This window comes from Notothenia rossii, assembly GCF_949606895.1.
Source record: "Notothenia rossii genome assembly, chromosome: 8".
NCBI lineage: Eukaryota > Metazoa > Chordata > Actinopteri > Perciformes > Nototheniidae > Notothenia > Notothenia rossii.
The window spans coordinates 31,272,039-31,343,195 of NC_136906.1; the positions used below are offsets into that span (position 1 = coordinate 31,272,039).

Consider the following 71,157-nt stretch of genomic DNA (forward strand, 5'->3'; position numbering starts at 1 on the left):
AAAATTAACCGACAACAACAATTTAACATAAATAAAACAAGGATTAAAACAAGGATAAGTTTGACTCAATGTTGTGTAAAGTACCCGTTATGGTTAAAAAACACATTTTTTTTATTTTTTTTATTTTTTAAATAATACAGCTTCCAGCTTCCCGAGACACGAAGAGGAGACACAAACAATTCTTCCACTTGAAATGCGTTTAAACTGTGTCAGAGAGATGTTTAATTGGTTCATTTTAATTGGGGATTATGGGTAGTGTAGTGTCTTCGGCCATCCTAAACTCGATGATGCTCGAAATGTCCCTTATAGGCCTACGTCTGTTTCCGGTTATTTTCATTTTGAAATTCAGTTCCTGAAGGACGGCAAAAAAGCCAGAGATTATAGAATTAAACAAATAAATAAAAACAAGGATAATTGTGTGTTATTGTTGACTAAATAACAGTGTGTTATTTTGAAAAGAATAACAAATTAGAAGGAAAAATGAGCCCCATTTATTTTCTTCACAGACAGCAACAAAAGTCCGAAATGGTACGATTTTAAATAAAAGCAATAATCGTGGCTTGATATTGAGTAAGAACATGTTTTTATGAACCACACAGCTTCCAGTCTTCCTATAACACGTAATGCCGTGAGACTACCAACAGAAATACATTGCTTTTAAAATCGTGCTGTGCAACACGAACAAAAAGGGGAACGACTACCAATAGAAATACATTGCTTTTAAAATTGTGCTGTGCAACACGAAAAAAAGGGGAAAATCGTGTTGGTGAACACGAATCAATAGATTAAAAATCGTGTTGGTGAACACGAAATGCCGTGAGACTGGGTTGACTAAAGGGTAGCTTGTGGATTTACTCCAGGTGGAACTAAAGTCTGATTTAACACTTGATTATATTTCACATCATTCATCCACATCTGTAAAGTAACTAAAGGTATTAAATACATGTAGGGGAGTAGAAGTACACTATGTACCTCTGAACTGTAGTGGAGTAGAAGAACAAAGTAGCAAAACATTGAAATACTTAGTATCTCAAAATTGTGCCCAAGTATAGTACTTGTTGAGTTTATGAACTTAGTTACTTTACACCATGTGGCTATAAAGATAAAAAGACTTAAGCCTTGCACAGAGGCATGAAAATACATTTACATACATACATCAAAATGCTCAACAGTGCTGCCAAAATTATAAACTGACTGCTACACAATTTAAAATAAATGCTTTTATATATTTCTATTAGATGTGACTCTTTGGCTATTCTGTTATTATTAACACTGCTGCTTTAGTTGTTCTGACTGCTAAAATCCTCTGTTATTCCGTGGGGTGGGGGAGCCGGGGGCTCGGATCCTTGTCACCTTTTTCATACCTGATGAGTTTGCGTCCCTGTATGTTAAAAAGCCTCAGTCACCTTAATTCATGTAATAAAAACATCTCAGGTCAGTAACACTCAAAGCTAAATGTGCAATACCATGTTCAGCTATGTTACTATTTATAATGTTATTGTTGTTACATCCGAAGATGTACACATTGGAATGATTTCTTAACTTACAGTAGGCCATTTTTTACAATGTGTGTTGGAAGGATTTATTAAATTACTATGAATATTGTCATTGTTGAAGGCTTTTAGAGAAGGGTGAACTATAAGCCTGAATTACATAACATTTTATACCTAAAAACATAAAAGCCACAATAAATAAATCACAATTATTCTAGTTATTTTTACCTCCCGTATTGCTTTCAACCCACCAGCATTTATGGTGTTGTTACGTCACTAACTGTAAGCTTGTCACATACAGTCTATGGTCACTCAGAGTAACCTACAGTTAATTTTACTGCTGGAGAAGAAAGATCAGGGGGGGAGGGGGGGAGAGAGCTGTGGTTGATGGGCCATTAGTTGTTTAAATACACAGCTGAGAGCTGCCGTTTCATTCAGACTGTTTAAAAAACGGTAACAACGGACTATTTTTCTTAGCGGATGCATGTCAATTTAAATCAATACAACTATTTTTTAAATCAATAAAAACATTTTCTAAATCCATAAAAGCATTTCAATTAATATTGGGAGTCATGTCGTTACTTTGTTGAGAATGTGGCCATGTAATAAGCGGGATAATTTGCAGCGACTTGTTCCTTATGGGGAAAATAACACCCTTCATCCAGATGAGGATCCCTCCGCTACACTTTGGGATCCTGATCGACCGATGAAGCTCCATTAAAATATACATATATTTTGGTGAATTACTGAGTTTAGGCACTTTAATAACGTTTTAATGAAGTTGAATACAGTATATTTATATGTGTCAGTGATTTCATGTCATTTCGGCGAACATAAACATAAATGATCGTGGTGAAGATGATGATTAAATTAGGATTAAAAATCGAGAGCCGGGCTGCATTTCCTCCCGTTGTCACGGTTTGTGAAACAAGCCGGACCCAAATGCAGATATAAACTGAACTTCCTTTATTTCAAGGCTATGAGATATATGTACAATGACAAAAACAGAACACTCACCGCAGAACTAGTCAGGGAACAAGACGAACCGACCAAGACACAGACAGACAACCCAGAACTTAAATACACACCAGACTCAATCACACAACAAGACACAGGTGAGGAGGGAGGAGAAAACACAGGGGCCCAGGTGAACATAATCAGACCATTAGACACACCAGGGAAACTAATGACAAGAGGAAAAACACAGGGGAAAGGACCAGACAATAACCCAAAGGAAAACATGACATGGAAAACAGCAAAAACACCCAAACCTACAAAACTATAAACGTGACATAACATGAGAATCGTGACATAACCCCCCCCTCAAGGGACGGATTCCAGACGTCCCAAAAAAACAAAAATCCAACGGCACAGGACATGGGGTTGGCAGGACCCTCGGCAGAAGAGCAATCTGCGGGACCTCCAACGGCTCAGGACATGGGGTTGGCAGGACCCCCGTAAGAAGAGTAGTCTGCGGGACCTCCAACGGGACAAGACATGGAGTTGGCAGGACCCCCGGCAGAAAGGCAGTCTGCGGGACCTCCAACGACACTTGAGTGGGTTGGTTCGCCAACAGAACCCGGGGAGCTGGCGTCGGACGGACAGCCAACAGGAGATCAGGTGCTTGAGTCGGCCGGTATGCCGACAAGACACGGGGAGCTGGCGTCGGACGGACAGCCATCAGGACACGGGGAGCTGGCGTCGGACGGACAGCCAACCGGAGACGAGGTGCTGGAGTCGGCCGGTATGCTGACAGGACATGGGGAGCTGGCGTCGGACGGACAGCCAACAGGAGACGAGGTGCTGGAGTTGGCCGGTACGCCGACAGGACTCGAGGAGCTGGCGTCGGCCGATGAGTCAGCAGGTGACGAGGGGCCGGAGTCGGGACCATGGTTACTGGAGCCGGCACTGAAGCCGGGACCATGGCTGTAAGGTCCGGTTCTGGGGCCGGAAACATGGCTGTAAGGTCCGGTTCTGGAGCCGGAAACATGGCTGTAAGGTCCGGTTCTGGAGCCGGAAACATGGCTGTAAGGTCCGGTTTTGGAGCCGGAACCATGGCTCTTGGGGCTTGAGCTGCTAGCTTGGCCTTGCGACTCCTCCTCTTAGCAGCCGCCTGAATACTCCGTGGACCTCCATAAGCCAGACGAGTTCCAGAATATGACTCCTGGACAGGAGCAGGAACTGGGCCAGAAGCACAGGTTGACTTCAGCCGGAACCCACCAAGGCGTATGGTGCCAGGTTGGGAATTGGGAGAGATGGAGCTAGCATGCCTGCGGCTAGCAGGCCGGGAATGACACACTGAGAGGAAGTCCAAAATCCAGCCAGGTAAGAATTTAACTAAACCTGGTTTCTCCATTGCCCTCTGGTGTGCCTCAGCCCGAACAGCCTCTCGCTGCTGACCCCTGGACGCTCCCAACCATCGACTAGAGCAGACAGCCAAAGCAACGGTTAACTCCAATATCCCTTGCTCGAAAGGATCTGCTGGGCCCATATTTCGGCTCGGTTCGTACTGTCACGGTTTGTGAAACAAGCAGGACCCAAATGCAGATATAAACTGAACTTCCTTTATTTCAAGGCTATGAGATATATGTACAATGACAAAAATAGAACACTCACCGCAGAACTAGTCAGGGAACAAGACGAACCGACCAAGACAGACAGACAACCCAGAACTTAAATACACAGCAGACTCAATCACACAACAAGACACAGGTGAGGAGGGAGGAGAAAACACAGGGGCCCAGGTGAACATAATCAGACCATTAGACACATCAGGGAAACTAATGACAAGAGGAAAAACACAGGGGAAAGGACCAGACAATAACCCAAAGGAAAACATGACATGGAAAACATCAGAAACACCCAAACCTACAAAACTATAAACGTGACATAACATGAGAATCGTGACACCCGTTCGTTTTTTTCGAATAACAAAATTATTTTTTGTTAAATAACAACATGGTGATGTTTTGTAAATGATTACATGTCTCTTAATTAGCACAGTAGTATGATATCCGTGACATATGGATCTTAACAAAGTTCCGCTGTACATCCAGCGTACTGTATCTCACTTTATTTCACATGAGCTCCAGTGTGGAACCCCACTGCACCCCCTGGTGGATTAATGATCCATTGCAGCTGGCTTCATTATAATTACATTTATCTATCACGGGGGCGGTCTCAAGTCAAGCTGGAGGTTTTCCCTTGAGCGAGGGCAGATCATGTACCAATCACGGCCCTCGCGTTTCAAAATGTCTGAAATGAATCGCTACATCTTTCCATGTTTTGCTTAGATTGAATAATTGGGGCTTTTTTTTAAGCCTTTACTCGCATGGTTCATCATACATACTGAATTGTTCTAAGTCTGAGAAATGCTTTCGCCATAATCAGCAAAGCAACATTAATGTGAAATTATTCTTGTGGGCGGCTAGCTAGCCAGCTCACGTTCAACATAAGCTTAAACTAGTTTAGCTACATTTATATCAGCTCATAAGTGGTGTGTGAAAAATATTTGTCTTAATTACGGCTACATACGTTGGTGTTAAAGTGTGAGTTATACGTTATCTTAATCGCTTTTGTTTTACACATGACAGTACTAACGCTGGCCGACATTTTAATATATGTTTGGGGGGGAGGGGCATAGTCCACGTCCATGTGCTTGTTATGCGTATGAAACAGGAAACACGTAAATGAACTCAGTCTGTCTAAAGTAGTTAAACCGTCACAATGTGCATTTAAAAAAGCTAGTTTCACTACATAATTCACTTTTTCTGTTCTCCCCTGCAGCTCCTGTACCCACACCACAAACCCATACACTGATCTACACCATCATAAAACGAACAGCACTTTTAAGAGCCAAACTCAACCTATCTCCCTATCTAGCTCTCTTATATCTATCATCTATTTCTTTATTCACCCTTCTATCTATGCTGTGTACTTCTCTACTTTACTGTATTTGTCAGTCTGTCTGTCTTTCTGTTTGTTTGTAATCCCGTGTTAATCATGCCAGGTGGGTCTACAAAAAAGACATGTCCCTTCTGTCAGAACATTTTATTTTGTGCACAGAAGATGTGTGGACATTGCCTTAAGGAGCTGCAGTAGTAAGATTCATCCCGCTTTCGTCTCATTAGTATGCATAAAAAAGTGACAGCTCACACCTCCCCCCATTATGCAAATAAGCTAAGTCCCGCCTCCCCTTTGATCGAGGTGTGAGATCTCAAGTAGGTGTGATATCCCAAGTAGGTGTGAGATCCGTCGATAGGAGGGGGTTGATGTGTATTCACAGGTGTGAAAAGCCCCCACTGTTGCGCCTTATGGTGTATCATAAAAAATGTTTCAATCACATTAGTATGCATAAAAAGTGACAGGTGGGCCCGCCCCCAAGTCTATTAAAACAAAATGCCGCTTCCATCACATTAGTATGCATAAAAGTGACAGAAGGGCCCTCCCCAATTATGTGATGTCAGAAGACCGAGGGGGTGGAGTGAGATAAAAAAAAGAAGAACCCCGTGCAGATAAAAAGCCAGTCATTTCCAATCATCAAGTCATCTTTCCAAAAAGAAAAAATGGCCAAGAGACGCCTCGATATGGGTTTAATCAGCGAGACGCCTGTGACAACTTACCGCCATCCGTCCGGAGCGCCAATCAAGAAACGGATGCAGTATCTGTGCCAGGTTCAAACACCTCCGGTCGAAGATCTTGAAGAGAAATGGCTTCTGGAAAATGAACATGTTTGGGGATACGTATTCAACTATATGGTGAATGAACTGCATTTCTACAATCTGAAGAATGGAGAAACGTATGGACCCCACAGTGTTAAAGCAACGTTGACCTCAACAGATTGGGCTGTGTTAACTCTGGTGTCTTCCAGAGATCTCCACGCAACCATTGTATCGGAAGAAGTAGTGCATCAAGAAAATACTGTGAAACCATCGGTGTACAAGATATTTGCAACAAAAAGCAAAGAAACGCAAACAAAAAGCGAGATCAGAGAAGAGTTTTCACCGTTACCCCCCAATGTGGAGGAAGAAGAAGGAAATATCCCCCCGCCGCCAGAAGTGAAAAGAGTCCTGACAAGCACCGTCTGGGAAACTAAAAGCGGACCATCTGGGCGATGGTATTACCGCGCAAGCCGTTTGCTGACGCAGGGGGGAGGGGTTCTCTCTAAAACACAGTGTCCTGCCATCTCTCTCTGTTTCTGCTGATGTGTAAAATATACAAAATAACGTTTTATATACTTACTCTCTTTTTAAAAGGTGATGAAGTTTGTAGCGTAAGCCAGCCATCAGTGTTCTAGTTTTAAGGATCGAAGGATCCAATGTATTTTTAAATGGAGCAGAAATAGAACTAGTCTCCCAGTGCAAGTATCTTGAACAGAGAGTGTCATATTGGACTCGCACTTGACTTTTTAAGAAACATATCCAGAAAGTATCCAATACCATTAAATTCAACTTGCAACATTTTAAACAAATTAGACCTTTTTCTTAACTGTCAATGCTGCAAAGTCATACCTCCACTGTATGATTCTATCCCACATTGAATACTGTTTTACAAACTGGTCGTTTGCTTGTGCCACACACCTGAAACCCATAGAACAGCTGTTCAAGAGAGCTATCCAGGTGTTTGACAGAAAGCCACAGTCATACCACCACTGTACCATCCTTGAATATGCTGCTCATGCTCTTTCTGCATATCGTGTATTTATTTTTGCTGTATGTATATATATAAATGTCATGTTCTTATATGCTGTATGTGACGGGACTATAGATGGAAATTAGCTCAGAGCTAAAATCCGGCTCATTTACACTTGTAAGCATTATATTTGTTTTAAAGTGTTCATCAAAGTGCACTACGGTAGCCCTGAAGAAAATTAAACATTAAAATATGTTATCGATGTCCCCATTCCCAGTTTGTTTTGGGAATAATTGCGATGTTTACTATGTTTTTGGTAGCTCTTAACAAAACAGAATTTTTGTAAAAGACTGCGACTCTAAAAGGCAAGTTTGTGATTTTAACACTGTTTCGATGAAACAATACATTATACAATATTACGACTTTTTGCCATATTTTTAACACAATCTTTTTTTTTTGGTTGTAGGAATTCAAGATATTTTGCATGTCATGCATAAACACGGTGTCATCTTTTCCTTGAAACTGACGTACTGCCCGTTTTACAAAACAAGTTATTTTTCTGCTTCTTCATCCTCTGAATTTTCCTCCCCGTCCCTCTTCCTTCAGCCAGCACAACAAGAATCAAGGTGGATCTGTGAAATGAAACACCTCTTCCCAAAGCGTGACTTCCCTATTGAGAGCATGCGTCTAGGGCAGTAGGGTCTAAACCAAATGGCCAGATATACTAACATGCAGAACGTGTGGTATGTTTGAAGACTAACCATTTATCCAGTTCAAACTGTCTTTAAGATGTGACATTGCGCTCTGACTATCCCCCGTAAAATCGTGACAAACTATTACTTATTCTTAAATTCGACCTCTTGCTGCTTGGTTGAAAATGAAAGATGAAAAAATAACTTTAAAAAAAAAGACTCAAACAGCGAGGGACATTATACTGGTGAAAAAACTCTCAACGACGATGTTCAGTAAACGATCAATCAAAATCGAAGGATCCAATGTATTTTTAAATGGAGCAGAAATAGAACTAGTCTCCCAGTGCAAGTATCTTGAACAGGGAGTGTCATATTGGAACTCGCACTTGACTTTTTAAGAAACATATCTAGAAAGTATCCAATACCATTCAATTCAACTTGCAACATTTTAAACAAATTAGACCTTTTTCTTAACTGTCAATGCTGCAAAGTCATACCTCCACTGTATGATTCTATCCCACATTGAATACTGTTTTACAAACTGGTCGTTTGCTTGTGCCACACACCTGAAACCCATAGAACAGCTGTTCAAGAGAGCTATCCAGGTGTTTGACAGAAAGCCACAGTCATACCACCACTGTACCATCCTTGAAAATCCCAATTTCTTGAGTTTTTGACATTTTTATGTCTTTTAAAAGTATGTGTTTTTAAAAAAATAATATTTACATGGGCTGGCCCCCCTCCCCTTTGGGGAATTCATCCACAGAAAACACACTGGACGCAGCACTAGGTCAGAAACCAGAGGAGACTGTGAGGTCCACCACAGACGGATCACCTTTGGACAAAATGTCCTCTCCATTAAAGGCAGCTCATTGTGGAATAGCCCCCCAACTGAGATACGGGATTGTCCCACTCTCAATAGTTTTAAAGGTCAACTTAACGAATGGTTGAGCAACAAACAGACGCGTAATCACTGTTAAATAATGCACTTTAACACAGGGGTATCTCCTCTTGCACTTTATGTAGCGCTTTTATCTTATCTTGCACTTTATATATCATAGCTGCTACATTGTACTGCCATGTGGTAAATGCTTGTATGCTGCTCATGCTCTTTCTGCATATCATGTATTTTATTTTTGCTGTATATATATATATATATATATATATATAAATGTCATGTTCTTATATGCTGTATGTGACGGGACTATAGATGGAAATGAGCTCAAAGCTAAAATCCGGCTCATTTACACTTGTAAGCATTATTTCTGTTTTAAAGTGTTCATCAATGTGCACTACGGTAGCCCTGAAGAAAATTAAACATTAAAATATGTTATCGATGTCCCCATTCCCAGTTTGTTTTGGGAATAATTGCGATGTTTACTATGTTTTGGTAGCTCTTAACAAAACAGAATTTTTGTAAAAGACTGCGACTCTAAAAGGCAAGTTTGTGATTTTAACACTGTTTCGATGAAACAATACATTATACAATATTACGACTTTTTGCCATATTTTTAACACAATATACTTGTACCTTTTTTTTTTGTGGTTGTAGGGCTTCTAGATATTTAGCATGTCATGCATAAACACGGTGTCATCTCTTCCTTGAAACTGACGTGCTGTCCGTTTTACAAAACAAGTTATTTTTCTGATTCTTCATCCTCTGAATTTTCCTCCCCCGTCCCTCTTCCTTCAGCCAGCACAACAAGAATCAAGGTGGATCTGTGAAATGAAACACCTCTTCCCAAAGCGTGACTTCCCTATGGAGAGCATGCGTCTAGGGCAGTAGGGTCTAAACCAATTGGCCAGATATACTAACATGCAGAACGTACGGTATGTTTGAAGACTAACCATTTATCCAGTTCAAGCTGTCTTTAAGATGTGACATTGCGCTCTGACTATTTCTCGTAAAATGGTGACAAACTATTACTTATTCTTAAATTTGACCTCTTGCTGCCTGGTTGAAATTGATAGATGAAAAATAACTTTAATAAAAAAAAGACTCAAACAGTGAGGGACATTATACTGGTGAAAAAACTCTCAATTCTACAGATGACTCCCCCAATTCAACGCAATAAGTCCCTCCCTCCACGCAGCAAAGCATCTAAAACTAAGGACCCCACAAAGACGACCGTTGAAAACTAGCTATGGATCTGAGAAAAACCAAGTCTGATGTAGCCTACCCTTATTATCACCAGGATAACGTATATGGGCTTAATGAATGGATGTTACAAAGTAGGGGAGAGGATGTTCCCGAAGAAGAGCTCTCCTCTATATCATATCCATTTAAGGTCTTTAGGACAAAAGAGGACTATGATAATATGACATATGAAGAATATCTTTCTTTAAAAGATGGTATTATAGATAACCTCTATAGAAACAATATATCTCATACCACTCACCAAGATCGCAAATGACATTTAGCAGATAAGAAAAGCAAAAGTAAAGAAAACCGAAGAAAAAGAAAAAGAAAAATGAAAAGGAGAAGAAAAATGAAAAGCAAACGCAGAATGCGAATGAAAAGAAAAGGGACCATAGGATGGAAAACGAAAAAGACAAAAAGAAGGAAGGTGAAAAGAAAAAGGAACAAAGTGCAGAAATGTCAACTAACTATAGAGGATGGTGTTGTAGACCCATTACCGAATCATAATAATCTTATAGATCAGCTACCGCTAACCGACTGTTGCGAATGTGTTGAACAGATACCAAAAGCAATGGCAGAGCTTTGCTTCAATATAATGAGAGAAAAAGCACGATACTACGGAATTGCCCAAATTGGAGACAGTGCCAGAGCATGTATTAAAAGACTGTTGGAGGATCTCCATTCTAGTGTTGGTTGCCATTACATCGAAGGATATGCCAAAACGTGTGACGACATAGACAAAGCTTTTGAAAACAATTATATGGTACCTGTCCTTACAGCTAAACAAATCCTATGCCAGGTATTCAACAGACCACAAGAAGCACAAGAAGCCCCAGAAAGGATTACATTCAGAGCTGATAATGGTGAAACCGAAGAAGAAGCAAAGCAGATTATAATCGTTGCGGGCGAAAGGATAGAGAATTTGCAAGTGATGTTAATGCATTTATCTGATATAAAAAATGCATTCGTTTACTTCCAAGAGACCCCTAAACATCTACTTGGGCAATGTGAATCGAACGATAAACCGATCACTGTAAATGAAAGGCGGAGAGAAACAGCAGTGCAAATTGTTAAGTCTATTACCTTGTATGCACTACGACATTAACTTGGTAAAATGTAATATGTTTTTCTGAAAATGAGGTGAATGTTGTGTTTTCAATTAAACAACCAAAACAAATGAAAATGTGTTTTATTTTTGCTTTCATGTATAGTAATAGTATTGTAAACGAAACATTTAAAGTGGTCCTGGAATCTTCATTTTCCGAAACATTCTGTAACATTACCGAAGAAATGAAACAAACATCAAAAGTGTACCATGTGCTCTCATTGTATGCTCTGTTTGTAGATGTAATGCATATTTGTGTCAAAAACAGCATACACATGAATATTTTGACTGAAGTGAAAAAACTCCATCATGATATTTCCAGTAATCTGGAGAATTCAAGCTGGAGACGGTCCTGGGGATGTTATAATCAGTATAACTATTGAATTTGTGTGTGAAAAAATAAAAATGTAAATAGAAGATACAAAAAAAAAAAGTTTTTACATTTTAAAAACTGTTGTCTTCATTATAGCAAGGGGAGCGTGTCTGATACATGTGTATTACAGTCCTTCACATGCACTGTTGTCTTCATTATAACAAGGGGAGGGTAACAGGGAAGATGTATGATACAAGTGTATTGAAACGTGTGTATTATACCCCCACAGAAACACAGAAACACAGAAACGCGGAAGCACAGAAACACAAAAACACAGAAAAAACACTGAAACACTGAAACAACACAGAAACACTGAAAAAACAGAAACACCGAGACACAGAACCACAGAGACACCGAGACACAGAACCACAGAGACACAGAGACACAGAAGGCTTATTCTTATATATATATATATATATGTATATATATATACACATTGAAAATATGTACATGCACATTACAAACATGTAGATAGTAGACAAAACTAAAAAAGAATTTCCCAGCCTTTCTGTATTCTGATCAGCTCTGAATCAGCATATTTTGGTCTGGATATATTGACACCCCCGAGTCTCCTCTCAAAAAACCCCTCCTACCTGCTTTTTCTAAACTTTTACAGCCTCGGCCGACTGCAGGACCGTGGGTGTTAAGAGACAGGAGTCTTCATCTCCATGTGAAGACATCCGTGACTGCTTCACACACGCACCTAGGAAGGCAAAAGGTGCTTTCTTTGTTCTGATCAGCCCCAATCTGCATACCCTGTCTGAATACATTGAGAGTTACTTTTGACTCTAACAGTGTTCCACTGGAGTCATAGCTTTCTGAACTTATTTCTTAACAGCAATTCGGTTTCTTCTAAATGGCCTAGGCGAATTTTGGCTTTTTTTTTTTTTTTTCTCTTGCCAAGATACTTTTAGACACACTTTGAGGTATGCAAAGCCTTAAAACTAGAACACTGATGGCTGGCATACGCTGCAAAATTCATCGCCTTTTAACAAGAGAGTAAGTATATAAAACGTTATTTTGTATATTTTACACATCAGCAGAAACAGAGAGAGAGAGAGATGGAAGGAAGGGGTGAGGAAGTCTCCCCCAACTCTACAGACACAGGCCATAGAAAAGAGGAAAGTGTGACATTAGGAAGGCAAAAGGTGTTTTCTTTGTTCTGATCAGACCGAATCCGCATACTCTGTCTGAAATACCTGGAGAGTTACTTTTGTTAGAGCTTTCAGAGCTTTCTGAACTTATTTCTTAGCAGCACTGGGCATTTTTGTGTTGTAGTATACAGTTGAAAAGTGCACAGATAAACAGTCAAGCATGGGCGGTAAAAATGTGTCTCCTCAGGCTCTCTAATACACACACAGTCATCTCTCAAACGAGGTGCCTGCCTGCTTTCCAGGACTTTTTACAGCCTCTGGCCGACTGCAGGGCCATGGGGTGTTAAGACAGGCACCGATAGCTGGAGTGAAGGTCTCCCCACACACACACACACACACACACACACACACACACACACACACACACACACACACACACACACACACACACACACACACACACACACACACACACACACACACACACACACGCACACACACACACACACACACACCTCCTTGGGAGGACATCAGTGAAGGTCCCCACACCCACACCCACACAAACACACACACACACACACTTGGGGGGCGGGCCCACCTGTCACTTTTTATGCATACTAATGTGATTGAAACATTTTTTATGATACACCATGAGGCGCAACAGTGGGGGCTTTTCTACGGTGGCCCTGAGAGGCCAGGGTGCTGCAAATAAAAGAACGCTGCAAATAAAAAAACCGCTGCAAATAAAAAAACGCTGCAAATAAAAAACGCCGCGATGCAAATAAAAAAGCCACAACGGAAGTGAATTACCGGGGACTATTATTGCTGATGCACATACGACGGAAGTTAATTACCGGGGACTATTATTGCTGATGCACATGCGTTTTTTTTATGCGAGAGAAGAAGAAGGCTGGGGGATCTCCGGGAAACATCTCATGGGTAAGTTTATAATGTTAAAGTTACACAGGATGTAGACAATATCTGTCGCTGCCGTATTTATGACTTTAAATGACGTTATTTTGTGTGTGGGAGCAGATTATGTGTGTAGTGTATAATGTTAGTAGAACATAGCTTTGATCAAAACTGCAGAAAGCTATTTTCAAGTTGTTTGCTTGTCTGTAAAAACTGTTTGATTCTGCTCGATTTATCCGTGCAGCTTGAACCGTTTTAAATCTAGACCACACACACACACACACACACACACACACACACACACACTCACAGACTCACAGTATTCTTGCGTGTTTAACTGCCTGAAACTTGTCTTGCCCTTGTCAGTGGGGAATGTCGTGATTAAGACACACTTGCAATCCATTTTGGGAGATTCCTTGTATTAAGCCAGCGTTGAAAGTAGTACTGATTAGTCTTTCCAAATGTGTTAGTGTTATTTAAAAACTAGTGCAGTGCCCGTTCGGGGCATGGCCGTTCAAAGCTTGTGCCTGTACTAAGCGGACCGATTGTTTGGCTCCCATAATTGCTGCTTGCAATGTTGTCCGGGGGGCGTACCGGAGCGCGTAGATTCGTCAAAAATAAAGGTTTAGAAAAATGAATCCCAAAAAATTCTAAATGAAGGATGCAAATCATCATGCAATCCGCAAGCCATATCCGAAAGCTTAGGTCGATCTGACAAACAGTCAGAGAGATATGCGAGCCACAGACACACACACAGACACACACACACGGACATTTCTTGCTTTATATATAGATAGATAGATAGATAGATAGATAGAAAGATGTTCATGCAATTGAAGCGCAAAGCAACCTAATGATACTTTATTTGTTTTCTTGCAGGTCATAATGTATTGTCCTTTTTGTGGACAGCAGCAGGACTCTAAATCAGCCTTTTGCTGTTCATGTGGCAAGGACCTCAAATTCCTGTGTGATGTTGATAAAACAGGCACAAGTGGAGGTAATTTTTATTTTTTTATTTTTTGAATTAGGCTTAGGCAATGTACACTCTATATCTTATGAGTATGGGTGAGAACACTCTATGTCTCTCTGTTCTTTGTCATTGACGATTGATTGGACTCTTATTTCAAGCAGAGGCTACAGGAAAAAGCACACTGGAGTTATTCCGGACTTTCCGGAGTGTAAAAGAGAAGGAGAGACGAGCAGGTTTTAAGAAAAAAAAAACACCATCAAAAGACAACCTGAAGGTTGTGAAGGTACATTTTTTTGCTGAGATAGACTAATAATTTGCCGACAGTCCATTCTGTCATGTATTTATAGTGTCACTGAACTAGTTAACAGTCGCCTATTTCGTTGTTTCTCTGTAGATTTCAGTAGGCCTTATGAGGCTGAAAGATGGTGTACTGAAGACTGTAAGAGGAACAGTACTTCCCCTTTTGATGCGACCAGAGTCGGATGCGGACGAATTGCAGAGAGCTGCTGAGCAAAAAATGAAGACCTTCGACAGAAATTTACATGGTGGTCCCTACGTACTGCTCTACCCTGACGGTACAAAGATAACTAATATACCAGGAACAGAAGTACCCTTCACTCTAAACGAGTACAAAGAGGTAGTGGGGAAGGCCTACCAACGTATCACACTGTACATTTGTACAGCTGAAGATTTCTTTACATCTTGTAAGTAATTGTGAAATTAATTACCAACCAAGAAGAGCTTTTTAAATTGATTTGTTTGTCAAGGAAAGCACTCTGTTGTTCTGAGTAGTCTAAAATCCTCTTATACCTGTTCTTGTATTTCACAGCTCAGGAAACCAGCTCTGAATCCAACTCATCGGATTCAGAGGTGATCATCATGAGTCCAACTTCTGCAGAATTCAATGCAGCTGATACATTAGTGAGTACTACATTTGTTGTATCTTAGATCGCTTATATTGTAAATTCTATCTGGAAGTGAAAATGTTTCTAGATTTCACATAGACGGCATATTTTTACGATGAAACATGTCCCAAAATAGCATTTTAAATTGCGGTAAATGTTGCAGCGTCCTGGCTTACACATATTATACAAACTTAAGAAAACAACTTTATTTAGTGCAGATCCCTGCAAAATCACACCATAATAATGTGTATGTTTTTCACTGAAAGTAATAATGTAAGAAGGATCATTCCCCCTGGCGCAAATCACATACACTTTCTGTTAGAATAATAGAATTCAATATTTATGTTCAAATGTGTTAAGCTCTAGTTCTGTCAAATTTGAAGTGTCACACTGATATATTGTTTTTTACTTCCAGGTATGGGAACCTGCAGAGTCAGGCAGTGATTCAGCAGCTCCGGTAATTGTGGCTCCAAAACATTGTCTTTTGTTCACATTTAGCCTTGTCTGGAAATATTGTCACACAATTAATGTCTTAAACTACATGAAATAACGTGTCACACTGACCCAGAGATCCACGTTTGTGTACATTAGAATAGTCTTTTCTTTCTAAATCAGCCTTCAGATAGCCATGATTTAAAATACTTCAACTTACCTGTCCTATCCCTGTTATGGTTTGTGATTCAGGTCTTATTTTCTGACTCACAAGAGGGCCCAGGAACATCAGGAGGTGTGCTGGAAACTGCGTGCTATAGGTATTATACTTTCCTTTCTACAATTCAAGTATGTTTTATATGAAAACATCAACAATGTAAACTTGTGTATGTCAATTTCTCAGCAAATATACTCAGCTGTATGCGCCCATTGTAATAGAGGATAAGGATGACTCAGACAGTGTTGAGTGCAGTCATGACATTCCAGAGGATACAAAGTAAGAGAAAAGTTACCCTTACTTCAACTGTGGTTGTTATTTTTCCTGATCAAAAATGTGTGCTATGGTGTACCATTTAACATGGTCATAATTTATCTGATGACAGGGTGGACCAGCAATCACTTTCTGAGATAACTGCAAACCTGGCCCTAGAGATTGACCATCGAGCTGTCAGCAGATTTAACATCTGTCGCTCGAACATCTGGGATGGAGCAGTCAGAGGATTCAAAAGGGCAACATTCTCAGAAAAGAAAGACATCCTGGTGAAATTCTCTGACGATGAAGGGAGGTTTGAGGAAGGTCTCGATACAGGTGGCCCCAAGAGAGAATTCCTCTCCCTTCTCATGAAAGAGCTGAACAAACGGCCCATATTTGATGGACCTGTGGAGAGCCGCTACCTGGTCTACAATTCAACAGGTTCTGTTTTGTGTATAATGTTTTAAAAGAACCCATATTTCAACCTTGCAGTGTTTTCAAATATAGAAACTGATTTAATATTTCTTTATTCTGCATTATCTTGGACAGCTATCAGAGAGGATGAGTATTATTTAGCAGGGAAGATGATTGCTGTGTCCATTGTGCATGGTGGACCAGGTCCTAATTTTCTGTCAGAGGATCTGGTCAGCTACATCTCAGGGCAGAGCAGTTTCAAGGCATCTGTCGGAGACATTAAAGATGAGGAGATAGGGAAAGTCCTACAAGAGGTATGAGAAGGGTGTGAAATTCTAGAATAGGTAAAGAGAGAGTTTTGTCCACTTAAACCATTCTTTCAAGATATACTTCTGGCATTACCATTTTTTATAATTACGTGTCATATTTGAAATGTGTGGGACTCTGTTATCTCTTCTTTTAGATTCAGAATTCACCCTCAGTGGAGATCCTTCAGGACTTGATGATACGGAACAGTGCCATGTTGCAGACTGCTGGGTGCTTCAGACATGTCAGGTCATGTGAAGAAAAAAGAATGATAGTAGAGGATTACCTGAAGTGGTACATAATCCACAGGAACAACACTGCAATCGAAAGGTAGGTTTTTGTATTTCATTGTTATTGCTAAAATAATTATGAAAAACGTGTTGCTGTTGTCCCATTTTCTTGCTTACTTACTTCTACATGATGCACATGTATCTTTGCATGCATCTTTTAATTGTATTTTAGATTCAAGGCTGGACTTGAAAGTTTGCAGTTTCTGACAGCTCTGCAGCAGCATCCGACGGTCCTGACCCCTGCTCTCTGTCATGCCGATGTGAAGCTGTCTGCTGCAGAGATGGAAAATCTGTTCCAGCCTGAATTTAGTCAACAGGGAAGCAACAGAAGGGCTCAGGAAGAGAAAGCTATGAGTTACTGGGCAGATTATCTTCTCGATTGTGAAGGTTAGTCAATTTGCTCTTGTCTGATTTTTATACACACAGATTATAAAGAGTTCCGGTGTTGATGTAGATAGTATTTACTGTCAATTGATTCCAATGTTCTCTACTTTTTAGAAAATGACAGCTCAGTGACCTTGGAGGTGTTAATGTTCGCTACAGGTGTGCCATGTGTGCCTCCTGCTGGTATGAGTCCTCTGCCACGCCTTCAGTTCCTATGTTCTACAACGTCAACATTCCCAATGACAAATACCTGTGCCAACATTTTAAAGCTTCCTCTTTTGGACACTTATGGTGCCTTCAAAGCCAACATGAACTTTGGCATTAATAATTCCCCCGGCTTTGGGTGCCTTTAAACAATTAAATAACTTGTGGTAAAAGTTAATGTTCCCACACACAGTAGCTACACAGTCCGTTGTTTTAATGTTGCGATCTGTCAGACCAAAATGTTGTGACGTAAGAGAGATGTGAGTATTTTTCATGGCAGATTTGTCCTATTTCATATCTAACATGTGAACAACACCACACATTTGTATTGTATTGTTATTGTATTCTCGTTAGGTAGGTAAGGTAGACCGTGGTTAAATCAAGAGTTCAGAACATGTGTTAAGATGTTTTACAAATATTTACATAAACAGTAAATAAAGACTGCAAAAGGCACCTTGTTGTGCAAATTTTGTTTTGCCCATTTTATCAACATGTTTTTACATGGACTTTGTGAAAGAGTAAAGCTGAATGACTCTTCATTAAATGGTTTAAAAGTGTTTCATTTTAACGTAAGGACTTGTTTTTCTACGTATAGCATATGTTACACACTCGCTACAAAGATGACACAGCTGTAGCTGGTTCACAAGATTTTATTCTCAGATCCACTGTGAAAACAGAAATAACAGTAGCATATGTGACTGATGCAATGAATGAATGTTATTGTTGATTCATCAATTTGTTATGGGCTGTGTCTGAAATCACTCAATACTCCCTATATAGAATTCCCTATATAAGGAGTAGGGAGTAGTGAATGAGTGATTTCGGACACGCCTTGGTCTTTAAAATGTCAGAAAGTGAAGCCTCACAGAGAACAAATTAATCCAGCAAATATTCACATTTTAGAGGCTGGAACCTGCTTATATTCAAAATTAAAATCAATTACCAAAATATTAGGTGTATAATCTTCTGACGATCGACCATTCAACTGATAACACGGATGTAACACTAAACATGTTTTACAAAATACATGAATATGCTGTATGTTTATTTAAACAAAGAAAGGTTTCAGTCTAATGACTTATGCAAAGATACAAGCTGAATATTTCACTGGACTTATCTACTCAGAATTGCAGCATTCTAAATAATATTCAACCTACATTGGAAACTTGTACACACAAAAAAGGTTCTGGGGGGCTGGTGGGGCAATGTATTCTACACTCCAGACATGTTTTTCATGGAAATGTAATTCTGAACAGCAGCTGTCCAGTTCACTGGTGGAGCCAACCCACTCCGTCTTTGCAAGTCCACAAAATGCATCTCCAGATTCTCATCACCACACAAATTGTACTGGGATGATGCTTGCATGATGCCATCAAAGTGGTGTAGGGCTTCCCAGGACACTGGAAATCCACACTCCCTTCCGCCAAACCTATGACCAGTCATAAATTGAAACATGAGTCAAGTGATTACAAATGGATCATTTAACCCCCCAAACATGCTAGATAAGCATTATAACTAAAACTCCATTGAGTCAGTTCTTCGTTAATTAAATCCTAAACAAAGAGCTTTGACTTGAGAAATTAATCTCAGGTTGACAGCAGCTCTTTCAGTCAAATATGGTCATTCTACTCACTTTCTAACACAAGGTACTTTTTGGAATTGAGTAAGATAAATCGACAGAATAGCTTTGGATATCTTCTGATTTAGGTTTTGTGTTGGAATCCATTTTTAGTCGTTTAAGACTTGAAATCATTTTGAAATAATGAGTTTTCAGACTAAATGAATCACGTTATTTATCAAGTGACAAACTTGTCATATTGGGCTGATACACCAAATTATATGAAGTCAGATATATTTTAAAGTAATATTACCAAACAATTTGAATACAAACCTGTGAGGCAGGTGGTACATGGCATCAGGTTTACCTGATGGACACTGAGACAGGCGAACAGGTCTGATGGTGTGGTTGTTCCACAGCTGTCTGTACTCATCGAGGTCTTTTTGGAAGATGCCCAAAAACACATATCGCAGCAGACACTTGTGCTCATGGCTCCCATTGAAGAGGTGCCTCTCTCTAAGGTCACTGAAGAGCTCGATCCAGAACTGAGTCCTAATGGTGGAATTCAAAACTTTTGTATTTCATGAAAAAAAGACAACTTCAAGTAAAAAGTCACAATATTTCTAGAGATGTTGAACATTTCTTGGTGCGCTCCTACATTATTTCATTTGGGAGCACATAAACCCCCTTGGGAAAATGTTAGTGTACAGCTCTAATGTAATTTCACAATTTTTTTCATCCAGATAGATTTAAAGTATTTGGGCACCTCTGTACCACACACCCCCACCCACCCACACACCCCCACCCACACACACACACCCCCACACACACACACACACACACACACATTATTGGACCTGACCTTAAAAGGCTATACCTTTGCTTTCTGAAGAAAGACCACCAACTCTCGATGCGCTGGTTTGCAGTTGAGGTACCATACATGTGACTGAGGGCTCCTGCAAAATCATCTGTGTGTTGAGATCGTAATGTGCAGTTAATGGCTGCCATAGTGCCGTTTTCAGTTCCACAGTCAGTGCGAAGGCGGGCTGGAAGTAGTCCAAACTCCGATACACACTGCAGGTAGTACTGCGCAATGATGCCCGGATCGTTGTTAGTGCTGCCACTCCTGAGCCACATAACTTTCCTTGAAAAGCCGTCGATGCAGCCACTGATGGCAATACCAAAGGGTTTAAGTTTATCATATCCATCAGCGTGCCACACTTGGTTTGGTCCTGCTGTGACGTATCCCCTTCGGACAAACCTTCGCCTGGAACGAAGTTGAACACCAGATGGATCTAGTCTGGAAATCGTCTGTCTAACATCCTCCCTTTTTACTGTCAGGTGATACTTTTGTTGCAATGTCTGCCACATAGCTCTGTAACCCAACAGCCGACCCGAGCCTCTCAGTTCATGTGCAACAGTTTGGTGTACAGAGCCAATGGGAGTGTAGTCTGTCCTTCTTGTTAAGCCAGCGTTCTGTAGCCTCCTCTTTAAGGTCCTCAGACTAAGAAAAATGTTGTGTCTTTTTTCTAGAAAATCAAGTATCACTTCATAAGCGTGTCCCTCCGTGAAGTACTTGTGGATGAGGCCTGCCTTGATTCCTTCATTAGATGCTGTGACTGAAGGGAAAAGACAACAGTGTCATTAGGAATGAAACTTAATAACAAAAAACCTATTAAGAAAAAAATGAAAATGTATCAGTAATGAGGAAAATAACTGAAATGTTTGATGCATAAGTGTATGTTTTCAGTATGTTCAATGCGTGAACAATTCCAGACATGAGGAGCAAAAAAGAAGAGAAATAAACAGGCAAAGGACAACATATTGGGATACTTACATAATTGGTAAGGATAAAAATACATATCAATCTAGAGGTAGCAAACAAAAAGGTACCCTTTTAATGCCTGTATTTGTGCATAAACGCATCAGAAGGCTCAACCCTCAGCACATGAAGGAGCACATAATTGGTCAACTTTGGTATTTCACCTGATTTTTTTACTTGTTGGCATTTTTTTTTATCAGTAGTTCTAAATCATGTTGAAATTGCCATGACTGACAATAATATGTGTATAGCATATATTAAAATGGCAACAAATCATATACAAATAAGACATTATCACTGTACTGGTGAAATTCTTGACTTTTAAGGAGGAGCTTACCATCTTCGAGAAAGGGAGCCAAACATTCAATGTTGCTGCCACAGGAGCCGCAAAACCTCCCAAAACACCCAGCAGTCCCACAATATGGACAATACATTGCCTGTGGAAAAAGAGCAATGTGAATGTTATTCATTTGCAATTAAGTAACAGCTACTTGGTAAGCTATTGCAGCAGGTAATGTTACCTGCAAACAGCTGACACTAATTTAACAGCAGATATCAGCTGCAATCACTTAATATCTGAACCATGCATCTACAATGTCAAAATACATTAAAAAAAAAAAGAAAGATTTAAAGCCAGTACACTTCTCAAAGGAAGCACGTCTTGGATAGGATAGAGACCCTTCTCTATCTCTAAGCAGGATAAGAGACCCTCATTTATCTCTAGACAGGCACATTTAGATGACATGTTGATGGAGTCAAGATTGACTACAGGATGTTAGTGAAGATCTATACTTGTATGTATTCAATATAGGGCTGGGCAACGATTATAACGCGTTAACTTGCCCAGCCCTAATTCAGTAAAAGTTGTTCCTTCAGAGCATGTTGAGGAGAGGACCCGAGCTCGTCTGTTGAATAAAGGCATATTCAACTTACTTTGTGTGTCTTAGCATCATCTTTAAGTCCCGGTCGGCTCAGATCCGTTTGTTTAGAAAACAGCTAACGTTAGCAGATAAAAGTAGCTATGTTCTACTAACATTATACACTACACACATAATCTGCTCCCACACACAAAATAACGTCATTTAAAGTCATAAATACGGCAGCGACAGATATTATCTACATCCTGTGTAACTTTAACATTATAAACTTACCCATGAGATGTTTCCCGGAGATCCCCCAGCCTTCTTCTTCTCTCGCATAAAAAAAACGCATGTGCATCAGCAATAATAGTCCCCGGTAATTAACTTCCGTCGTATGTGCATCAGCAATAATAGTCCCCGGTAATTCACTTCCGTTGTGGCTTTTTTATTTGCATCGCGGCGTTTTTTATTTGCAGCGTTTTTTTTATTTGCAGCGTTTTTTTTATTTGCAGCGTTCTTTTATTTGCAGCACCCTGGCCTCTCAGGGCCACCGTACTTTTCACACCTGTGAATACACATCAACCCCCTCCTATCGACGGATCTCACACCTACTTGGGATATCACACCTACTTGAGATCTCACACCTCGAACAAAGGGGAGGCGGGACTTAGCTCATTAGCATAAGTAGGTAGAGGTGTGACCTGTCACAGCACCTGTCACTTTATATGCATACTAATGAGATTGAAGCGGGATGAATATTACTACTAATGATGTTTGTATCTTATTAACCAATATACACTTTGATATCAACTTCAAATATAGATATTATTGCAAAGGTATTATTTAATATTCTCTTTTCTTTCAATTTTAAAACTGCTCTTATCTTAATTTTCACAGCCAAGGGACAATATTTTAATTTAACTACACATTTAAATAAACAGAGCACTTCCTTCACTTACATGTTGTGTTCCATTCTTGCTTATGTACACACTTTTAGACCTTAAAGGTAGGGTATGTAAGTTTGACAAATAGAGCCCCTCCTCCAACACACACGAACGTGCACATGACCAATGAGGGCACGAGATAAGTTTGTGCACAGATGGAAGGCTGACAGGCAGGTAGGCCATCCAGTTACTTTAGCCGGGCCGGCTCAGATGATTGGTCGTGCTTTTTACAGTATTACGGCTTCCACAGATGACATTTTTTTATGGATTTTTTGTCAAAGCACTTAAGATATTCATTGCTATCGGGATGTTAAGAGCATTCCATGGAATATAACAAAAAGTGTATCTCGAGCCGGTTTTTCAAACTTACCTACCCCACCTTTAATAAGACTACATAATTGTATGTTATTACTCTATATTACTCTTACGACTGCAGCCACAACATACGGGAACGTTTTACATCGTAGCACGCAATTTCAACAGTGTCAAGCTATGCTTGGATTGTGTTACATTTTTAATTATGCAATAGTCATTGTAAGTGTTAACTGTTAATTGTTGAGTGGTCACACATTTGTATCTTATTGTACTTTAACTTTAAGATTATCAGAGTTTGAACTGGGACTCAGGATACTGATTTATTTGTATTTTGTGTTTGTCTATAAAATATTTTCTACTTCTACTGTGTAACCCTTCCTGGTAAATACATGATTCTGCAAAAGCTTAACTCAGCATCTAGGTTTATGAATGGCATACAACTAGATGCTATCATCAGTGATGTTATAGTTTTAGTTATATAGTTGTTGTTGATGTTTCCTTTCCATTTCTTTAAACAGTAAATATATTATTTTGTCATTACAGCTTGAGAAACTCCATGCCATTGGCTTTAAACCAGTGCTGCTTCTTGGCAAGGAGACCAGGAAGAAGGACATCAAATGTGAAATCCTAACCCCTCGCTGCACACTGACCGCCTATGCCCAGGATTACCTTGACAAGATAGGCACTTTTTATGAGTACCTTTGTGAAGGTGAGATGCTTGCAACTTGATCCAGTATTTATCCTTTGATACAGCCAGAAAGCAGTCATTCGAGCCATTTATTTGGGTTTGGCAAACTATATTTTTGTGAGACAACTAACACACATCCTTTCTACCTGTTAACTGTCACTATTTTTAGCTGCAAAGTGTTACAAAAGTTGAAAGTAATTGCAAAATATTTAGGGTTATGGACAACGTTTGACTGTTTATTATTTTAGCAAACTACATACAATAAATACATTTTTAAACACTGAGCCTAATGAGACATGGCTTACTCTGCAGAGGGGACTTGTGGACATTTAACTGTTATTTATCAGGAAATAGTTAGGCAAGTTTACGTGAATTTGAAAAACCATTTTGGGGTATTGTGCTACCACTTGCGCATTCATTGTATACAAATTGAAAGTTGTAAAGTTGTTAATGTCAAGGTAGTTAGGTTTGATGACTGAAATGTATGTTTAGGCTTGAGCCATCCCTTAAGCAATTTCCTTTTAGCAAACCGTTCCTAAACGGTTTCCTTTATCAACGCCCAAAAGGGAGAAATATTTTGAGGTTAATGGTAAGAGCACAATACATGAAGACGATCCCAGTTGACCACATATTCAGTTTGGCAGTTCTGTATTAAGGTCATGTTTCTCGGGTTGTAAACAAAAGCAGTTATCCAGTGCATCCAGAGGTCCCTTTACATTACATTTATGTTTTTATCCAAAGCGACTTGCTACTTATTTGATTGCACTTATGCAAAACACGTTTGCGTCAGTCTCATAAATTCTGAACAAAATGTGTGGATGAAAATAATGTAAGGGAACATACATGTCTATATGTTGTCTACCGACAAATTGACCTGTCACATCACATGTAGAATGTAGAAACAAATCGGAAGAATAATATCGCAAAAACAAAACCATAAATGGTTGACTGGATAAATACCACTATTTCTCTGCTAGTAACTTTGACTGCACACAGTCCTATGACATGACGAGTATATTTTTGACCCTGTCTGGAAACATACCTTAAGCACGCTGTATTTCTTATTTCTAGATATATGAGTTAACCTCTTTGTCTTAAGCAAGTCAAGACCAACATTTGTTTAACTTGCACAGGTTGGACACAGGACTCCACTGGCCAGGGGGTTGCGGAAGATCCTGAGGAAGAGACAGTCACGCTGAACCTCACACCCTGTGACCCATCTGAAGCAGAAAACAACTGGCAGGATGCAGGGACCACAGAGAGCCAGGTGCCAGAGACAAGCACCGTGCAGGTGGAGGTGCTGAAGACCCCCCCCCCCCCCGTGAAGCAGTGCACCATCATAGAGGTAGGGCAGGAGGAGCAGCCCCAGCGGGATGATGTGAGACAGGCTAACACCACGGAAGGCCAGGTAATACAATAGATAGATAGAATCGGAGGGATGAAACCCTCTTTAATGGTCACACATGCAGAGCACACAGCACACACAGTGGCATTTGTTCTCTGAGATTTGCAGCTTTTATATTTATAAAAGTCAAGAGTGTTTTCCAATATTTCCCTAAAAACAATTTGTAGGTAACTTGTTGACAAGTCATGCTTCTACAATATCTCAAAACACCTAATTGCACTTCTTGCATTTTTGGGAATAATGATTGTTCCAATAGGTAAATAATAATAATAACAACAATAGCTTAATCTAAATAACAATTTCACCTACAACTTCATAAATATGAAAGGAAAATGGGATACTTGGGTATGTGTATATCCTTAGGTACTCGGATATAAATAAATATTAAACGTTTAGAAAAATACAGTCTTTCATTCCTGAACAGACATGTGGTTACTATATGGTTATACCTTTTTCACACAAAAATGCAAAGCAACAGCAGGCTTACTTTACATTTGATAAATCACAAAATAAAACTCCTATGTGACTTGGTTTACACACAGAAAGGGTCTTACATTGTAGCGTTGGGCAGTAGGTCGATTACATCAAAATGATTTGGCTCATGCCCATATATTGTACGAGAGGTTGATATCATTAATATTGTGGTCTACCTAAAGCAATCCCTGACCATAGGGGTAAACTTTGAAGCAACTCATGCAACAACGTCATGCAGCATATTTAGACGTTATACTCAAGAACTGCATTTAGATACGACACTGTCCCATAATGAACATACGGGGAATAAACGTAGGTTTTTGAATCAAAGTTAAATTCATTTAACGTTACAGCACAACATGTTAATATTTATCAAACTATTCCTTACACATAAAGTATGGAGTCAATTATATAGGCTAGACAACAAAACACCTAGACTTCATAGATCAACCTCAATTAAATCGCAATAACAAAAAAATATCTGTACCTAACACCTATTGCATCATGTGATGCTGCATTTGTGGGATGTATTTTGAAACTTGAGTTTAAGCTTAACTTGGTGTACTGTATGTATATAGTAATATTTCTTCTTCAACCCACAGTTGTCAGGACAGGGTCCGTGAGGGACACAGTACTTGGTCCTAGACGCAAAAAGAAAAAGTCAGGTATATTAACAGTATTAAGTATTTTGACTGATTATAAACATTTGCATGAGTCGAATTGATTGGTATTCTAATAAATCTATCGACATGTACTTTAGCAAAGTGCATGTAAACGCAGTGATTGATGCTTCTTCAGTGAGTTAACAATGCTATATTGTGACTAATAACTATAACTGATACATTATCCAAAAATCCAAATGTGCGTCCCGTCAATAGCACCAGGCATACCTGCAATTGCCATGAAGTTGGCTTTGATCCTGTGTAGTTGTTGATTGTCCAAAGGAAACCGGATAAACTGTTGGATGATATGTGGCCTAGAGAGCGCGTTGATGGTTTGGTTTATGGCACGCCTGACTGATGGTTGCGATATTCCTAAATCGTCGGCATTGCAAAGTTGCATTTTCCCTGTTGCTAAATATAGTAGTGTTGCCAAACATTTTATTTCCGGACTAATCGGGTTATTCCTGTTAGTCGGGGATGTTATTGCATCCTGCACTAATTCCACAACAAGTTTGATACCCTCACGATTTAGCCTATATCTCTTGATCAATTCACAGTCTTCCATTGTCTCCAAAACATTTAGTCTCGCAGCTATTTTCAGATTCTTTGTGAATAGGTTTTACTGAGTTAGGAGTCCTCTCGAGGACTTTTAAGCTCTCCTAAACTTAGGTGCTACTTTTAGGCCTAAAATACTTTGTGAATTGCTCTTAGTGAATAAAATTAGGAGTCCTAAATTTAAGACTGACACGCCCATTATGTTTAGGAGTTTCTCCTAAATTCGCCAGTTAGGAGATACTTTTAGCCCTGAGATCCTTTGTGAATACGGCCCCAGGAGTGTAATAAAAGAAAGAATGAGAAAGGTTAGACGGGAATAAAAGTAATGCATAGGGTGTGCTTTATGATTTACAAACTTCCAACACAATTGTTTGCTAAATAGCTAATATGCGTTTGGTCTTTCCGAAATTAGAGATTTGTTTTCTTCTCTTGATAGGGAAAAGCAGAAATGTTGGTGGAGTGGGAGCCCTGTCCAGTATGGTATATATCTTACAGTTACTTGGCTTCATGTCATCTGATGTAGTCCCATGTTGGAGAACAAACACATGATATTTAACAAATGCAAAACATCCAAATCTACCACCAGTCCTCTTATATATTTCACTGCTGTTATTCTGAAGCAACTGAAGTAGTGTAGGAACAAATGATTGTTTAACTTCATTGTTGTTAATGTATGTGTTTTTGTTTGTTTTTATTGTTTGTTAGAACATTTGTTTTCATTTCTATGTTCACTTTTTCTAAATGGTAAATGAAACATTTACTTATATAAATTGAGTTATAAGATGTTTGCTTCACACATGGTTTATGCTTTTCGGAAAGACGAAACCAGTAACTGTAACTAACATTATTCCATTCTGTTTTCAGTGGCAAGGAGTGGGCTCATTCCTGGCAGCCGAAGAATTCTCCGGGATAATGCATAAAAATAAAATCTGTTATTTGAACACCAGTTTTGTTTTTGCACGTTTGTTCTCTTGTTTATATGCTCCATTTGAGTCATATTTAATATGTTTCTATTAGAAATAAGATGAAAACCTCCACCAAAATGCATTTGACTTTTTAGGAAATTACAGTTGAAATACTACATGATTTCATTGTCAGTGATAGGAACACCATAACCTATTTTAAGTATATTCATGTGTGAAATCTGGTACTTTGCCATCCACTGCCTTATCTAATTTGTTTAACTTCCAAAGTATAACGCTTTGGAGTAGGCTTGCATATAAAGCGTCTTTGGGTTTCAGAAAAGCGCTCTAAAAATAAAATGTATTATTATATCATTTAATTATAGGCCTAATTAAAATGATCCTGATCTGGATCACTGGTTTTGCTACTACATTTGAAAGCTTTTGGGGACAAATGCTTGAGATATTAAAATGGTAGTGATTACTTTGAATTTTCTTTTTCACTTATTGAAAACCACAACTCGAGTATCAGGATGGTCTTTATCTGGAAAGTTATCCACATCTCATCACCACGTTGTCACGGCGACCCTTTGTCACGTCACAGATACGGTACCCGAACTCAGATCGCCACCCAAACGATACTGCCGTTGCTAAGGAGGCAAAAGTGCAAATTTGTATTTTATATTTTTTTAAACACAGGGTTTGGTTTCGGATCGCGCCCGATTGACGGATTTCTGAAAGGGAATGGAGCCTATACGGCCATCAACGCAAAACAGGTCGAACGAGTCCACGCACACACGCCGGAAGAACTACAAATATGTCAGCTCTGTGTACTTCGTAACGATTGTTGGGCGCGTATCTAATGGGAATTGTAGTTTGTAGCACTCATCTCATATCATTTCAATGGGTTAACTTTCTATTCTTCTGTGTTTTTGTATGTTTTGAGCTGAAGTGCCAACTCAACATACAATGTTGATGAAATGAATGAAATTTGGTGATGATTCATGGTTTTTGTGTCAATGTAATAGCAGTTAAAACAGGACCGGTCCAATTTGACCACGAACACCAAAGTAAGGGGGGGAAACGAATACAATAGGAGGGTTTTAATGTAACCATTGCTTATGACATTGATGATATTTTAAATCAAAAAACATATTCCCTAAAATGTGGAAGCTCTGGATGCCATACAAATGAATAGTTGATATTTTTTTAGGGCCACAACTTTGGCACTAGAGCACATAGTGTTATCAAACGCATTTCAATGGTGAAACTATCCAAACATATTGCATATGACAACATTTTCCACTACGATGAAAGGCGTGTAAGCCATCATGGGTAACCCCACCCATCCTCTCCACCTGCAGCTGGACAGACAGATAACCCCCCCCCCCCCACCTGGACAGATAGGAGCTCCTTCTCCAACAGACTGCTGCAGCTCCGCTGTCACAGGAACCGATACAGGAAAACATTCCTGCCCACTGCAATAACTCTGTACACAACACGTTCTCACTCCCAACCGGTCACATGTTGACGGACGGTCAACTCCTTGCAGTATCAATACTAATTCGGCTGACTTTTATATTTGATCCAATCGGTATATTGGTATATTTACACCATAACGGTGCACAGTTGATAGAAAGGGACACCTAGTGGTTAAAGCACGTTATTGAAATGTTTTATTTTTATTATTATATATTAATAGGACAGACAAACTAATAAGGCTTTATTTAAACATTAAAGAATACTTTAGGTTAAGGTCTTATTTTGAATAAGAAAAAAGCTTTGGGGGTATAAATATTAAGCCTGACAAAGTACTAATATATTGCTTTCCTGCAATGTTAACTACTGTATGTTTAAGCACTTATTTTAACTGATATTATACATATGTATTATACTCTTATAAGATGTATGTAGATAGTATAAGAAATGTGCAGAATATGACAGTTTAATGGTGGAGGTATACACACATATTGATAGATGTCTTGTAATGCACTGTTGAGGAACCTGCGACCCAAGTTGTTCATCTCCGACCTTGTCAGGTATTGAACATTCAATAAATAAAGAACACAGAATTATTAAATATAAAACACAGAATTTGTGTGATTATACTAAATGATTTACAAATAAACACCTATGCATTTTTACAACTGTTACACATGCTGATGTAACGCAAATGTTTCCAACTTGGGATCAATAAAGTATATCTTATCTTAAGATGATCGATGGCTACTGCCATATTTGCAAAATTGGACCCGTTCAAATCCATTTTTGGACAGTCTGCCTTGGTTCCATCCCATTTCAAAGTGCTGTTCGACGCTCGGCGTAACCCTCGGCGCACACTCAAACATCCAATCAGAGCTTGAGGACTATCACGGGGTTTGTCCATGGATGGGTTTGTCAAGCGAAGCGGAGAGAATACTTACTTCCGGGTGTAAAATTCTCTAAAGCAAATGAGCTGGTCCTCCGACCCTCGGGTCCTGACGGACTGCAACTTGTTTATTAATCAAACAAATAAATACACACAAGGATACTTATGTGTTGTTGAGTAAATAACAGTGTGTTGTTTCGAAAAGAATACAAAATTAGAAGGAAAAAACGATGAAACAATACAGATTTCAGTATTCTGAGCCCCTACTCTCCCCATAACTGACGGCAACAAAAGTCCTACATTATTCAATTAAAATAAAGAAGTAAAAACAATAAGTGTGGCTTGATATTGAGTAAGAAAAAGGTTGATAAACGCTGTGAGAATGGACCTGCGGAGAGCATTTCGCCGCGATCCCAACGTGTCTATTACCAACGTTCAGGGAGCTCTATGCAAGTCGGTGACCGGGAGGGGCCTTGACCGTCCGTCAACATGTGACGGGTTGGGAGTGAGAACGTGTTGCCGTACAACAAATCAACTCTGGCTGGAAGAGAACTCTCTGCTCCATAGTTTCTCTCTTCACTGTACATTTGACATATTCAGTGTAATATTTAATATTCCATCTGTCACATAGTTATGTAAATATAATACTTTGCATAGTCTTGTTATTGCTAATTTGTAAATTCAACATGTATATTTTCTTCTTTATTTCTTGTCTTTTTATTTGTATTGTATAATGCCACGTGTTTTAATGCTGCTGCAACGCAACGATTTCCCAAATTGGGATCAATAAATTTCTATCTTATCTTAAACCAACAACCAGTGTTCCAGATGAGGATCATCTCTTTACAAAAATATTCAAGTGCTAACCCATATTGTTACTTCTAAATGAATTTATTTCCAAACGCATTATAATGTAGTGTGATGTAAACAACAAAAAGTACCACAGACGTATGCTTAATTTATATTTATTATTCAACCAACCACATCAATAACATTGTTTTTAAAACAATAACATGGTCCTCTCTGGCAATGGTTTACTTATGTGTTTCACCACAATACAAGTAAAAGGCCACCATAAGGGTGAATGTCTTGACTCTAGAGCGTTGGGGTTAGTCTAACATGAAAAGCATGGACAACAGAACATAAAATCAAGTTATGCAAATGGTTATAACATACAGTATTAAGAAATCATACAACAAAACCATTTTTTTTATGATTTAACTATGTATATTAAACATGTACATTCTATGTGTAAATCAAATATAACAATTTATAACAATGTATTATTTGGTTTTGAGAACAACAATGAGGTGATTCACCAAATAAACTATTTGTTGTTTATCTCGATGTCCCTAATTATACATCCTAAAAGACTGTGCATTGTACATGTTGAAGTACTTCAATCAATCAGGTTAATAGCTGGAGACCAAAAAGGAAATATAACTGACAAAGCAATTAAAGCAAGTAACGCAAAAGAAACAAAAATGAACAATTAGAGGAAAGCTGTTATTGGCCTGCGGTGTAACAGGTGCAGTCATATGAAGTTAATGACAGGTAAATCCTATAAGAGGTCGAAAATAACAATGCATAGGCATCCCGTTCTGGGAAAAAGTTTAATATTCTGAAAGCCAAGACTTTGTTTATTTGAAACCAGATGAAAACAAACTGTAACGGACCCTGCCGTGTTATCTATGATTACTATACGCCTTACATTCATCATTTCAGCGGAGGGAGGGGAACAGCAGAACAGCATAGTGGCGAGGGAGAGCTGTCTTTTTCCCTTTACAAGCTTCAAAAATGTATTTATCGTGTGATTTTGGAAATAACATTTTCATATTCTGAAAGCCAAGACTTTGTTTATTTTAAATTTTAAAAAAACATCCAAAATAAAAAACTTTTTTTTTTTTTACTGGCTCATGATAGGCCCCTGATCTCCGTAGGCCCCTGGGCTTCAGCCCAGGTCAGCCCGTGCATTAAGGCGGCCCTGTCCCCAATTGCTCTGCTTTTGTGTGGCTCATTCAGTGAGCACTGTATGATCCCCCAGTGAAATGGAGGCTCATCTGCCTGCATTCCTTCTGCTATCTGCTTGAGAGCAGTGCAACTGCGTATTCCAAGTACCGCATCCAGGTGTCTCCCCCGTGATGGGAGAGGTTAGGAAGACATCTGCTCCTCCAAGAAACAACGAACCTTGTATTATAGAAGCCTCTGAAGCCCTCGCTCGTCCTGCAGGGTTGTCTGCTTGAGCCCACCGAGCAGAAGATGAAGAAGCACCCCATCTCCTCAGAAAGTTGAAGATTAGAATCCTCTCATCTCAAACGACCTCGTGCCTCCTTGCCCCTGACTGGGGGTGCCCTCTGCAGCCGGAGAGTGTGACCCTCTTTCTCTGACCCTTGGCCTTCAAAGCTGTCCTAGTTATTGGGTTAACACTTGATAGGGATGTTTTCCTGAGTGAAGACAACTCAAGGTAATGGATTAGCACATTATCATTTCATTACTAAAATAGGATAGGCCCCACAGAATTATTTGGGAGCCTTCCTGACACATGCGGAAACCAAACAATGGTGTAGCTGTATTAAAGTCCGAGTGGAAACAGTTGTGATTAAATCTGATTTTGTCAGAAATCGGGAGAAATGCGGGAGTCCCCCCCCCCACCCCCACTCTAACATCACCAGAAGCCATAATTTAAGGGGTCATTTCTCAAAAATGTCTTCCGGGGGACGATCCCCCAGTCCGCCCTAGTATGGTTTGGTCACCATTTTTTATAGCCCCACCAAAAATATTTTCCACCAACCGCCACTGATATACTGTATGTTAAGTGGATATATCCGCCTTCTTTCATTTATCGTTCAATTCCCACAACAATACATAAAGAAATGGCATATTTTGGACATAGTTCGAATGGTGATTAATCATGATTAATTAATTTTTAAGCTGTGATTAATCTGATTAAAATTGTTAATCGTTTGACAGCCCTAATTAAAATACATCAATATGAACGTGAGCATTCCTTTAAAAAAAAAATCACTTTGCTAGAACAGTGATAATAAAACAATGCCCCATAAGTCTGTGTGGTCAAAAAAATAAATACATAATACAATTGTGCAATCCCTTTGCTAGAACAATAAGTTATAATACTTTGCCACTTTGCAATCTGTGCAAAAAAAGAAAAAGAAAGAAAATGCTGATATTTGGCAAAAAAGTGTGCCTTATCAAAGCATTAGTGGCTGCAATGTGCCTGCTTTGCATTGCACATTTCTTCACCACGGGGTTGCAGGCTCAGTGGCGGCGCCAGAGATTTCTTTTGGGGGTGCTGTGCTTGACATTTGGAAGGCTCGATAATCAGCTCACGGCATATAGGTGTAAGCAGGGGTAAAGTGCTATTTTTATAGATGGGGAGTGGACCTAACATAGGGGCGTCCGGGAAGATTTTTTTTTAAATATTGAAGTTAAAAGCATCAATCTGGTGCACTTTGAGAGCAACATAAAGAGATCTATGGATACATCTCTCAATACCCATTTGAAACAGAACTGGTAACAGATTTACTATTTCTTTATGGATATTTTACAAATCACCCTTTTAAACTTTATTCTTTTTTTACTATCATATAGTATTTCATACCTGTTTTTCATGTATTCTCTTATTTTTGTATAACTATAAGGATCATATAAACATGTGCCTCGGAAATAATTGTTTACATTAATCGTGACCAAACTGTTTGAGACCCGGCCGCTAGCTCGCTAGCACCAGACGCTAACAACAACAATCTCTGGTACCGGTGCGCTCTCTCTCTCGCTTGCGCACGCACACAAAATGGCTCGTTCCACACACACACAGAGCCGAGCTTGAATGAAACACAGAGACCCAGACGTACTCGTACTGTATCATATTATTTTCGAATCAATAATCTTTCAAATTATGATTTATTTTTTAAAGAAAATGTTTTCCTCCTGGTCTCTCGCGCCCCCCCTGTCATGCCTCTGCACCCCCCACTTTGAGAAACACTGGGTTAAAGTGTCACAGCGCAGATACAAAATATAACTTACCGTACTCTATGACACCTGATGAATTTTTTTATCTTTTCGGCAGGACATATGAGTATAGTTTGCACATATACAGGTTTGGCCTGCAGAGTCACATGTTGGCACAGCACCCCCCACCGCTGACTGATGGCTGTCATTGTGTTCCTCTGCAGAGGAACGGCATGCATTTCCTCACCGCTGTTGATCGGGGTGTGGGTGATGAAATAAAGGACGCTGTTAGGTGAAGCATTTCACAAACGTAGGAATGAGGAGAGGTGGTAATAAAGTGGTTGATAAATGAGGGGAAGGGTGCACTGTTTGAATAGAGATTATTACATAATATATATAGCCAGGATAGTTAAGGGTGCAGAGTTCAGGGAGAGGCCACTGAAATGCCTTCAGTCAGAAAGGTAAACTAACCTTACATAACATTATGCATGAAAGTAAAGCAGGGCCAGGGCTGACGGTGAGGTAAGAAGCAATGTTTAGAAATATATTCATATTCTCGATGGATTACCTAATGCAATAAATACAGACACAAAACTACTTCAGTTAGATACTAAATAATTACAGAATGAAGTTCAAAATAACTTCAAAGAGACACAGATGGCCAGAAGGATAATGAAAAAAACAAATGCAAAATAATTCTAATTGACGACAGAGCATGAAGAAATTAAATACACCCATACAACTTACTACAAAGAGAGGACTGCAGAGGGACACCAAGTAACTTTAAAAAAATGCAAGGAGATGCAAAACTACAGTAAGATGTTTTAAAAGAACTACAAAGCATCAGAAAGGTCCAGGAAGATGCAACAAAAACTACAAAGAGATATAGAGTACCAAAATACGATACAAAACAACTACAGAAGGACATGCAAATTGAATACAAAGAGACACAAAAGGACTTCAGAGAGACACTAAACAAACAGAAAGAAAAACGACTACTGCAAGATAATGCAAATCAACTAGAGAATAAAAAATGTACACAAAAATAGAAACTACCAAGAAGAGAGTTCTTCACTAAACGATTATAAATAAAACTACTGCAAAAACATGAAAACAACTACAGAAAGGTGTTTTTAAAACAAAGGAACACAAAGATTTACAAAGATACAACAAAAACAACAAAGAGATATTGATACCAAAATAACTACACAAATCAACTACAGAGACACAAAACTATTACATAGAGACACAAAACAATTACAAAGAGACACAAAACAACTTCAAAGAGACACAAAGCAACTACAAAGAGACACACAATGATTACAAAACAACTACCATGGCTACACAAATCAACTACAAAGAGACACAAAATGACTACAAAGAGACACACAATGAACAATCTGTCCTTTTCCCACAATGTTCTTTGTACAGGAGCACTTCCTGGACTAAAAACATTTTAGTTAGAGGTTATTTTTTACGGAGCCCCCAAGGGGACATGGAGAAGAACAAAAAAAAAAAAATGTTTTGCGAGATATCGCAAAACCTTTGCGAGATCTCGCAAATGTTTTGCGAGATCTCGCAATACTTTTGCGAGATCTCGCAAAAGTATTGCGAGATCTCGCAAATGTTTTGCGAGATCTCGCAATACTTTTGCGAGATCTCGCAATACTTTTGCGAGATCTCGCAAAGGTTTTCATTTCGCTCAATGTACTTCCGGGTCAGTTCAGCGACACAGAAACCACAACAATGGAGCAGTTAATCGATTTTTACTTTGAGCTTGGCTTAAAATATAAAGACATAACATCAGTGCTTGGCAATAGGCACAGGTTTATCATAAGTGAAAGACACCTCAAGAGGAAACTCCGAGCGAGGGGACATGCACGTCGACATGTATACTCTGAGCTTGCGGTCCTGGTGGATTTCATTCGCAACCAGTTGCAGTACTCTGGGCAGCTTCATGGGTACCGCTGGATGTATGCAAAATGCAGAGTGCATGGACTGCGTGTGAGGAAGGAGGATGTGCGCTTGGTACTGAAGGAGCTGGATCCCAGAGGAGTGGCATTAAGGCAAGCAGGACGACTCAGACGAAGGCGTTACTTCTCCAAAGGGCCAAACTTCATCTGGCACCTGGATTCGTATGATAAACTGAAGCCATATGGCATTTGTATAAATGGATGTATCGATGGGTATTCAAGAAAAATTATCTGGCTTAATGCCTACACAACAAGTAGTGACCCAAAGTTGATTGGGGGATATTACATGGAAGCAGTGCAGCGTTTAGGGGGCTGCCCTAGACTGGTGAGGGGCGATCTTGGAACAGAAAATGGCTATGTTCGAGGCATTCAGCGTTTCCTCGTACCTACTAGCCCAGACGGCACCCATGAAAGCTACTTGGAGGGAGCCAGCACCGCCAATCAACGAATCGAGTATTGGTGGGGTTTTCTTCGCAGAGAGTGCGCGGAGTTTTGGATGTGCTTATTTGGAGACCTCAGAGACAACGGGCATTTTGATGGTGGATTTCTGGACAAAAGCCTCCTTCAATTTTGTTGCATGGGACTCATCCAGGTGAGTTAATACATTGTGTGTATGTGCTGTGCGTGTGAGTTAGAGGAGAGAAAAAGAAAGAGAGGAGAGAGTGAAGGACACAGACAGAGGGCGGGGTTGGTGGTTATGTGTGAATGCCATAATGTTGTTCTCTATTTAAGTTGATGCGTATGTACAGTTCTTACTAAATGTATTACATTCTTTTTAACAGGATGAGTTGGATGACACTGCACAGGTTTGGAACGCGCACACCATCAGGCCGTCGAGAAACCTGAACGTCCCCAGCGGTCGGCCAAATGTGATGTATGCTGTGCCTGACCTTTACCGGACAAGAGACTACCTTTCCCCTGTTGAAGATGAACACGTTCAACTGTGCAAAAATGAATGTGTCTTTCGGCTGGCCATACCATGTGATCCAGATGTGTACGAACTATGCCACATCTTTATGGGCGAGTCCCATCTGACTCCACCAACAGACCCATATCAGGCTGTGAACTTGTATATGCACCTAAGAGAGGCCATCAGTGCATCTCTCTAAATCATATACCGTGACATTGGAACTCACCGTCACCGCACTGCTTGTTTGTTTCTGGGAGTATATAGCTCTTATGCCTGTAGTTTCTTTCACAAAGTAGTAATGCTACTCACTGCATTTGCTTGATGAACTTAGGTCATGTGTGTGCATAGCTCATATAATTAATTTGAAATCCTATCTTTAAGTTGACTAAGAATTTAGAATATGTCAGTAAAGTCTAAGCTGTTGAATATTTTAGATTCTGTAGACACCAGTCCTGTTAAGGTGTTATGAACTGTAAGATGACTAAAATACTGCCTTGTCAACATCACTCCCCCCTTTTATATACATGTGATGGCATGACCCTGTCCTCACTGTGCAGCTCCTTCAGTGACAGGCTGCTGCACCCCCGCTGTCTCAGAGAGAGGGAGCAGCGGTCAGACTATATAACCAGTACAGCCCCTAGTAGACCCCCCCCCCACACACACACAATAACAGACTATAACACCCCCTGTTGTTAAATACCAACCATGTGCAATATATATATGCTGTTAATAACTGTGCAATATATACCTATAAACTTTTCCAGGATGTGTATTTTGTAAATTGTCTAACTTTGTTTAAATTATAATTTGTTTATCTTTAATACTTTTTTATGCATGCTTCTTAGGTAACATTAAGCTGTCTTTGGCTCTTTTCTGCTGTAACAATGTAAATGTCCCCTCTGTTGGACTAATAAAGGTATTCATTGGGTGAGGCGTGTGGCGCAGTGGATATAGCCTTGTTATGGGGATCAGATGGTCAGAGGTTCAAACCCCACTGCATGTCGTTGTGTCTAGGCAAGACACTTCACCCCAAATTGCTCCTTGTCCACAGTATTGAGTATGTAAGTCGCTTTGGATAAAAGCGTCTAACCAGTAACATGTAATGTATTCTGATTCTGATGTGTTTTCGAACTGTGAAACAAAAATAGTGTGTGTGAAAATGTATAGGACTTTAGTAATGCTAGAACCAAGTAGTACGAACATCAAGTTACATGTAATTAACAGAAAACACAGTGATGCCTGTGTTGACAGGCACTTTAATGTCAGAAAGGGGTAGAAAATAACAGCACAAGCTGATCTTTTAACAGTGTGGAAATATTAATAATAATTTTGTATTTTTATCTAGTGTGAAATCCTGGCTTGCAACCCTGATTCAATTTAAAATGTGCCTAATCAGTTTGGTTTGTCAATTTATTAAGACCAATTGAGAAATAAAAAAATAAAACATTGCACATTATGTATACGTCACTTCATATGCACATCTACATACACACGATTTCTGTTTCTAAAGAAAATAGCATTGAGTTATAATTCGGTGCCATGTTAAGATGGCAGTAAATGAAAGTGATATGTTGGTAATATTATTTATACATTCTGAGGGCTTGTAATTAGAGGGTAGTCTTTTCAGGCCACATTTCACACTTTCAACATCACCTTTTTGTAAACAGGATCTAACAACTATTTCCACATTAAATTTCAAACATTTTTTTTCTGAGAGTTATCAAAAAGGACTGACTCTTTAACACCATAACATCAACAATTAACAATTCGACCAGTGACGGACAACACCGTTTAGCTTTCTTAGCTGCAAAAAAAACACACTTAATCTCAGCCTCTAAACTGGGTTACGATCAAACTGACAAAAATGAAAACTGCAGTCATTCTCAAAGCATATTAAAAAAAAAGTAATATCCTTGTTAAAGCAGAAAATAGAATTGCAGACTGCTCATTACACGGTTCAGTGCATCAGTTGTTTCAATGAAAAAAAAAACACAAAAATATCAAATCAAAATAATATTCCAAACTGTTACTATCAGGCCTGATAATGACTGCTCTCAAGTTCAAAGGATATCCATTTCAAAGTAGTTGCTGGACAGGATATTGTCAAACTCCGTGCGAAATTCAGGGAAAGAGCTGTAGGTACACGGTATTTCAAGGATAGCTCCACAGGTATGAGCAACAGGCCTTCTGCTGAGCCCAGTTTCAGCATTAAAGCACACCCCAATTCTGTCAACACATATGACAGAAGAACCAGTGCAGAAACGCAGGATTTTTTCAGCTTTGGCTTGGTCAGCATTTTTCACATATCGTTGGAGGTGGTTGAAAGTGGTCTGTTCTCTCTGAGACAGCACCACGTTGGTTGTTTCAAACAGTTGGGACACTCTTCTGCCTGTGGCTTTCTTCTTCTCATACAGAGACAACACACTGTCCTTGTCAGGCAGTTTCAGCTGTACAAGTGACATGGGTGTCAAGAAGCAATCGACGATATACTTTGGCTCTTGGAGAATGGCTTTATGAGCCATTGTTTCGATGGCAGGCTCCATGTTGTTCTTTGCCGGTAGGAAATGGGAACCCATCCTTGTGAAAAGGTCGAGCAAGTCCTCTTCATCACTCTCCTCCATTGTGCCCTGGAGAGCCTTCTCCACAGCTGATCTCTCAACAGGAGAGAGGTAGTTGAGAAACGATGTCATCAGGATGTCTACATCAACGGAGTCGACTCCATGAATGCAGGCTAAAATGAAAGCCTTTGATAGCCTCACTGGCATGACACCATGGTCCAGTAATCCTTTCACCCAGATCCGTCCAACTGCTTGCCATTCAGCCTCACAGAAATCTGGCCTCAGCCTTGGAACTCGCTCTGCTTCCCCTTCACACGTTTCAAGAAATTGCTCCCAGAATGCAGTGTAAACCTCCCTTGACACTCCATTATCATCAATAGCATTTTCATTTACAAAGTCCATCTTTAGAGTCAAATGTATTATGCTACTGTCCATAAATACAGCCAAAAGATCTTCAACAACCTTTGTCCTGTGAATTGATGCACGTCGCGTGCTCTCTGGATTTCCTGAGCCTTCAGCTGAGGTTGATGGGGATAGTTGGCTGCTCGAATTTAAAAGCAAATCCTGTAGTAGAAGAACGAATCATACAAACACACACAAAAAGATTGGTCAATGAATGAAGCAGAGGCCAAAATGTCCTAATTGTTTAAATGTTGAGTATGAATCAAGGTCCATATAATATTGGATTCTATGTTTTTCCAATAATGCAACTCAAAAGCTATTTTTTACAAGACCTTCTTTCCAACTCCACCACACCTCCAGTTTATAACACAGACTTTCTATTTGTTGTCTCCAATTCAAAGCCGAGGTAACACTGAAAACTTCAGTATAAAAATCATCAAAGTTACTTTTTTTATACCTGACCGAGCTCCTCCAGAGCTCTCAGGACAGTATACAAATGTTTTACAGGCCACAGTTATGTGAAATCTTACAAGACCGGTAGTTTAAAGGATGTGTTCAGGGTTTCTTGCAGTGATGCATCTTACCTGTGCTGTTTGCACTGTATCCTCATGTATGGACACATGTGCCGAAGGCAGGCCAAAATCAGAGGACAAGGGGAGTAGTAAATCCTGCATTGGTACTCCATTCATCTCCGCACTCTGAAGGATGAATTAAGTATGTTATTAATTGACAGCAGACACTTTGAAGTCTTAGACGTTGTTGCAGACCGTAATTTACAAAAGTATTTCCGTAATAGTCTTCAACATCATCTTCTATTTAAAACCAGAAATACTTGTACGTGTTTATAAAAACTACTGCACAATCACAAGTCAAAAGGACTCTGTTGCTTTCCACTTCTACTGCAGCTTGCTAAATAACACCATTTATTTTAATACAAGTTGTACATGACTTTGCTATACCACTATACACAACAAATGGTAGTTTGATATAGAAATTATCGCAAAAAAAGGAGAATTGTGAAGTTGTGCATGCCACCATGAGTTATGAGCTTATGAGCAAAATTAAAATCTTTGTGGAATTCCACAGGTTTTCATCAGGTCTTGTTTGGTTTGTTGAAATGTGAAAGGTTCTAAAGCAGCATAAACTATTAAATGTTAATCAATATGCTGTGGCAAAATGAAGCTCTAAATATACAGGGGGTGAGCTAACATTTCAGTAAGTACAGTAAGCGTTTCACAGCACTGTAGGTTATTTCATTCGTGTGTCCAAAGAATAATCGGGGAACAGAATACATATGCCATAAAAATAAAATGACATGGTACATTTTTTTCAAAGTAGGAATGCACATTTGACTTTTTCTATAAATTGAATCGAATTTACTGACTATTGAAATCCAACAAAAAACTACAGTATGTAATTGATTGAATTGAAGTAGCAATACATTTCTCAATCTTTTCTGTGTTTACTGGTTTGGTTTTAATACATATATTTGCATTTCTACCCCCTTACCCAAACACTTTCCTGATCACATTACCTGAGTGACATCCTCATGTGTGACGTCATTCCATTTTATCACAACTATCTCATCACCACCTGCTCCCCAAAGATCATCTTCCGGATCCCATACAAGTGTATCTGCCTCGTCTGTTGGGGTTGAATGGGAGCGATGTGATTGCCTTGGACCTTCTGCTGTCACAGTGTCAGAGGTTGATCTTTGTTTTTTGGATCTTGGTTGTATCTGGAAATGCTACAAAAAAACAACTTTTGTTGTCAGCAGTAATTTGTAATAATGGCAGGGAGAAAAACATGTTTCACAATTAATATCAAATGGTGTGCAAAAAAATACATATGACTACACATTAGCCTATTAAGCATAAAGGTACTGTGCAATAACTTTTAGATATTCTTCAATCTTCCCTCAGAGTCTCTAAGATAAGTGATATGTTTCAAAGCATTACAAATAAAAGTATGAAATAGCAAAAAAATATGCAACAAAAAGAAATGTATGCATCTGACCACACATGTCAACAACAAAGTCCTGGAAAAATTGAAACATACAGAGGTGAAAGTATGTTGGTAACGCCTTGGACAAAAGCGTGTGCTAAATAGCCCTACCATAACTATAGCTATGTAGAAAGTTGCTGACTAACTGTGGTGACTGATGGCACACAATGGAACCTTTCTGTTTTATGAAATCCATGTACATCATTTCTTTATTTAGTTATTACCTGAAGTTTAATCTTCAAGCACTATCTCTTTCCATCTGTCCCTGTCATTAAAGTGACTTTATATTTCCTACTGCCACAAACCTGATCGCTATTGTCGCTGTCAGATGAATATCCATGTTCTGGCAGATCTGTAATCAATTCATCTGCATCAACAGATCCATGTGAGTCTGCTCCCTCAGTGATGGCAACAGATGAATCTGCAGATAAGGAATCTTCTCTAACTGTTTCTACCTCAGATGGGGATTGATCTTTTGGGTGGGCTTCTTCTTTTGTGGATATGTAAAATCTAAGCAGCTTCAGTTTAGTTTGTTCATAAAGTCTGCCAACAGTGTCATCTGAAGGGATCTGGTTTCTTTTAAAATCACAGACATCAAAGGTGAAGTCTTCAACTCGCCCTTTTGTTGAGTGGCCATTTGGGAAGAATAGCTTCTTTCCCATTTCCAAAAGCTGAGCAACAGTTGTTGTTTTTTCCACCGATGCATGTCTTGTTCCCCCGCCATTGCAGGTCCTCACTTGTTGGTATTCCTTATTGTGAAAATGAAGCCATCCAATTTCAATCTTCCTGGTAGTCTTTTCTGCTGCGTTATTTCTTCGTCTTGACATCCCTTCACCTTCTTTTTGAAACACACCTGATGCACCACACAATGCTCCTTTTGTTTTTGATTTACTTTTCCGTGCTCCTATTTTATCTCTTAATGTCTGTAGAAGAGTTTCTTTATCTGTGCTGCTGCGCTTTGTTTGTTGACAGAAGGAGAGGACAGCTACTCGGTCACCATATGAAGTGATATACTTTGCCATTTGTTCATCATTCATGATGGTTAGCACTGCCTTGTCAACCTGCAAAAATAAAATAACTAATACATTACCAACAACCACTAGCTTGCTACCTAGCACCCTAACACTTAACTTGTAAACAAACGGCGCTTATCAAATTCAGAATTCAGCATTAAACGTTTTACAGAAGGATTTTTTAACTGCCATGCTACCTCCATATTACTTATAAAGTGTTTGACTTTTCCAGGCTCTGTGCTGTTACGGTAACTTATTCCGTGAATTGAATGAATGTTCTACGCACCTTGTCACTTTGCATTTTCATGATGTCCTCTTGTGGGACCTCTCTCGAGCGAAGAAAGCTTTCCAAATCCTCCTCCATGACTCTTTCATCTGTTACAAGCTGCCCCAGAGTACTGTAGGTTGCCAAACTGAACCGGCCGGAAGTACATTGCGCTAAACGAACATTTTTGCGGGATAAAGTATTGCGAGATCTCGCAAAAGTATTGCGAGATCTCGCAAAGGGGTTTTGCGAGATCTCGCAAAACATTTGCGAGATATCGCAAAGGTTTTGCGATATCTCGCAAAACATTTTTATTTATTTTTTCTTCCCCATGTCCCCTTGGGGGCTCCGTAATTTTTGGATAAGGATACATGCAGACACAAAAAAGTCAAACGCACTTTCTTTTTGCATATTTAAGATGTTTTTATTGTTCTACCGAAAAAAAACGCTTCCTAAAGTTTCTCCATGCTTTCCCAGCCACTGCACTTAGTTTAAAACACACTTGTTTCTGAGATAGAAGAAATAAACAACAATGTTTCCATTATGCAGCAAAGTCCTGCAAATGTGACGTGAAAAAACAAAAGATTTCTTTGTGCAAATTATTAAAATGACCGAACTTAAACCTAACCATGCATTGCTCTTTAACTAGACTCATATTTATTTTTTAACTGTTTCTATTTTGTGTTTTGTGAGATACAAGCAGTTATCCGACTTCTTTCAATGTCATTGGGCCGTGACTTAAGCAGCTACTATAAACTTTAACCTCCATTTGGTGACATTTAGATTCCTGTCAGTGTCTGATTACCTCGCCCACAATCATTCCACAAGTGTGGTGACATTTAGTATTCTTCTGTAAATGACCTTTTCAGTGCCTGAACTTGATCTTTTTCTACCTGTTTTGACAGATCTGCTTGTACAAGTGCGTGCTGGGTAATTACAATGCAAAGGTCGAACGGAGCTGCAGGCTAATAAAGGCCTTACACACTGACAGTGAGACACAAAAGCATTTATATGTGTGTGCAACTTTAGGAGCTCTGATGTAGTCTACGAAGTAAAGAGAGAATGTACCTTTAATTTGAAACTGAATACACCGCTTCAGTTAAAGCAGTGGTTCACAAAGTACTTAGATGTTTCACTTAAGAAAAAGTAGTAATATCAATCTCTCAAACATGGACGTGACTTTGTTTCATCAAGTGGTGAGACTCTTTTTTCCAATTAAGAAAAACTAGTGTAATGCACCCCACACAATACAATTAGTGCAGTTCCTGGCTGTACCCTGCTGCTGCACAGTGTGCTGTTCACCCTGCCCCGCTGCTGCAAAGCAGAAGAGATGTTTGCTATCCATCGCAATTTTTTTATTCAAAGTCTCCAAAAATTAAATGTGGCACATGTCCAAATTGTACCACTTGGGTCCCCAGAAATACACCCACCAAGTGGGAACAGTAGTTTGAACATGTTCTCTTGTGCAAATAAACCTCTCTTAATGCAGTCTCATTCATCACAAGCTTTGTGCATGCTATTTTTAAGGAACATTCAAAAACAAAACTAGAGGGGACATGTCCTAAGCGTAAGGGACATCTATGGAATACAAATAAAAACATTGTGCACCAGCATTATCAGCTAAATTAACTTGAATTGTTTTTAACAACAGAAAATACTCCAATACCGGTAAAAGTCCTGAATTACTTCAGCAAAATGTACTTGTCAAAAGTACTCAATATGCAGTGGGCTCATTTAAACGCAACGTACACATAGTCAACATCTGTCTGTCAGTCTGGGATGAAATGTGGTAAGTGTAAATTGGGACAACTTCGAAATATTCAAATAGAGTAAATTCCAGATGCCGTCTGGGTGATTTACACATTTACTCAAGTTCTTGAGTAGAACTTTGAGATACTTGCACTTTCCTTGAGTATTTCCATTTTATGTTACTTTTTGCTTCTACTCCACTAAGATTCAGAGGTAAATGGAGTAGTGTACTCCACTACATTGATTTAATATATTCAGTTACTTTACAGATGTGGATGAATGATGTGAAATATAATCAACTCTTAAATCATACTTTAGTTCCACCGGGAGTACATTCACAAGGTACCCCACAGTATACAAAGCCATTCTAACTAGCTGCACCTTTACCACATTTGATAACACTTTAATGATCAATAATTATAAAATATATAATATATTCTGAAAAGGGCCAATCTACACAATGAGTACTTTTACTTTTGGTACTTTAAGTATATTTTTATGGTAATACTTTTGTACTTTTACTTGTATTCCTACACTCTGGTACCTCTACTTTTACTAAGGTATACAAGATATGAGAACTTTTCCCACCACTGCTGCTGGGTAATAAGTTGCAAAGGTCACAGAGCAACACCCTGACAAAGATACACAGCAAAGCAAACCTGCATTGTCATGCCTGTGTGCAGCTCTTTAAAGGTTACATTTTTCTCTGACCATACCTGGCCCCACCCACAGAGGAGACGCTTCCTGTGCATACCTGTCAGAGCTGCACCTGTGGAGTGATTGATGGAGCTGAAGGTTTAAAAGGAGGCGCGTGCTGCAGCCCTTCACTCTCCTCTCTGTGCCTGCACAAAGACATCATGTCCTTCAATCGTTCTTCATCTTCCTCCATGCGGAGCTCCTCCAGCAACATGATTGGCATGAGGGCGGGCAGCGTGTACGGCGGGGCGGGAGGCCAAGGGAGCCGCATCTCCATGGGAGGAGGCGGCGGCGGAGGTGGCAGCTACGGCAGCATCTCCATGGGAGGAGGCGGTGGCGGAGGAGGCAGCTACGGCAGCATCTCCATGGGAAGAGGCGGTGGTGGAGGAGGCAGCTACGGCAGCATGAGCACGAGCTTCAGCATGGCTGGCATGAATGACAGTATCATTGGGAATGAAAAGGCCACCATGAACAACCTGAACGACCGCCTGGCCACTTACCTGGACAAGGTGCGCAGCCTGGAGAAGGCCAACGGAGAGCTGGAGCTGAAGATCAGACAGTTCCTGGAGAGCAAGGCCGGCCCCAGCACCCGAGACCACAGAGCCTTCACCGCCACCATCGCAGAACTCACCGCCAAGGTACTATTCTCAGATAATGCACGAAAAGTACTGGCCCAAAATCATTTTAAATACATGAAAGTATAACAAAATCTTCATAGCTCACTAACTCTAAAGTGTGATTTGTATCAAAAAATCCTAATTTATCACAACGATATTTAATTATTGATTTTACAAATTGCATTACAATATTCACAATTTTTACTTGAACATCTCTATTTTTATAAAAAATATGTTTTATTAGGTTGTATTCTTAAATAGAGCAACTGTTTCGAAATCAGGAATAAAATGCAGTATCTCTGATTCTGACGACTCAGAAGTAACAAAGGTATATGGGTGGAAAATAGCCAAGTACCACAAAATTACACATAGGCCTACTAAGTAGGGTAACTGAGTAAATGCAGTGTACTCATATCCTTTACCTCAATAAACGTAGTAAATCCAAGTCTTGTTCTATTATATCATATTACTCAGTTGTTATCACTTACAAAATGATTTGAATTATGTGATTATAATGTAATAATATTTTCCATTATAATCTGGGTGGATATAAATTACTTTTTATTTTGTCATCTGATCATGTTATATACTCTACGTCACTAGCAAACAGTGTTATTTATTTCTTCAAGCAACAACTGTAGTAGTGGTATTATAACGCATGAAATAACTAATGGAAGTGGGGGGAGATGTATTAGTTTCTTTAATAAATGAAAACAGATATAGCTTTGTGTATGCACTATGCACTTTAGATGTGTTACTCATGTGTATACCTTCCATCAGAAGATGAATATTGTGTATACATTTAAGATAACCTTATTTATTTTTTCTAGATTCACGGCGCCATCAGTGTGAACGGAACAATTCATCTCACCATCGACAACGCCAGGCTGGCTGCAGACGACTTCAGGACCAAGTGAGAGCGCACGAGCGCACGTGCACACACACACACACACACACACACACACACACACACACACACACACACACACACACACACACACACACACACACACACACACACACAAACAAACAAACACACACACACGTTAAATTGTGCATGAATGATTCTGTAAAATATCAGATTAACAGATTACTCTCCTGAAGCGTGTTAATTAGAACCAGTTTTAAGAGTGGGCTGACAGCCTGCTGCTGCCACCTGTCAGTCAACTGCCACCTGTTTACCTTCCCCACACTAACACTGATACTGAACAGGTGTGAAGACACCGTTCATACAGGTTGATCAGGTCTAAACTGACGAAGGTCATGAACTACTAGCTAATAAGGCTTCTACTGCAGCTAATACTATTGATTAAAGTAAACAAAAAGAAAACTACTGCAGCTAATAAAGCTAGCCTACTATTGCAGCTAATATTGCAGCTATAACACAGCTAGCTTACTACCGCAATTAAAAAAGCGCAGCTCATTAAGCTAATACTAATACTGTAACTAATAAAGCTAGCCACTGCTGCAGCTAACAAAGCTAATACTGCAAAAGCTAGTACTACAACTAACAAAAATACTTCAAATATAACAGCTTATATTAAAACTACACTGGTAGTGTTACTACAACAGCAAATAAAGCTACTGCAGCATCTTATGAATATAATATCTGCATCTTTTACAGCAGCTACTAAAGATACAACTGCAACTAGTGCTGCTATTAGTATAACCTGCACTGCTACTACTGCAACTTTTACAGTTACTACTGCAACAACTACTGCAACTAGTGCTGCTGCCAAATAGAAACATTTAGTAAAATAAACTCCTAAATGTTGTTTGGGATACTTTCTTTCAAATGTCATGTTATGGAAGGAAAATCGATTTAAATGTATTTTAAAATATTATTTATTATGTCATTCTGTGCAGGTATGAGAACGAGCTGGCCATGCGTATGTCTGTTGAGGCTGACACCGCCGGACTGAAGAGAGTCCTGGACGAGCTGACCATGAGCCGGTCCGACCTGGAGATGCAGATCGAGGGTCTGAGAGAGGAGCTGATCTTCCTCAGGAAGAACCATGAAGAGGTCAGAGAGCACAACAAAGCTAGCTTTATTTAATTACAGACCGCTGTTAAAATCTACTTTTAAAAATGTAAGTCATAAATAAGTGTTTCAGGTTTTCTTCCAGGCCTCTTTAATCAAACTTGAAAAGTACTGCATTATTAAAAATACATTGTTATATAATATTTATTATAAATCAAATCTGATCAGGACGTATATCAATTTGAATGTATTATGTATATTTGTATGAATGTAAAGTGAAATCAATGCTTGTAGGGAACCAATCGAAATGTTAATAATACTGTTGTATAGCCATTATATTTATCATTAACCTTATAATGATAATTTAAAGCCATAAACAAGTTACATGTTCTTTTATTGTGTACTATAACAAATAGAAGCAGGTAAACTCTTGTTTCTTGTTATTTCCCTGTAGGAGCTGCTGGCGATGCGTGCTCAGATGAGCGGCCAGGTACACGTGGAGGTGGACGCCGCTCAGGGTCCCGACCTCAATAAGGAGATAGCAGAGATCAGAGAGTACTACGAAAGCGTCACCGCCAAGAACCAGAGAGAGCTGGAGATCTGGTTCCAGACAAAGGTAACTCCCTGACTTCACTTCCTGTCGACAAAATTACCACAAAGTTGCTCAAAATAACTACAAAGAATGATAAGATGACTATAAAGACACTCAAAATGACTTAAGAAAGGCAGAAATTACTACAAAGAGACACACAATGATTACAAAGATACTTAACATGACTGTGTTTGTGTGTGTGTGTGTGTGTGTGTGTGTGTGTGTGTGTGTGTGTGTCTGTGTGTGTGTGTGTGTGTGTGTGTGCAGTCGGAGGAGCTGAACAAAGAGGTGGTGATGCAGACGGAGACTCTGCATACAAGCAGGTCGGAGGTGTCGGAGGTCAAACGCATGCTGCAGTCTCTGCAGGTTGAGCTGCAGGCCGCACTGAGCAATGTGAGTATCCTTGTGCATTCAAATTCGATCTCATTTATATCACCTTGTTTTATTTTGTATTGACAACTATTTGCGCTACTTTTACTTTCATATTCCCGCTTTGTTTTTAATTGTATGATTTTCTTTCTTAAAAGTTAAAGTCATGCATTAAAATTGCTACTCAAGTAGATAATAATATTAGCAGTAAATGTACCAAAAGTAAAACTAATTCTGCAGAATACAAAAGAAAGTTGTTGTATGTTGTATTGTATTGTATTGTTGTATCACAATTTTTGATGCATTAATGTGTTAATCGACTCAATGTTTCAGCTGGTAAGCATGGAGCTCATTTGAATAACCTTGTATACACCTGGGCGTACTGTTTCATATATAAATAATACAGCTGAAATATACATAGATATTAATCTGAAACAATAACTCTGTTTTTGCAGAAAAGCTCTATGGAGGCATCTCTGGCCGAAATACAGGTCCGCTTCTCCATGCAGCTGTCCCAATACCAGATGCAGGTAAGACTGGAACACTTGTTAAAGTATAATATGTAATGTTTCTGTTAGTGGTGGGCATAGATTCATTTTTTTAATCTAGATTAATCTCACTGTATTCTTGGAATTAATCTAGATTAATCTAGATTAAAATGGCTCATTTGAATTCTGCCGAAGTCATTCAGAATATGTGTGCTACCCAAATAATGACTAAAAGTAAGTTTTTGAGAACGGGTTTCTCAAGCCAGGTGGTGCATTAGACCAGGGGCTCATCTCCAGTTTCCAAAATGCATCACAAACTGCTTGAGAAAGCTGTTCTATGATAATTGGTGATGAAAATAAATCAATGACAATGAGATGTACTTAATAATAATAATAATAATGCATTTTATTTATATAGCGCTTTTCACGACTCAAAGACGCTTTACAATATGAGGGAGGGTAGACAAACAAGGACAGGCAAACAAGTAAGTATAGTAAAATAAATAAAAAGGCAGTCAAGAGGAAATTGATTGAGAGGAGGGGGGCTTATGGGTAGGCAGAGTTGAAAATATGTGTTTTGAGGCGGGACTGAAAGACTGTGAGGGACTCAGAGTCACGGAGATCTTGGGGGAGGGAATTCCAGACCCTAGGAGCTGCCACTGAGAAGGCTCTGTCCCCAAAGATGCAGAGTGTGGATGTGGGAATGGATAGGAGTCCGGCTGCGGTGGATCTGAGGGACCGTGGGGGTTGATAAGGAGTGAGAAGGTTTGTGAGATAAGGGGGGGCCAAATGGTGGAGTGCTTTGTAGGTGAGGACCATCATTTTGTAATTGATGCGATGGGAGACAGGAAGCCAGTGGAGCTCTTTGAGGACTGGGCTGATGTGATGCCATGATTTGGTATGTGTGAGGAGACGTGCAGCTGCATTTTGAACCCGTTGGAGTCTGTTGAGGGATGTAGTGCTGATGCCGTAAAGAAGTGAGTTGCAGTAGTCAAGGCGGGAGGAAATGAAGGCATGGATTAGTCGTTCGGCTGCGGGGCGGGTGAGAGAGGGTAGGATTTTTGCAATATTGCGGAGGTGGAAAAATGAGGTTTTGACTGTTTGGCGGATTCTGTTTTGTTGCTGTTCAGTTTGAGGAGGTTATGTTGCATCCAAGTTTTAATAGCTGTCAGACAGGAATCGATGTGGGTAAGGGGTGGGTTATGGAGGGATTTGGTGCTGAGGTAGATCTGAGTGTCATCAGCATAGCAGTGGAAGTCCAGGTTGAAGTGGCGGAGTATCTGACCGAGGGGCAGGATGTAAATGATGAAGAGGAGGGGTCCAAGTACTGATCCTTGAGGAACACCTTGGGTGACTGAAGCTGTGGCAGAGGAGTGGTTGGGGAGGGAGATGAAGTGGGATCGTTCAGTGAGGTAGGACTGGAGCCATCTGAGTGCAATACCTTCAATACCAATGTCCCTGAGTCGGGTGAGCAGGATGTTGTGGCTCACGGTATCGAAGGCTGCACTCAGGTCGAGGAGGATGAGAATATTGAGGGAACCAGTGTCAGCAGAGGTGAGGAGGTCATTGAGGACTTTGACGAGTGCAGTTTCTGTACTGTGGTGAGGACGAAATCCAGACTGAAGGGGTTCATAAAGCTGGTTGGTTTGGAGATGGCAGTGATTTGATTGGCTACAATGCGTTCAAGAGTTTTTGAGAGGAATGGTAGGTTGGAGATGGGGCGGTAATTAGTGAGGGAGGAGGGATCAAGACCAGGTTTTTTGAGGATTGGAGTAACGGCAGCAGTTTTGAAGGCAGAGGGGACGGTTCCATGGGACAGCGAGGAGTTGAAAAGGTTAGCAAGATAGGGGCAGAGGACGGGGAGGCAGGACTTCAGGAGAGGAGTGGGTAAAGGGTCAAGGGAGCAGGTTATGGGATTTGAGGAACCGATCAGATGGAGTATTTCAATTGGGGTAACGAGGTTGAACTGGGAAAGGCGGCGCTGGGGAGGAGGAGTCAGGAGGTCAAGGGAGATGGGGGGAGAAATGGTAGCGGTGGAGGTTGGGGGAGATGCTTGTATATCAGATGGAGCTGAGAAGGAGTGGTTAATGGCGTTAATTTTGTCTGCGAAAAACTGGAGGAATGAGCTGCAAGTAGCGGAAGTAGAAGTAGGCAGGTTATCAGCACGAGGTTTGAAGAGCTTGTTAACTGTGGAGAAGAGGGTCCTGGGGTTACGGGAGGGGTCAGTGAAGATGTTGGAGAGGTAGGCAGATTTAGCGGCAATAAGAGCATCTCTGTATGCATTGAGATGGAGTTTGTAGCTTATGTAATGGACTGTGAGGGATGATTTCTTTGAAAGACGTTCAAGTTGGCGGCCTCGCTGCTTCATTTTACGCAGTGCGGGTGTGAACCAGGGTGAGGAGGTCTTGAAAGTAACAGTTTTATTTTTGAGAGGGGCTAAAGTGTTGAGGAAGGTGAGTAGGGTGGAGTTGAGGTGGTTGAGCAGATCGTCAGGTGAGCTGAGGGTTGCGTCCAGGGGGAGATTAGACGATAGCAGTTCAGAGAGATGGTTATGGTCAATGGAATGTAGATTACGGAAGGTGATGTTTCTGGGTGGGCAGGGGTTTCGGGTGGGGGGGTCAATGTTGAATTGTATGAGTTTGTGGTCGGAGAGGGGAAATGGGCAAGGGTGGAGGTCAATCACTGGGAGGTTGGTAGAGCAGACGAGATCAAGAATGTGTCCTTTCTCATGGGTGGGGAAGGTGACATGTTGGGTGATAGAGAAATTGTCCAGTAGGGTTGTGAATTCGGATGCCAGCTTGCAGGTGGGTGAGTCAATGTGAATGTTGAGGTCACCAAGTAGTAACAGACGTTGAGAGAGGGATGAGGCAAGTGTGAGGAACTCAGTGAAATCGGAGAGGAAGGAGGGATGAGGTTTAGGAGGCCGGTAGATGAGGATGACTGTCAGTGAGGGAGGGGCTTTGAAGGCAATGAATTCAAAGGATGATACTGAGGGGAGGGTTAGTTCTGTGATCTGGATGTTCTGATTGTGGATTACAGCAAGGCCGCCACCACGGCGGGAGGGGCGGGATTTAGTGATGTATTTAAAGCCAGGGGGGGATGTTTGGTTGAGGGAGAAGAAGTCATCGGGCTGTTGCCAGGTTTCGGTGAGCAGAAGGAAATCAAGGGATTTTTCCAAGATTAGTTCATGGAGGATGAGGGCTTTCTTGTTGAGTGATCGGATGTTAAGGAGGGCAATATTAGTTGAGTGGGAGGGGCGTGGTATGGTCACAGGCTGAAGAGGTGAGAGGTTGTCCAGGTTGACAGTGCGGGGAGGAATGTGAGATGGGGGGGAGGAGCGGAGAGGAGGTGGAAGGAAGTGTGTTATTATCAGTTTTTGGTGGTTGAGGGCGGTGGAATCCACTCCAGGTATTTGGGCCAGCTCTGAGCAGAGGGCAGTGGAATCCACTCCAGGTATTTGGGCCAGCTCTGAGCAAAGGGCAGTGGAATCCACTCCAGGTATTTGGGCCTGCTCTGAGCAGAGGGCAGTGGGATCCACTCCAGGTATTTGGGCCAGCTCTGAGCAGAGGGCGGTGGAATCCACTCCAGGTATTTGGGCCAGCTCTGAGCAGAGGGCAGTGGGATCCACTCCAGGAATTTGGACCAGCTCTGAGAAGAGGGCAGTGGAATCCACTCCAGGTTTTTGGTACAGCTGGGATTGTAACGGACCAGTGGTGGGTGTATAATATGGAGTAATAAGTGCGCTCAGATGACATGACAGTTGTGGGACATGGCGGTTAGTCGACCAGATAGATGTTATGGATGATTTTCCGGACTGGGAGTAAACAAATCTGCGTTTGGAACCTCTATGGACATACCTCGGTCTGCGTAGAAGCCCGAGGCAATTGATGACAGACAAGCTTAGAGGAAGCGCAGAAAAGTTGTTGAGATTAAAAAGTTGGGAGACAGAGTATCGTAACATCGTAGTGCCGCGGTAGGATGCTAGCGTTAGCACAGCGCTGGCTATGGTTGTAGACCAGCGGCGCTGAAAGTGGAGCTGTTGGCAGCCGTCAGACAGGATGAGAGGTCAGTTGCAGGCTGTCCTTTACAGCAGATGGGGGGACCGGCAGGAAGAAGAACCAGAGTCAGGGCCCACGGGGAGGGGCAGGACGAAGAATGGGGCTGGTTATTTGATGGATGGAGCAGCGTTAGCAGGTAGGTGTAGCAGGGTAGAGAACCAAGCGTCCGTCAAAAATGGCAATCGGGTGTAACAAATATGTCCAGATCAGAACAAAAAAACAACAGAATAGTTAGCAATCTATAGCAGTAGAAAGTGGTCAGAAACTCTTAGATTAACACAAAGAAAGACGAGATTTTTGGACAGAGAAGCGGCGAACAGTCAGCGCCTGCGTCCTCTCACGCCGAATATGATATAATGATATAATACTTGTGTTTATTAACTGTTTATTTCTAGTTGAACAGTAGGCCTATATAACAGGTTGTAATGAACTGTTTACAGTCAGTAGCTTTGTGTCAGTCAAAGCTCTATTTCTCCTTCTTCCACCAGTCACTCAGGCAGACCAGTTTGTTCACATTTTCTGGTGACAAACAAGCTCTCCTCTTCTGCACAATATGGCCTGCTAAAGAAAAAAGTCTCTCGCATGGGACAGTTGTGGCAGGAGTCCCCAAGTATTTACGGGCAATTTGGGCCATCTTACCATAGACAGCAGTGTGCTCCGACCACCACTTCAGTGGACACTGATCTAGACTGGCACTGGGCTCTATCTTGTACCTCTCCACTGTACTATCTTCTGGTGTCTCCTCATCTGATTCTGAGTCGGATCCCATCAGTAGCAGGGCTGTTTTCTTCTTGGGTGGCTCAGGGTTCTCCTCCCTGAGTGGCTGCAGAGCAGGTTCTTCTCCCTTCATCAACGCACTTAGCTTTGCCCACACTGGCTCCCTCTCTGCTCTGGGCAAGCACTTGAGGTCCTTAAATCGTGGATCTAGAGCAGCCCCACCTTTGATGAATAAAAAATAATAATTATTGATTGATGAAAATGTCACTTTCCAAATCCAACCTCCATATTTCTTCATGACTTATTCATCTGGCTTTACAGTCTATTATGGTCATACAATGTAGTTATCTTCTGGTCACTCTGACATACCTTAAGCCATTCCAGGTTTATTTTCTCCCTCCGCTGGTTGAGGTCCTTGATGAAGGCAGCCTTGAATCGCACAATATAGGCAGGATCATCATCTGAGATGTTCATCGCGTGCTGGAGGTGGCACAGGGCAGGTAGAACCAAAGAGCAGGATACATACTTATCTCCACCAAGGAGCTCAGTGATGTACCTACAGACAGACAGACAGACAGACAGACAGACAGACAGACAGACACACAGCAAAAAATTATTAGTGACAGATTCATTTAACTCAGATTACACATTTAAGGGCAGGTGTTTCTTACATACAAAGTGACATTTAAAAACTTGTATGCCAACTCATGAACACACTATCTTTGTAGACCATACCTGCATGGCTCCAGCAGTTTCTCTAGCTTTGCCAACTTCTCATAATCCGCATTTGTTGGGAGGGTCAGGTTGTGCTTCTGCAGCGACAGCGTTGTGTGCAGTGCGTCTCTGTTGCGCCTCACGCGCTTATCATCTCAAGATTGGAATTCCAACGTGTTGGAACATCTTGCACGAGTGACTCCTTAACTTGTCCAAGGGAGGATTGTTGGACATTTAGCTCGTCTGAGTTGGCCGGACTGTGTTTGAAATGTCCGACCACTTTACGGCACTTGGCCAGTGCACCATCAAAACCACCTTCCCGAAGTGACATTACAATAGCTCTCTGTCCAAATGCGCAACACAGGGCAAGCGCTCGAATGGAAGTATCCTCCCTGCTGCCACCATATTAGGAGCGCTATCTGTTCCAATAGTGCTTATTTTGTCAGTTATCCCCCACTGATTAGCGATGTCGAGGAACTGCCTTGCACACGCTTCTGCAAAGTCCTCTGTTTTCATCACACCTAACGGACAGACAAAGTAAATTAGAATAATTTCACTACTAGTAGTAAACAACTAGCAATTATCAAGAAGCAAACATAACGTGGTGGTAATTAAAAGGCTACGAAATTAAATTATGTAATTTAAAATGACATAACGTAGCATACCTAAAGCAAAGGAGTGAAGTTCCCAGCTAGCATCGATGAGGTGTACTGTAACGCCGAGGTAGTTGTCGTTGTTAACGGACGTCCAATGGTCCCCAGTCAGTGCTACAGACCTCGCCTCTACCATCTTCTCAACTTTCGTAGCTTTCTCTTCTGCGTGCTGGTCATGTATTCTCCTCATGATAGTTCGCCTCGCAGGTAGTTTGTAAGATGGGTCACCTGTGGCCGCCTGGAGAACAAGCTCGAGCCCGTCATCCTCAACCACGCTAATGGGCCTGCAGCTGGTGGCAATCCACTGAGCGAGGAGACTAGTTAGCTTGGCTGATAGAGCTGTGCTGACGGGCTTGCCTCGGTTGCACTCAAACATAGTTGTTTGACGACGAGTCTTCCCCCGCGCTACATCAGTGCTTGGCCCGGCATCTTCCGCATTAGCTAAGGGATGCTTTGCGTTTAGGTGGTACTTGAGACTGGATGAACTCCTACAGTAAACTAATTCCGCATTGCACAAGGTGAAAACAACCTTATTTTTGTCGAGGTTTCCATCGGGAAGCTTCTTAAAAATAAATTTCCCCTGAAGCAAACCCGGCGGCTTCATACCTGCTGTATCCATGTTAGCATGTCACGTTTAATGTGGCTGATTTGACCGGGGTCAGATCCATACACAGTAGAAGAAACACAGGTCAAAGACTCGATCTCGCCCCCTACAGTGCAATTCGGCTAGGTATACATCCGCGCTAAATTATCAAGGTGAAAGTCATCATAGCTTGCGTAGTATAGACCCAGCTCCCAACCCAACTTTGAGAATAGATTAACGGCGATATTTTTTTTTATCGCCGACAAGAGTCTCACGTTAACGCAGCACGTTAACGCCAATAATGGCCCACCACTAGTTTCTGTATTCAAAATTATCTATTTGGTGAGTCGGGTATTTACATCCTGAATGTTTAAGAGATACGTGTCATTTGAATCAAGGTGATGATGAGTTGGAGAAGACTCCTACTGGGGACATTTTAGGAGAAAATAAATCTGATAAATCCTCACTTCTTGAGACCTCCTAATGGAAGTTTCACGACTATCCGGGATTGCGGTAACTTGTGGTTATCGCTAAACCAACAAAAGTTATAAAATAATTTGTGGGTTTTTTCACTATTTAGGTACCCCTATACTGGTGTAAAAAATGAGTTATTTTATAGGCTTTAATTATATGGTATTGGTAACATAACAGCAGCCATCGTCACTTCCTGTGAGGGCACAACAACCGTGTGCGTTTGAGAAAACTTAGTCGAGCAAGGTCGAATTTCAGGCACTGCACAAATGTTCACAGTGATCCACATGTAGTGTACTAAGGGACGTTTACCAATTGAGTCACAGCAGTATTCCCATTTAGCCGCCTGTTTGCAGGTTTAGGGAGTTACTGATTACATGTAATGTGATTACATAATCAGGATACAAAGAAAGGTAACTGTATTCCCTTACAGTTACATACCGGTAATCAGATTACTGTACTGTGATTACTAGCAGGATTACAATGTTACTCCAAACATTTTAAAAGAGCTTTCTTTTTCTCTGGTTAATTTGTTCTGTTTTTAATTCAGTAGGTGAACCTATATGTTCATAAAATAGTGTATGTGAGCTTAACTGTGTCTATTAAACTAAAACAAAGCATTTCCGGTCAGCTCAGAATTTATTTCTGCTTTTAAAGTACGTGCTACTGCCTGAACATGCTTAATGAAAGGCACATTTTTCAGACTAAATAATACATCTTGGTTTCTTCTTTTCTAAGGTCACATTGTTCTGTTGTCTAACAAACTACACTTAAGTAAAAACCATCTCATCTTGTATTTATTTGGATCGCATTTAATTTTAAGGTTATTCAAAAGTTACGGAAAGTAATCTGGTTAAATTACTTGATTCTCAGTAAAGTAACTGTCCCAACATTGCCTGTTAGTAACCACCTTTTTTAAGACACATGAAAGCTTCAGACATTTGCCAATTGGGTATTTACTGACATCATTTATATTTTCCTCTTGTTCTGATAGAGTGCCCTCTAGTGGCAAAACATATGGAGTGTTTAACATGTCATTCTCGTTACCTGTGCAGGTGAGCAGCATGGAGGAGCAGCTGATGCAGCTCAGGGCTGACCTGGGGAGGCAGGGACAGGAGTACCAGATGCTGCTGGACATCAAGACCCGCCTGGAGATAGAGATCGCCGAGTACAGGAGGCTGCTGGACGGAGAGACCAACAGCAGGTGAGACGCGGCTGGAGGAGGCAGGTGTTCGCTGCGCACCTGGAAGCAAGAGGGGCATGTCTTCTAAAAGACACATTTATTTATTAAATAAATAGGTGTTCTGTGCAGTGTGGAGAAGTACAGAAGAGGATTAGGGCCTCATGTCATGTGCATTTTATTTTAGATCTGACCAAAATCAATTTTCTTTTTGATTTCTGAGAATAAAGTCAGAATTCTGAGAAACATTTCAATATATTTCTCAGAATATTGTCTTTGATTTATAGTCAGAATTCTACTAGAGAAAGCTTAGTATTTTGGGAAATAAAACACATTAACAAGAAATGTTTTAACCAAATAAGTGAGATCTGATAAACACCTGCATAATAATACATTGAGCTCACACTGTTCTGTTTTCTGATTGACCTGCAGTGTCAGCACCTCCTCTTCCTCCTCAACCTCAAGGACCATGACGAAGACAATCGTGGTGGTAGAGGAGGTTGTGGATGGAAAGGTGGTCTCCTCCTCCTCTTCCTCGACCTCAGCGTCTACCGCCGCTAGACTGGCCAACTGAGCTTCAGCGGCGGAGCGAAGGACATCTTCATCAAACAATACTTAAACAATAAAAGAGAGTCCAATTTACCTCAGTTTGTCAAACTATATTTCTTGTTAGTGGAGTGATTTAACTCAAATGTGATTGTACCAGAATTGATGTTATTGTACCGAGAGTGCATCACTAAACACAACACAAAGTTTCTACAAAGAGACAAAAGTTGCTGTTATAATTGGTATTGTGTGTTTAAAAACAGACAGTCAAAATCTTGAAAGGATATGGCATTCAACTAAGCTCAAAGAATCTTGTTTAATTTGGCATGATAACCTCAATGATCATAAGAAAGCAATCCATAAAGCGAGAGCAGCTTATTACTCATCATTAATAGAAGAGAAGAACAATAATGCAACGTTTATTTTCAGCACTGTAGCCAGGCTGACAGAGAGCCACAGCTCTATTGGGCATTCTATTCCTATAGCACTCAGTAGTAATGATTTTATGTGCTTTTTTAATGAAAAAATTATTACTCTTTAGAAAAAACATTAATCACCTCTTGCCTTCTATCTGTAAAGTGTTATCATCAGTTCCTGGAAATGTAAGGTCTATTACAACACTAGTAATTTAGAATGCTTTTCTCCCATAAACCTTGAACAACTGAGTTCAATTATTCTTTCTTCTAAACCATCAACGTGTTACCTAGACCCGATTCCAACTAAACTGTTAAATTAAGTTTTCCCATTAATTAACACTACTTTATTAAATATATTTAATATGTCTTTACTATCAGGCTACGTACCACAATCCTTTAAACTAAGTACCTGTGATAAATCCTCTTCTTAAAAAGCACAACATCGATTCAGAGGTTTTATCTTTCATCTTCCATTTCCAAGCACTCGCAAAACAGTGGTGTGATTAATTAAAAAACAATGATTAATTTGAGGATTTTCATTCTGGCTTTAGAACACATCATAGCACAGAGACAGCTCTGTTTAAAGTCACAAATGACATTCTAATAGCCTCTGACAAAGGACTTGTCTCTATTCTTGTCTTGCTTGATCTCAGTGCTGCATTTGCACATCTTATTGCAAAGACTAGAGCACTTAGTTGGCATAAAGGGAACTGCTTTAGGCTGGTTTAGGTCCTATCCATCTGAACGCTCTCAAGTCAACGATGAATCTTCCATGCAAACTGAAGTTAGCCACGGAGGACCTATTTTGTTCACATTATATATACTTCCGTTAGGCAATATTATAAGGAACAACTCTGTACATTTTCATTGTTATGCGGATGATACACAATTATATTTATGTCTCAAGCCTGATGAAAACAATCATCTTAATACAATAAAAAACTGCCTTTAAGAATCAAAAACTTGGATGACCTTACATTTTGTATATTCACATGGACAAAACTGAAGTTATTGTACTCGGCCCAAAGAATCTACGAAACAAATTATCCAAAGATACACTCATCTAGAGAATGAGCTTGAGCATATCTCTCTTAATGTTAGCATGTCACCACAGATGTCTTTCATTCTCATTGAAGTGTACAGACCACTGTCTGCAAAAGCTATTTTCTTTGACAAAATTATAAATAATGCTCACGCCTAGACTACTGCAACTCCCTCCTGGCTGGTCGACCTGCATGTGCCATCCGACCTCTGCAGCTCATCCAGAATGCAGCGGCTCGTCTGGTCTTCAACCTTCCTAAATTCTCCCACACCACACCACTCCTCCGCTCCCTTCACTGGCTTCCAGTAACTGCTAGAATCCACTTCAAGACACTGGTACTTGCATACCATGTTGTGAATGGATCTGGCCCTTCCTACATCCAGGACATGGTTAAACCGTACACCCCAGCACGTGCACTCCGCTCTGCATCGGCCAAACAGCTCGCTGCACCCGCACAGCGAGGGGGACCCAAGTTCTTCCCGTCAGCAAAAACACGTGGGTTTACTATCCTGGCTCCAAAATGGTGGAATGAGCTCCCCATTGAAATCAGGACAGCAGAAAGCTTACACATCTTCCGGCGCAAACTGAAAACTCATCTCTTTGGACTCCACTTCGAGCGATTGAATTACTAACAAAGCACTTATATACTAATAAAGGGCTGGCTTTCTAAAGCCAGTTGAGTAGCACTTGAAATGTTTGGCTCTATGAAACCTGATGGACTTATATGATTCTGTTTTCTTCAAGGTTGTATTTTCCTGGTCGAATGCACTTATTGTAAGTCGCTTTGGATAAAAGCGTCAGCTAAATGGAATGGAATGGAATGTAATGGAATGCAGTTGTGCTAAGGAAGTACACTCTAAAAAACGATTCATGGGGGTAGTCGATTGCACTTAAAAATAAATACTTTTTCAACATAAGAAATTGTGTTTTTTACCTCAACTTATTTGAGCTAGTTTACAACTCATTTTATTAAGTCGGTCAAACTGAAAAATAACAAAACAAATTTGACTTACAAATGTAATGATTTTGAAAAAGAAAATCCGCGTTGACTCAACTATAGAGAAATACTAAGTTAGAGTGACTCATATCTATTGAGTTTCAACGGTAAAGTTTCAAAACTGAACCCACGCCTGGACTCTGCCAGACCGCATGTGGAGTTGGAGCAATCTGCGTTCATCCTGGAAGCGGAACACTTGATAGCAATGGAACAAAACAATCTATCAAGTTACCTGGTAAGTAGACATTTTTGTTCAGCTTCATTTACAACAGCTGCTTACTGCTTATAACACAAGCTGTAAGGTAGTCATCAGCTACTTGTTTTAAGCTAACATGCATAGCATACTAGCTTTTTGTATCCTCCTGTATCCTTTGTTTCACAGATGCAGTCAAAGTTCATTATTTGTTATACAGTATGTATATATTTATTTATACATTTGTTTTCCTTGTTAGAATTAACGTAACATTTGATAAAAACTGATTAAAATAAATATGAACAACAACTGACAATGCACGGCATGTGTTGTTAGTTATTTTGCAAACAAGCCTTCTCGACATTAAAATGTTCTCCTTTTAAGGATGATTTGGTGGAAAAAGAGAGGTTGCTATTCGTTGCTTGGTGGTGTGTCTTCATGAAAAGGAGGATCTCTTCAAGGAAAGCTTGGTAAGTAAACACGATGCTAAAATCAAACTGTAACTTGTGCACAATGCAATGTTTTATAATCTGATTGCACAAAAAACACTGAAATGTATTTTTTAATCTACTTCCAGGATGGTGAAGTGGAAGTTAGCAATGAGGTGCTGAAGATTGACTTGACTCGCGTGCGGATGCAAGAATAGTGATTGAAGGAACAAGCCTGTGCCTGAGGGGCTAATATGAGTCTAAACTATCCAAAAGAGATGTTAAAAACTTTGGAAGCGTTTAAAAAAATACTCTCCAATTAACCCTGTAGGTGCGATCTTTGAGGTATGAGGTGAGGAGGGAAAGTGCAGAGCCTGAAACTCCAAGTTCTTGGAGAGTGCGAAGGAGGATCTGATGGTTCACCATGTCGAATGCAGCAGACAAGATGTCACGTTGATACTGATTATTCAGACTGTTATATGCCAGTTTATTGGTTTCAGTTTGTTATTTATATATGGTAACACTTTGTATTAAGGTACACACATTGACCATCAACTAGTTGTTAATTAACATGCATGTTAGCAGTATATTGGGTGAGTATCTACAGTGCTGCCTCCTTCTGTTTTGTGTTTGTTGTTGTTGTCTGTCTGTGTGTCTGTCTTCCTGGCTGGGCGTGGCTGACCTACTTTCGATTCCCGCCAACTCACCTCCTCAGCTGTTGCTCGTCACTCTGATTCATCTACTCACCTACACCTGCTTATATACCTGGTTTTCGTTATCCAGTATTCACCAGTTCGTCGTCTCACCACAGTGGTAATACGTCTTGGTATTTAGCTCTTATATTAGCAAAACTTAATCTCAGTGTTCCTGTAAATCCTCACCTTATGCTCTCTCTGTTCAGAATCCATCTCTCTGCCTGCCACGTCCAGCCACCAACCCCTCGTCTGTGTTCCTCCGTGCTTCCACGCACACCTGCCCCAGCCTGCTTGCTCTCGTCAGCTCTGGATCCCAGGCTCACCTTGCCTGTGTTCCTCCGTGTATCTCCGCACACCTGCTCCAGTCTGCTCGCTCTGGCAAACTATGGATCCCTGGCTTCGGACCTCCACTCCACCTCCGGAGAAACTCCCTGGCCCTGGACATTGTGAATGCCTATTCCCTCAGCTGTTCAGTATAACCGGTTTGGGAAATAAAGCCTTTTGCTTCATTAACTTCAGTCTCCTCTCAATAGTGTTCAGTATTGTGGGTTCACACCTGTAAGCTCTCGGAGAGCGTAACATATTGGCTCTTTATTAGTCATTATAAAACACTTATTAATGCCTTATTATTCTACAAGTAATAAGCCATTAGTTGAGAGTTTTTCCTCAATAACCCTCTAATTAGTGCTTATTTATTGCAAGTAAGGAAGTTGTTGTACATGAGTTTTGGTCTTAATATGCTCTGCTCAATATGGGCATAATAAGGCAGTAGTACCACAAGAATAGTAATTCTACCATAATAACACTTATTAACATTAAACTATACGTGTTAATTGTGTCTAAATAATTCAAAATTAGGTATTTATATCTAAGAATATGTGTTGGGGTATTGACAGTTAAGCCACCAATAGCAAGGTGATATTGACCTGCATGTTTCATATTTGCACATTTATATATTTGTGAAATTTGTACTGAAGGTTAGACAGGAAACCGGGTACAGGAAGTAGGAGAAAGTGAACTGAATAGCATGGCAGTAGACATCAATGAGTAGACTGCTACTAATTTTCCCTTTGCAACCTGAAGAGTAAAAGGGTCAATTCTCTCCGAAAGCAATGACTATGTTCACACTGAGACAGTACAACACATAGAGAACAGTACACCTATTGTGTAAGTATACAAGCAGGTCACACGGTATTATCACAAATAAATAAAATCTGTTTTTATTAAAACGTACAGGCTGCATTATGTGTTCTCAGCCTTGGAGAAACTTGACATGTTTTGGTACATGTGTCTGAACCTGTCTTCAGTGTTTCATTAATAAAACAGATATTTCAACGTGTGCCTTCTTTGTTCATGTACTGTTGAGGTTAATTTCAGTAGTTGTGTGCTATAATGTATTTACAAAGTGTGAAGAGGAGGCAACTTTAGAATAGGGAACATGTTCAGGTCAATTAGAGTCAAACTAATAGGTTATTGGTTATGAACAAGACTTCACTTTAAAATAGGGAACATATTCTTGGATAGAAATACCTAATTAGAGTCAAACTACTAGCTTATTGGTTATGAACAAGACTTCACTTTAAAATAGGGAGCATATTCTTGGATAGAAATACCTCATTAGAGTCAAACTACCAGCTTATTTGTTATGAACAAGACTTCACTTTAAAATAGGGAACATGTTCTTAGATATAAATACCTAATTTTGAGTTATTTAGACACAATTAACACTTATGGTTTCATGTCTTGTTACATAAGAAGAGATCATATTTGTTAAGTGTTATTATGGGATAATTACTATTCTTGTGGTACTACTGCCTTATTAGGCCCATATTGAGTATATTAAGACCAAAACTCATGTACAACAACTTCCTTACTTGCAATAAATAAGCACTAATTAGAGGGTTATTGAGGAAAAACTCTCAACTAATGGCTTATTACTTGTAGAATATGGTCATGTAGAATAAGGCATTAATAAGTGTTTTATAATGACTAATAAAGAGCCAATATACTGCTAACTAGTTTTACGGATTTCATATCGCATTAACAGGATCTTGGGTAATCAGTTCAGTGGCTGTGTGCGTCTGATTCCGGTTATTTTTATTTTGAAATTCAGTCCCTGTCGGACGCCAAAAAAGCCAGAGATTATGGAATCAAACAAATAAATAAAAACAGGGATAATTGTGTGTTATTGGTAAAGAAAAGGATAACAAATTAGAAGGAAAAAAGATTAAAAGAAATACAGATTTCAGTATTTTGAGGCTCTGAGCCCCATTTCTTTTCCTCACAGACAACAAAAAAAGTCCAACATTGTACGATTTCAAATAAAAACAATAATCGTGGCTTGATATTGAGTAAGAACATGTTTTTATGAACCCCACAGCTTCCGGTCTTCCAAGATCCGAACGGACAAAAAGACGTGCTGCAGGTACGAAACATACTACCAATCGAAATACATTGCTTTTAAAATCGTTCTGTGTGACATGTGACTGGGTTGGGCAGTAGCAGGTGCCTCGTATCTCTTCTCCTTTTTGCTTGTTTTTGAAGCCATTTCAACGTTTCAACGGAAAGAAGAGAGTTATGAGTCAAATAAATAAACAAAAATCCCTGTGTTGTATCCAGGAAAGAGGTTTAAAATTTAGTTTTTATCTAGCCCCGAGCCTGTTTTCCAGGTCTCAGGCTCGAAAATGACATGCCCAGAACAAATTACTATATCGGGAAAATTAATCATCTTTTTTCTCAAAGCAATGATAAACCTGTGAGTTGGATGTAGAAGAGTCAGAATCAATATATATTTATTTTTATTTTAAAGTAAATTCAGATTGAACATAGTAAAAAAATTTAAATTATTTTGTCCGTCCAAAAAAAAGACATTACTTATTGTGAAAACCACCCTTGAATGATGGGATGGTAGACTAAAAGCTTTAGGAATCCAAACTATAACATATAATAAGTACCCTGCGTCAAGATTGATACAAAACAAGTGAAATGTGACCTTTTTAGAGAGATTTAGCACAAAAAACCCACTTCTGGGGTCATTTGGGTGGATTTGACCTATCTCTGGCCCCCCTTGGTCGAATTTGATGATTGACATCTCTTTTTAACCGCTAGAGCGAATGGAATCGAGGGAATGTTCCACATACACATACATATCGATCCTTATAGCTAGAGTTCTGAGCTCAGCATTAGCATGTTTTCGCTCAGGGCTCATTAGGCGCGTTCACACCAAGTACTTTTCCCACAAAGGTTCCTGAGAACTACGATTTAGTTGCGTTCACACCAAAAAGTCCCAGGAACTAATTTGTACCCCCTTTTCAGTCCCTGCTAGAGAGCAGGGACTTTCGTGGGAGAAAAAGGTTCCTGTGTCTGATTGGCTGTGCGGAATGCAAACCACGCCCTGTCAAACTCCCCAAAATGTTTGTGAAGCCGCCATTTTATTATCCTAGCATTGCATTATTAGCATTAGCATTAGCCCAGCGCAAAAACGCAGAGAGACTAACTTATGACAACACAAAATAAAACATGGGAGCGGTGGAGATGAGGAGGCGTTCTGGCCGTTTACTCGGAAGACTTGAGTAGAAGCTGCTAGGAGTCCCAGCAGCTTCTACTGAAGCCAGTCCCTAACTCCGGGGACTTCCGGCTGGGGATTTTGGGCGGCAGTATACGCCGTGAAGTTGTTTGCGGCCTGCAAGTAAACCCAAAGCAGAAGAAGAAGAAGTGACGTCAGCGGATTCATTTGCCTAATCCACCCCCAGGAACTAATTTCCGGTGTGAACGCGATCTGTACTTAGTTCATGAGAACTAAAGAGTTCTCAGGAACCTTTGTGGGAAAAGTACTTGGTGTGAACGTGCCTATTTAGACCCTTCTTTTGAGACTTGTGTTTTTGTTTCGGTAAAAATTGTTTGTATCATCAGTTAGCTGAGTTTCTTCCCGTTAGGAGGGTATGACACATTCATAGTTTTTTTAATATTAAGAAGCCCTGAGATCAGGGACGTGCACAGATATTTGGAGGTGCGATTGCTCTAAACTGGAAAAAGGGCCTCCCCCTGACAAAAAACACAAGACCCTTTGAAAATTGTAACTTATTTTTAATTTAAAAGAAACCAAACGATTATTACATCAACTAAATTGAACAGTAATTCACATCTAATAACAAAATAAGCTAAGGCGACTACTTGCATTTGGTAACTTCATTTTAAAAATGGAAACCATGGGACATTTTTTGTTTTGCTGTCCATATCTCATCAAAAATATCTAATGTTAGTAACTATTAAAGACTAAATGGAGACAATTCTGTTCTAATGTAGTTTGACCATTGTAACTGCTGCACAGACATACTGATAAAATAGGGCTTCTATAATTACCTTAAATAAACTCACTTATTAATTAAACCAGTTCAATACGCATTATTCTTATTCTTATCATTCTTTACGAGTGCAGCCAGTAACGGTAAGGTATCTAATTACTTATTTATTTAGTATTCCATAACTTAGTAACGGAGATGGTCAAATTAAAGTGATAGAGACATGGCAGAAATCCTACAATGAAGCGGGACAGTGAATTGTTCACCCGTGAGAGGGCGATCAAGAAAAGAGAGCGAGCGGCCCAGTTGAGGGAGTTTACAGATGAAAAGACACAGAAAGACAGAAGCACAATAACAAGTATATTTAGCTGATTTTTTGTAAATAACCGACGGTGTCAAGAGGAAGTAAAGTCCCCTGGTTTGTCCCTTATACCCTAACTGCAATGAGACAACTCGAAATGAGCAACATTAGCCCGTACCTGTGCACGTCCCTGCCTGAGACACAGTGTCGTGAAAAAAGAAAAAAGACCAGCCGAAGGGGTCTTTGGGGCTTAACAGGTTAAAAGTAGTGGGAGCTAGATACACGCTACTCCATTCCTCGTCTCTGGAAGTTCAGACCTTCCTTTTTGATAAAGCTTATTGTTCTGCCCTCCATGCAGCTTATCTTGTGTTTTGTGTTGTTTAGCACCTCCTATGTTGAAACGTGGTACTGCACCGTAGACCAGTATTTAAAAGTATATAAGACCACATGTTCAGTTATATGTGAGAGCCCAGCAGTGCCACATGGTGTTCTCTATCCAGTGCAATCCTTTGATTTGGCTCATCGTACGCATTGCTTGTGAGTAATTATTTGTTGTTTAAAACTATATCTTCTAGTTTTAAAGCTTATTTGAGTTGTTTGGATATTTTAGCATGTCATCCGTTCTGTGAAACTAATTCAATGTATATGTCTGTTTTATTTTAGTTTTACTCCTTTGCTGTAGCGGCATGTTCATTGAGTCCATAGTAAAGCTGGAGCTTAACGCTATATCCTGACTCTAGTGTCCATTATTTTGGAGTTTGGCTGGCTGCCTACTTTTGATTAAAAACGTCATCAGGAGGACAGTACAGTAAAAAAGCAAGTAATCAGATGGTAAAGCATCTACGACTGCAACGGATTAAATCACACCACATAAAATCTGCGCCATGTCAGCTAAAGAGAGTGATAAGATGTCTGATGTCACGAGCAGCGCCCGCACATCTTCAACCTCAGCCAGTGCAGCAACAAAGGCCCATGCTAAAGCAGAGGCAGCACGTGTACGTGCGTCGTTCGCAGACAGGGACGCTAAGCTGAAACTAGAGCTAGCAGAAAGAGAGGCCCAGACAGCTCTGGAAAAGGTGAGGTTGGAGGTTCAATTGGAATCTTTGGCTCTCCAGAGACAGGCAGTTACTGCCAGTGCTCATGCAGACGTATTGGAAGCAGCGGAAGAGCAGCATAAACCACCTCGCAGCAAAAGCAGCCAAAGAGAGATGGAAGACCGCACAGATGCATACATGCAACAACAGAATGAGCTACATATGACCCCATCTCACGATGTCCCTGAACAGTTCCCCATACAACGTGACGACAGCCTAATTACATGGGGGATCGCATATGATGGGTTTCAAATCAAACCTTCGGCCCAGCAGGCCTTCAAATCTGAGCATTCCATGCCTTTCGACCCTACAGACTCCAAACCATTTTCAGAATTCTGCCCTCAGAATGAAGACCGTCCATATACAAAGCCACATATGCAAAATACGAACCCTTCAGCTCAACCCTATTTTCCTCAATATTACACTAAGTCAGCTGCCCCAGCAAAAAACGCTGATGTAACAGACTTTGTAAAGTACTTAGCACATCGGGAGCTGGTGAACACAGTTCTCAACCAGTTTGATGACCAACCTGTAAGCTTTAGGTCATGGCAGTCTTCCTTCCTCAACGCTATCAGAGGCCTCGACCTTTCAGCCAGTGAGGAATTAGATCTTCTGACAAAGGGAATGAATCGTCCCACCACGTCAAGGGAATCCGTCAAGTGCATGTTAGCAATCCTGAGGCGGCACTGAGAAAAGCATGGGACAGATTAATGGAGTGTTATGCTGCACCAGAAGTAATTGAAAATGCTATTTTCAAGAAATTGGACATGTTTCCCAAGATCTCCAGCAAAGACTATATAAAACCCAGAGAGCTTGGAGACCTTCTCATGGAGTTTCAGTCAGCAAAGGAGGATGGATATCTGCCTGGGTTGGCCTTCCTGGACACTGCTCGCGGGATTGGTCCCATTGTAGAGAAACTTCCATATGCAATACAGGAGAAATGGATTTCCAAAAGCTCCAAGTTCAAGGAGGAACATCACTGCCTCTTTCCCCCGTTCTCCTTCTTTGTTGACGTTATCTGCCACGAAGCACGCACCAGGAACGAACCAAGCTTCGCTCTCTTCAGCAATAGCAAGCCTCCTGCAAAAGATAAACCACTTTATCAACCAGGGAAACTTCCATTTACAGTCCACAAGACAGACATTTCCATCGACGTTGAACATGACAAAAACAACACTCCAGAGCAAGATGAGGATCCAGCAAAGAGCTATCACAAACCACATCCATTAAGGAAGTGCCGTGGATTCAGAGCAAAAACACTAGATGAAAGGAAAAGTTTTCTCCGTGAAAACAGGATTTGCTACAGGTGTTGTGCATCAACATTCCACATGGCCAGAGATTGTAAAGTTGCTTGGAAATGCACCGAGTGCGAAAGTGATTGGCATATCGTGGCCATGCATCCAGGTCCAGCACATCAGGCATCTATAGCTCCAACCCTAGCACCAGAGCAAAGCGAGGAGGGAAAAGAGCTTATGTGTGACCCTGCACCTACTGTCACCTCCAAGTGCACAGATATTTGTGGAGAAGGACAGCCTGCTATGTCCTGCTCTAAAATATGTCTGGTTCGTGTGTTTCCCCAAGGGCAACGAGACAAAGCAATAAACACTTACGCCGTGCTAGACGACCAGAGCAACCGCTCTTTAGCAAGGCCAGAATTATTTGAGCTGGTTAATGTCAAGAGTCACTCAACTCGATACTCACTAAGAACATGCGCTGGAGTCATCGACATGTCTGGCAGAAAAGCCGAAGGTTTCCAGATTGAGCGAGTGTACGGAGGACTTACCCTCACCTTACCATCACTGATTGAGTGCAATCAAATTCCAACCAATAGGTCAGAGATACCAACCCTTAAAGCAGCTCTCTTCTACCCCCATCTGAAAGCCGTAGCAGGTCACATCCCGGAGTTGGATCCGGACGCCCAAATTCTCCTCTTGTTAGGGAGAGACATTATAAGAGTGCATAAAGTGAGAGAGCAGGTCAACGGACCTCACAGTGCTCCCTTCGCTCAGCGGCTGGATTTGGGCTGGGTTGTGGTTGGGGAAGTGTGCCTCGGTAATGCCCACAAACCAAGCATCAACACCTACAAGACTCAAGTGTTGGAGAATGGACGACCTTCCTACTTGACACCCTGCGACAGCTCCATAGAACTGAAAGAGAGAGTGTGCTACGGCGGGGAGCGACGAGATAACCTCATCAGCACACACAAAGCCAACATGGATAAAGTAACGGAGCATAACATGGGTCAACATGTGTTTGAAACAACCGAAAACGACAACAAGCTTGCCTTATCCATCCAGGATGCTGCCTTTTTAAAGATCATGGATTCAGAGGTGTACAGGGATGAGAAGAACAACTGGGTTGCTCCACTGTCGTTCAAGGTGCCACGTAGACGGCTCCCAAACAACCGCAGGCAAGCGCTCAATCGTCTCAACTCACTGATTCAAACCCTCAACAAGAAACCTGTGATGAAAGAACAGTTAATTGCCTTCATGGGAAAGGTTTTTGAGGATGACCACGCAGAGCCAGCACCCCCTCTCATGGAAAATGAGGAGTGTTGGTACTTGCCAACCTTCGGCGTCTACCACCCTCAAAAACCCAACCAAATAAGGGTGGTGTTAGATTCCAGTGCACAAGAAGATGGCATCTCCATCAACAATGTCCTGTTGACTGGCCCTGACCTCAATAATAGCCTATTGGGAGTCCTGATCCGATTTCGAAAGGAGCCAGTGGCAATAATGACTGATATCCAAAAAATGTTCTATTGCTTTCTCGTCAGACAAGATCACAGCAACTTTTTGAAGTTCTTATGGTT

At 40.4% G+C, this 71,157-nt stretch overlaps 5 protein-coding genes and 1 long non-coding RNA gene across 11 annotated transcripts; 4 read left to right on the plus strand and 2 right to left on the minus strand.

The window, feature by feature from the left end:
- Positions 1-13,318: 13,318 nt before the first annotated feature.
- LOC307015538 (G2/M phase-specific E3 ubiquitin-protein ligase-like) lies at positions 13,319-18,374 on the plus strand. 2 transcript variants are annotated; one of them, XM_079644208.1, is made up of 13 exons: positions 13,319-13,467; positions 14,320-14,437; positions 14,572-14,693; positions 14,805-15,114; positions 15,240-15,331; positions 15,731-15,772; positions 16,000-16,067; positions 16,151-16,243; positions 16,350-16,660; positions 16,769-16,947; positions 17,097-17,269; positions 17,402-17,616; positions 17,728-18,374. In XM_079644208.1, exons 1-13 carry the CDS (start codon positions 13,420-13,422, stop codon positions 17,964-17,966), a joined length of 2,010 nt encoding a protein of 669 aa, XP_079500334.1. In that variant the 5' UTR covers positions 13,319-13,419; the 3' UTR covers positions 17,967-18,374. The 2 variants fall into 2 exon arrangements, with proteins under 2 accessions (XP_079500334.1, XP_079500335.1); XM_079644209.1 differs by having other exon boundaries at positions 14,572-14,684.
- Positions 18,375-18,451: 77 nt separating this feature from the next.
- LOC307015542 (uncharacterized protein) lies at positions 18,452-22,580 on the minus strand. 3 transcript variants are annotated; one of them, XM_079644214.1, is made up of 5 exons: positions 22,349-22,572; positions 21,535-21,634; positions 20,253-20,994; positions 19,709-19,927; positions 18,452-19,246 (listed from the first exon to the last, which is right to left on the minus strand). In XM_079644214.1, the coding sequence occupies exons 1-5, from the start codon at positions 22,394-22,396 to the stop codon at positions 19,030-19,032; spliced, it is 1,326 nt and encodes a 441-aa protein (XP_079500340.1). In that variant the 5' UTR covers positions 22,397-22,572; the 3' UTR covers positions 18,452-19,029. The 3 variants fall into 3 exon arrangements, with proteins under 3 accessions (XP_079500340.1, XP_079500341.1, XP_079500342.1); XM_079644215.1 differs by lacking the exon at positions 22,349-22,572 and adding an exon at positions 22,131-22,334; XM_079644216.1 differs by lacking the exon at positions 19,709-19,927 and having other exon boundaries at positions 22,349-22,580.
- A 4,801-nt stretch (positions 22,581-27,381) lies between these two features.
- On the plus strand, positions 27,382-28,041 carry LOC307015552. Its single transcript, XR_013801573.1, has 2 exons — positions 27,382-27,580; positions 27,965-28,041. It is a non-coding gene; the product is annotated as an uncharacterized lncRNA (long non-coding RNA).
- A 7,959-nt stretch (positions 28,042-36,000) lies between these two features.
- Positions 36,001-37,970, plus strand: LOC307015546 (uncharacterized protein). The gene is made up of 2 exons (XM_079644226.1): positions 36,001-36,904; positions 37,095-37,970. The coding sequence occupies exons 1-2, from the start codon at positions 36,086-36,088 to the stop codon at positions 37,419-37,421; spliced, it is 1,146 nt and encodes a 381-aa protein (XP_079500352.1). The 5' UTR covers positions 36,001-36,085; the 3' UTR covers positions 37,422-37,970.
- A 480-nt stretch (positions 37,971-38,450) lies between these two features.
- On the minus strand, positions 38,451-43,805 carry LOC307015536 (uncharacterized protein). 3 transcript variants are annotated; one of them, XM_079644202.1, is made up of 5 exons: positions 43,486-43,805; positions 42,492-43,247; positions 41,717-41,929; positions 40,767-40,880; positions 38,451-40,344 (listed from the first exon to the last, which is right to left on the minus strand). In XM_079644202.1, exons 1-5 carry the CDS (start codon positions 43,771-43,773, stop codon positions 39,283-39,285), a joined length of 2,433 nt encoding a protein of 810 aa, XP_079500328.1. In that variant the 5' UTR covers positions 43,774-43,805; the 3' UTR covers positions 38,451-39,282. The 3 variants fall into 3 exon arrangements, with proteins under 3 accessions (XP_079500328.1, XP_079500330.1, XP_079500329.1); XM_079644204.1 differs by lacking the exon at positions 42,492-43,247; XM_079644203.1 differs by having other exon boundaries at positions 42,492-43,805.
- A 2,114-nt stretch (positions 43,806-45,919) lies between these two features.
- Positions 45,920-58,962, plus strand: LOC307015541 (keratin, type I cytoskeletal 50 kDa-like). Its single transcript, XM_079644213.1, has 8 exons — positions 45,920-46,547; positions 47,357-47,439; positions 48,393-48,549; positions 48,962-49,123; positions 49,367-49,492; positions 49,924-49,998; positions 58,208-58,356; positions 58,765-58,962. The coding sequence occupies exons 1-8, from the start codon at positions 46,071-46,073 to the stop codon at positions 58,904-58,906; spliced, it is 1,371 nt and encodes a 456-aa protein (XP_079500339.1). The 5' UTR covers positions 45,920-46,070; the 3' UTR covers positions 58,907-58,962.
- The last annotated feature ends 12,195 nt before the right edge of the window (positions 58,963-71,157 follow it).

Coding starts and splice junctions, on each gene's coding strand:
- LOC307015546 (XM_079644226.1), top strand. CDS start 36,086: ATGGAGCAGTTAATCGATTTTTACTTTGAGCTTGGCTTAAAATATAAA. Junction 36,905..37,094: donor GTTGCATGGGACTCATCCAG/GTGAGTTAATAC, acceptor TCTTTTTAACAG/GATGAGTTGGATGACACTGC.
- LOC307015542 (XM_079644214.1), bottom strand. CDS start 22,396: ATGCGAGAGAAGAAGAAGGCTGGGGGATCTCCGGGAAACATCTCATGG. Junction 19,928..20,252: donor TCTTTCTTCAGAAAGCAAAG/GTATAGCCTTTT, acceptor TTCCACCATTAG/GACTCAGTTCTGGATCGAGC. Junction 19,247..19,708: donor ATGTACCACCTGCCTCACAG/GTTTGTATTCAA, acceptor GACTGGTCATAG/GTTTGGCGGAAGGGAGTGTG.
- LOC307015541 (XM_079644213.1), top strand. CDS start 46,071: ATGTCCTTCAATCGTTCTTCATCTTCCTCCATGCGGAGCTCCTCCAGC. Junction 47,440..48,392: donor GCAGACGACTTCAGGACCAA/GTGAGAGCGCAC, acceptor CATTCTGTGCAG/GTATGAGAACGAGCTGGCCA. Junction 58,357..58,764: donor GACGGAGAGACCAACAGCAG/GTGAGACGCGGC, acceptor ATTGACCTGCAG/TGTCAGCACCTCCTCTTCCT.
- LOC307015538 (XM_079644208.1), top strand. CDS start 13,420: ATGCGAGAGAAGAAGAAGGCTGGGGGATCTCCGGGAAACATCTCATGG. Junction 13,468..14,319: donor CTCCGGGAAACATCTCATGG/GTAAGTTTATAA, acceptor GTTTTCTTGCAG/GTCATAATGTATTGTCCTTT. Junction 16,948..17,096: donor TAGGGAAAGTCCTACAAGAG/GTATGAGAAGGG, acceptor CTCTTCTTTTAG/ATTCAGAATTCACCCTCAGT.
- LOC307015536 (XM_079644202.1), bottom strand. CDS start 43,773: ATGTTTTGCGAGATATCGCAAAACCTTTGCGATATCTCGCAAATGTTT. Junction 41,930..42,491: donor ACAGCGACAATAGCGATCAG/GTTTGTGGCAGT, acceptor GTTTTTTTGTAG/CATTTCCAGATACAACCAAG. Junction 40,881..41,716: donor CACATGAGGATGTCACTCAG/GTAATGTGATCA, acceptor TTCATCCTTCAG/AGTGCGGAGATGAATGGAGT.